General features: G+C 47.7%; 1 protein-coding gene and 2 pseudogenes across 1 annotated transcript; 1 reads left to right on the top strand and 2 right to left on the bottom strand.

The window, feature by feature from the left end:
- The first annotated feature begins 44,065 nt into the window (after nucleotides 1-44,065).
- On the top strand, nucleotides 44,066-46,643 carry LOC131478275 (pre-mRNA-splicing factor SYF1-like; annotated as a pseudogene).
- A 3,800-nt stretch (nucleotides 46,644-50,443) lies between these two features.
- On the bottom strand, nucleotides 50,444-51,057 carry LOC131478274 (protein FAM50A-like; annotated as a pseudogene).
- Nucleotides 51,058-52,743: 1,686 nt separating this feature from the next.
- Nucleotides 52,744-54,410, bottom strand: LOC131479623 (parafibromin-like). The gene has a single exon (XM_058660977.1). It carries the CDS (start codon nucleotides 54,408-54,410, stop codon nucleotides 52,815-52,817), a length of 1,596 nt encoding a protein of 531 aa, XP_058516960.1. The 3' UTR covers nucleotides 52,744-52,814.
- Between the last annotated feature and the right edge of the window lie 17,507 nt (nucleotides 54,411-71,917).

Below are 71,917 nucleotides of genomic sequence, written 5' to 3'. Positions count from 1 at the left end.
ACCCATGCCGAATGCATGCCAGTGGGAGACTTTCCATGGCCTATTCTGGGCTGTTTCCAATCATGCTTCTCGCGCTTACCTGCAGGGACTGTGTCCTGCCAGAGGAGTTGCCCAGGCTCCTCCATCAGAACCCCTCCCAATGCCAGATTTTGCGCTTGCCAGGGGGTTCTTGAGCCAACCCTACTCAGTTCACCTCCTGTCCTAGCAGGAACAGTGGCTTTTCCTGGCTGGCTTTCACCCCATTCTGACTCTTGTTGTTGGATGTTTCAGCCCAGCCATGGCTCGTCCATACCCACATACAGCTCACACATGGCTCAGAAGGGGATTGAGACCCAGCCTAGTCAGTCCCACATCTACCCTGTTTCTCCATAACACCAGATGGTGCTGGGATCTGAACCGGCCTGGTGCATCCAATCCCAGCCCACACTAGTGCCTCGGGTGACTGCAACTGTTTCCTAGATAGAACGCAGCCCCCATTCCAGCACATACACCCCTTGGCGGGAACCTCATCCCAGCTGTGGCTTCCCAGATTGGGACCGTTCCTAGCTGTAAATCACGCACCTGCACGTGGTTGCTCCGAGGACCATTAGGTGCCAGCCTGCTACACAAGCCGGAGTTTATCTTTTACTTGATAGGTGTTCAAAGCTCAGCATTATTAAGGGATTGGAAGTTCTTCAAAGGAAGAGTTACTGGCATTGGGAATCTTTAGGATTGACTCAGATCCCAGAAACAGTGGGGTCACTCTAGAGCTATCTCAGCAGCGATTCAGATGTCCAATACCCCAGAGCTCCCCGGTCGGGCGGCCAGTAGGCACAGCCTGGCGCCAAATGGCGCACTGGCCGCCCGGGCCCAGCCCGCCATGAGCCATGGGCACATGGCGGACTGGGTTCGGGATCCGAGCTAGACGTCCTCTCCCGCAGCCCTCGGCTCGCCTCTGGCAGCCGGAAGTTAAATCCTGCAGGCCCGAGGTTGCGCCCCTCCCCAATCCCGTTCACCCACCACCCAATGAGGGTGTTGGGTGGGTCCCGGACATGCCCAGTCACGGAGGCCTCCCCCCTCGGCGTACTCACCCCAGAAGGAAGCAGGCCGCACCCAGGCATGTCCGGGCCCAGCCCGCCATGAGCCATGGGCACATGGCGGACTGGGTTCGGGATCCGAGCTAGACGTCCTCTCCCGCAGCCCTCGGCTCGCCTCTGGCAGCCGGAAGTTAAATGTCGCATTTACTTTTCACATATTGGTTACTCATTACTATGTCAATTAATTCCATAATGATGTAAATTTTTGTTGATGGTATGTTGGAGCTTTTAATTGACTGGGATGATACTCTGCCTGCTCTGTCTTCAGACCAGAGAGGGTATACCTAAGAAGCCGTTGAACTTGACTGGACAATAAGATGCTAGACTCTATGTTTGGTATATGCTTGCAATGGGGGAATCTCAACTGAACTTGAGCTGAGGTTATGCAACAAGGTGGAGGAATCCACCATGGTGGGAGGGTTTGGGGAGGGGTGGGGAGAACCCAAGTACCTATGAAACTGTGTCACATAATACAATGTAATTAATGAATTAAAAATAATAAATAATTAATTTAAAAAAAGGTTCTTACAGTATGACATTTTCCAGAACAATTTTGTGCCCTCCTTCATTTTGCAATCTTGGACAGTAGAACTCATTGAGATTCTATTATACATCGTGTGTGTGTGTGTAAAAGGGTAGGATCGAGAGGTTTTATTAATCCATATGTCTGTAACATGCCATTTTTATACTATACCACTGATGAAAAATTTATCAGTCCAAGTATTCTTTTAGTAGACCGGTATTATTTTCTTTCCTTGTAACATACGCCAAGTAATGCAATTACTGAATCAATATTTAAATATTTTTGGAACATCATGCTGATGCATTTCTTTCATCCTTAGCAGCACCAATTCTTTGACTTTTTTTTTGTTTTGCTTTTGGAATGGAAATACATATAGGTGTGAAAACAGCATCTTCAAGCTTTCTCCCCAAATTCTCCCCAAATTTTCTACAAATCAAAATCCAGGGGCCTAGTGCGGTAGCCAAGTAGCAAAAGTCCTTGCCTCCCTTGGCTGGGATCCGATAATGGCACCTGTTTGTGTCTTGGCTACTCCACTTCCCATCCAGCTCCCTGCTTGTGGCCTGGGAAAGCAGTTGAGGATGGCCCAAAGCCTTGGGATGCTGTACTCATGTGGGAGACCTGAAGGAAGTTCCTGGCTCCTGCCTTTGGATCAGCTCAGCACTTAGGGGGTGAATTATCGGATGGAAGATCTTCCCGTCTCTCTCCTCTTCTCTGTATATCTGACTTTCCAATAAAATAAATTAAAAATAAATAAATAAATAAATAAATAAATAAATAAATAAATAAATATTTTGTAGAATTCAGTAGTACAGCCAACAGGTCCTGGATGTTTCATTGATGGGAGACGTTTAATTGCTCCTTTTGATCTTGTTGCACATTATGGATATTTATATTTTATATGTCTTCTTGAATAATCATAGTAGGTGACACAAACCTAAGAATCAATCCATTCTTTGAGGCTTTCCAGTTTATTAGTAGTTCCTTACTGTAGTTCCTTATGGCCCTTTGTATTTCAGTGATGTTGGTCATAATGTCTCCTTTCTCAACTCTAACTTCAAGCTTTTTCTAATGCCACTGTTACTCTAACTAAAGGTATGTCTATTTCCTTCTCAGCTCTTATTGATCTTTACTGTTCTTCAAATTCATGTATTTCTGGTCTAATTCTTTTTTGCCTCATTTTCATTTATTTCTGGGAATTTTTTTAGTTTCAAATGATGTTCATGACCCATCGGTCGTTCAGTAGCATGTTGTTTAGTTTCCATATATTTATAAATGTTCTTTTCTTACTTTTTATCCCTTAGTGATCTAAGAAGATATGTGGTGTGTGATTTCAAACCTTTTAAGTTCACCAAGGCTTGATTTGTGGCTTCACATATGGTCTAGCCTAGGAAATGTTCCCTGTGCTGATGAAAAGAATATGTATCCTGTAGTTGGGTGTAATGTTCTGTAAACATCTGTTAACATCCAGTTGCTCAACAGTATGGTTCAATTCTGTTGTGTCTTTGTGAATTTCGGTGACTGGAAGATCTGTCCATTGAGAATGGCGTGTTGGAGTTCCTCGCTATTACTATTTTTTAATCTCTTTCCCTGTAGGTCCAGTAGTATCTGTTGTGTATATTTTGTGGATATTTATAATTATTGAAGTTTCTTGCTAAATTGATCTTTTATCAAAATGTTTTATCAACATGTCCTATGTGTCACTCTTTAAAGTTTTGATTTTAATTTTTTTAAATTTTATTTTAAATTCATTAATTACATTGTATTATGTGACACAGTTTCATAGGTATTCCAGCAATTTCCTTTCATTATATATATATATATATATAGAGAGAGAGAGAGAGAGAGAGAGAGATGTTCTACATATATATTCTCTATATATATAGAATGAAATAATATATATCTCTCTATATTATCTTATTTATGGTGTAAGTTTCGTGTGGGCATCATGTAGCAGAGACTTCTTTGCTTATCCATTCACCCAATCTATAGCTTTTGGCTAGGAAATGTAATCTATTTACATCCAAGGTTAATTTTGTAAGGTAAGAACTAACCCCTGTTATTTTGTTGGTTATGGACTATATCTACTTCACTATTATAGGACTTTGTAAAAAGAATTTCTTTTTTTAAGATATATTTTATTTTTATTGCAAAGTCAGATATATACAGAGAGGAGGAGAGACAGACAGGATCTTTCCCCCAATGCACTCCTCAAGTGACTGTAACAGCCGGTGCTGCACTGATCCAAAGCCAGGAGCCAGGAGCCTCTTTTGGGTCTCCCACATGGGTGCAGGGTCCCACAGCTTTGGGCTTTCCTTGACTGCTTTCCCAGGCCACAAGCAGGGAGCTGGATGGGAAGTGGAGCTGCTGGGATTAGAACTGGCACCCACATGGGATCCCGGCACATGCAAGATGAGAACTTTAACCGCTAGGCCACTGTGCTGGGCCCATAAGAAGAATTTCTTAAGGCTGGTCTGGTGGTATTAAATTTGTTCAGTTTTTGGTTACTTCTGAATTATCTTATTTCTCCTTTAATTCTGAAGGATAGCTTCACTTGGTATAATGTTGGTTGGAAGGTTTTTTGGTGCTTTGTTTTTTTTAAAGATCTGGAATGTGTCATCCCACTGTCTTGTGGCTGGTAGGGTTTTTGCTGAAAAGTCTGTTTTCTAGTTCTCTTTTAAATATGACTTAACACTCTCTTACCGTCTGTAGGATTCTCTCCTTGGCTTGCACTGTTGACAATTTAACTGTAGCATGCCTTTGTTAAAATCTTTGTTTGTGACTGCTTCGGATCTTTTGTAAACCTGTTTCTTTCCACTATTTTATTTAGCATGTTCACGACACTTTTTTCCTTCTTTTCTCCTTCAGGAATTCCTGCAATAGGAGTATTTAGTCACTTATTGATATCCCACATTTCACACAGACATTTTTCGTTCTTTTTAAATTTTCGTCTGATTGGGTTATTTCAGAAGTCTGTTCCTTTAAGAAATTCATTCCCTCACGTGCCCTGTTCTGTAAGGCCTTTCCATTGTATTTTTAATTTCACCGATTGAAGAATTCATCTTCAAAATTTCTGCTTGGTGATTCTTTATGATTTCTGTCTTAGTGAAGTTTTCATTAATGCCACTCACTAATTGCCTCATATCTTAAGTTGTCTGTATTTTTTGGAGTAGGTTTTATTGATAAATAGCCAATGGTTTACATGGAATGCAAGGCATCACTTAGCGTACTTCTTGGTTTTAGTTGTGGGTAAGCCCAGATGTGTAGTCTCCTAGCGGTTTCTTTGCTTTAATCAGTGCCAGCTGTATCTCTAAGTGATGGTGGTCTAATCTTGATTTCAGAGGGGTAGCAGTGGGACTTTGAGGTGAATGTGGCTCTCCTGCAGTCTTTATCTTGAAGCTACAGAGAGTCTGGTGTCAGTTAAATTGAGGACTGTGACACCCAAGACTGTGTACTTGGTGCTGATGGAGGAAAGAGGGCTGTTCCCTTTTACAACCCAAATGCATTCCAGAGTGATACTGGGGCTTGTGGCACCAAAAGTTGTGGTTCTAGAACTGTGTGTTGTGGATAACCCCCTCCTCAGGTACTGCTAGTACAGTGCAGAAAACACTGGGACTTAGCATACCAACAGCCCTGATCGCAGAACTGGGCCTTAAAGAACCCTACAGGGCAAGAAGATAGGGGAGATTTTGCCCTGGTTGGGATGAGACTGGAGAGGTGCAATGCAAGCAGGTTCTGCCTAGGTTCACCAGGAAGATTCCAATGGGCTTGATTGTTAAAGTTGTGTTGCTGCAGGATATGGTGGGGTCATTACCTGGGTCTTCCAGTGAAAGCCACCTGTCTGAAGCAAAGTGATACAGATGGAACACTCCAGAGATGATGAGTGAGAGGGACAGTGACTGCAAAGATGACGACACCAGCTGATACGGTATGGTTCTGCAAGGCACAGATGAAAACTGCTTTGGTTCTCACAAGGCATTGCTGGGATTCTATGTCCGGGGCTCCAAGCAGTGTGAGTTCTGGGGCACAGAATCTTCTCAGATCAGGGCCGGATCTTCTATGCATTGCTGCTGGTGCTAGCCCCAAGAAGGTGATCCAGTTCCTCTCCCCACCATGATGTATTGTGAGTGTGTGCAACTCCGAGACCTGTGTTCCAACTTCCCGCAGCTACATCATGTCTTCTCTGTCCCACAAGTTGCCCTGAGCCTGGCCCTGGTTGCTTCTGTCAGCAGCAGAACTAAGACCAGTTATGTGACTTCGCATAGCCCATTCTGGTGCTCTGTGGGTGTGGCAGAGGGACAGGAGGCAATGTAGCTTCCCTTCGGAGGAAGTTCAGGCTTGGCCAGCTTCCCAGGCGACAGCGAAAGCCCGGGAGTGACTGTGGAGTTCTCCCTAACCCAAAGCTGCCAGTGGAGGGCCATGCAGAGGTTTCTTGACCTTGACTGGGGCACTTGGTAACTCCAGGCAGCAGCTGGCCCTGTTGTGTGGATAGCCCAGCAGCCTAGCTGATAGCCAGTTGTTCCAGCACCATTTACTGTGGAGATTTATTTTTCATCTATAGAAAACGATTAGGTTTCAAGTTTATCACGGCAGCAATTTTAGATGAATAGCAGCTCCTGCCCCCCTCACGCTCCTCTTATCTCCACTTTTCACGCCCTGATTTTTCCCCAAGTATTACAATGGGAGTTCATTTGCTCTACAATAGCAAGCTTGACATCCCAAACATAAAGCTATTATGTAGCTAGTACAGGAAAAAGAATAAGAAAAAGAAACAAGAATGCAAAGTCTTACGATTACGCAGGGGTATAGACATGAACAGCCGATAATTCCCAGGACGTTAATCTCTTTTGCAGAGCTTATTTTTTTGTGCTCTGTGTTATTTGTCACGGTTCAGACAGAACATATGGTATGTCTTTCTGGAACTGGCCTATCACACTAAGTTTAATGGTCTCTAGCTGGATCCTCTTTGCTGTAAAACTTCATTATTCTTTAGGGGTGAGTAGTATCCCTAGTGTGCACCACGTTTTCTTTAGTCATCAATTGATGAACATCTAGATACCTTAGTTATTGTGAACTGGGCTTCTATCAACAGTGGTTCATTTAACACTCACATGCAGATTTCATTTCCTTTGGATTTGTTCTCAGTAGGGTGGCTGGGCCATATTTGAGATCTACTTACAGATATGATTAGAGATCTATTGACAGATCTCTGAGGAATCTACTGTCTTCCATCGTGGTTGTGCTAGCTTACATTCCCACCAACAGTGGGTTAGCCTACCTCCTCCCCTACATCAGCACCAGCGCTTGTTTTCTGATTTTTGTGTGATAGCTCTTCTCACTCGGGTCAGGGGGAACCTCACTGTGATTTATACTTGTAGTTCCCTAATAGAGAACCTGAGCACCTTTCCCTATGCTTATTAGCCATTTCCGTTCCATCTTTTGAAAAATGTGCAGTTCCTTTGCCCATTTCTAAACTGGGTTGTTTGTCTTGCTGTTGTTGTGTTTCTGGAGTTCTTTATAAACCCTGGATGTTAGTGCTACCTATTGCATAGTGTGTAAATATTTTCCCCCATTGTGTTGGCTGCTTCCTCACACTATTGACAGTTTCTTTGCAGTTCAGAGGCATCTTACCTGGAGGTAAATGCATATGTTTATCTTTGTTTTGATTGCCTGTGCTTTAGGGGTCTTTTCCAAGAAGTCTTTGCCTATGCCTGGGTCTGCAGAGCATGCCTAATGCTTTCCTCTAGTAATTTGATGGTTTAAGACTATATATTTAGATTCTTGATCTATCTGGACTTGGTTTTTGTAAAGGTATGAAGTGGATGTCTCTTCTTTGGCACATTCAGATTCAATTTTCTCTGCACCATTTGTTGAAAAAGTTATTCTTCCTCTCTGGATTGATTTCAGTTCACTTGTCAAACTAGTTGGTAATACATGAATTCATTGTGGGGCTTCTGAGGTGTCATGTATCTTCATGGTATTTTTGTGGGAGAACAAGGCTGTTTTGATTACAACTGCCCTGTAGAACATCTTGAAGTCTGCTATTTTGTATTTCCAACATTGTTGTTGTTGAAGACTGCCTTAGCTATTTGTGATCTCTTGTGTTTTTGTTTTAGCATCATTTCTTCTAGACCTCAAACAGTGTGTAGATATTTTGATTGGGGTCACAATGAATATATAAACTGCTTATGGTCGTACAGACAGTCCACGAACATGACTAGTTTTGCCTTGGGCTGATTTCTATTTCTTTCTTGAAAGCTTTGTGGTTCTTTCATGATGCAGATTACCATGTCTTTGGTTAAATTTATTCCTAGATATCTAAGTGGGATTTTTTTGCCACTATTATGAATGCAACTGCTGTTACAATTCTTTCTCAGTCATAAACTTGCTTCTGTATAAAAAGGTCTTCATTTTATATGTGTTGGTTTTATATCATAATCAAAACATTTCCAGAGTCTTAAGCATCCCAATCATCTCTGAGTAGGTTGGTTCCCCTCTGTGGAGGATTGTTATGGGGTGCAGCCAGTGATAGCCAGCACCCATTGACAGTGGGCAAATGAAATGTGGCTGTGTTCTCTACCCTCTGTCCTGAAGGTGGGTCCTACCAGCAATGGAATGTTAATTCCATCCTCAACCACTTCCCCCACATCCTAAATGAGCCAGGTTATTGGAAGTCCAATTAGTCTAGGTGTTTTTAGCTACAAGACAAGTTCCTGTTCCTGTCCATCCTAACGAGCGCTAATCAACTCCTTAGCCCACAACACTTAGGTATTTGCTCCTGCCTACCTGTGACTTACCTAGCAACTGAGAGGGGACAGTATTGTGTTGTTGTGTAACCACTCCCCTCACAAACCCCTTTAAAAGGCCCATGAAGCAGGGGCTCTCACTCTCTTTCTGGCCAGGTGCTTCCATTACTCTGGCACTTCGACTCTTGGCTGACCCAGGATAGGTAATCCCCTGAGCATGGTCCCTCTGTACTGCTTAGATGAGGCAATGGTTATAATAATGTTGTTTCTGGTCTGTGTACTATCTGGAGTTCCAGGAGGGGAGAGGCCTAGAAGTAGTAGAATGTGGGCAAAGAAGCCAGGGAAAGGTCAATGTCTGCAGCTTTGTAAGTGTGTCCAGGTTCTTTGTGAGTGTGTCCAGGTTATTTGTTGCATGACTCTCAGGATAACATATATTGTTGGGGAAGCTGGGACGTAGGTTTCCAGCTTAATGGATGGACTTAAGGATAAAGACCATTTGTTCCTTTTAGGATTATGATTGGGTGGACTGCTGTATGATTAGGTGGATTATGATTAGGTGGACTGCTGTATGGACTTGTGATTTGCTATTGTGCTCTATTGTCTCCAAGCTTGATTAATAAAGACTCCTTTATAAACCTTAGACATGTCTGGTGTGATCTCGCTCGCACCCTGCAACAGGATCATGTCACATGTGAATGGGAAAATCTTAACTTCTCGTTTCTGATTTGTATCCCTTTCATTTCTTTTTCTTTTCTGATAGCTCTGGCTAAAATTTGCAGGGCCATATTGAGCAGCAGTGGTGTGAGAAGCCATTTTGGTCAGCTTCCAGATCTTAGCAGAAAGGCCTCCAAATTTCTCCCCATTCAAAACAATGTTAATCCGAACACCTATCCCGAACCCTGAACTCCATCCCAAACCCAAACCTGAACCCCTATCCCAAATACAAGTCCAAACCTGGACCGTAACCCTAAAACCGAACACTAATCCAAACCCGAACCTCGAATCCCAGACCCCTAACCTGAACATGGACCCTAACCCTGAAACCAATCACTAACCCAAACCTGAATCCATACACTGAACCTGAACTCAAACCCTAACCCTAAAACCGAACACTATTCCAAACCCAAACCCTGAACCCCTGTCCCGAGCACGAACTTGAACCTGGGGTTTTCTCGTGACCACCCTGAGCTAATCAGACTCTATCTGTATGATTCATTCATCTCCATATGGGTACTTATTGTCCCTATAGATAACTGTGTCCCAGGGATCCTATTTGTCCTACAGAATCCAATGCTGTATCTGCTAAATATTTTCTCTCTCCCTGAGTCATTCATCAGTGACTGTCAGTTAACGATCATTGACTCGAATTTGACCTATCTGCCACCTCCCCTGACACTCTATCCTGGACCCCAACACAGCTCACTGCAAACAAGTCCTCTGAGACCACTCACAAGTCCCCTAACACAGCTTAGCCGGGTCCTATTATTATCTCTTACTGTCTTATTGTCTTTCTGTTTGCATCAGTCATGGTGCATGTTCTGCTTGGCACTGAGCCTCCCAGCACTCCTGGGACATTAGCCTCCGGCTGCCTGCATGCTAGCAGGAGAGTGCCAGTGGCGGAACTGACAGAAGCCATTGGAAGGGTCTGAATCTGTATTACCAGGTTTCCCCATGAGGATCTCAGACAAGTGACCTCCTGACAGGTATCCAGAACTCTGCTGTCCACTGCTCCCACCGCCTTAGCTCCTAAGCCCCAAGATCTGTAGGTCTGGCCCAAGTAGGCACTCAGGAAACCACCTCAGCAGAGACCCTAGTAGCAGGAAGCAGTAGCTGAAATGGAGGTGGGAGCCCTGTGAGACATCGCAGCAGGTGCCCCAGCTGCACCCCTCTCATCTGTGGAGGTTGGATGGGGCTCATCAAGAGCCTCGTCTGCGAGGGCTCCTAGGTCAGAGCATGTCAGTCTGGCAGGTTGGGGCTCATCTCTTGGGATGGCAATGGAAGTCCCTGTGTCAAAACCCCAGACCCCAAGGTGTTGACCTCAGCAGGTGTGGCCTTTGGAATGTGGTCAGTGGGATTTGTGACTCCTGTAAGGACCCCAGAGAGGGGCTGGTGCTGTGGCTCATCAGGCTAATCCTCTACTTCCAAGCACTGGCAGACCATATGGGAGCTGGTTCATGTCCTGGCTGTTCCACTTCTGATCTAGCTCTCCACTTACAGCCTGGGAAAGGAGCAGAAGATGGCCCAAAGCCTTGGGACCCTGTAACCACATGGGAGACCCAGAAGAAGCTTCTGGGTCCTGGCTTCAGATTGGCTCAGCTCCGACCTTTGTGTCCACTTGGGGAGTGAACCAGTGGATGGAAGATCTCTCTCCCTCTCTTCTCTCTCTCTCTCTTTCTCTCTCTTCTTCTCTGTCTCTCCTTCTCTCTGTAACTTGCTTTTTCAATAACCGGGATAGTGGTTTGGGTTCGGGTTCGGAGTTCAGGTTCAACTTTGGATTAGTGTTCGGTTTTAGGGTTAGGGTCCAGGTTCGGGTTCAGGTTTGGTTTTAAGGTCCGTGTTTGGGTTTGGGCTCAGGCTGTAATGTAGGATTGGTTGCATACACATAGCTTAGCAGGAAGGCTGGCACAGAATTGAGAGAGAAGGCTGGCAGTGCCTTGTTTTTTTTTTGTTTTTTGTTTTTCTTTGTTTTATTTTTTGCTTGCTGCTGTTTTGCAAAGAAGAAAATCACATGTCGGCCTGAGAGACAAGCCACTCAAGTTCACGTGTGTTTAGAAGTCTTCTACTGGATAAAAATTATACCTCAAATGTAATGTGCCTTGTTAAGCCATGGAAACTTCGCTTTGATCATTTTGATCAGACGTTTACTCTCCAATAGTGCACCAAGTGGCAAGGAAATAGGGAAAATTCTTGGTGATCCTCCAAAAAGAACTTCTTGAACTGTGATGGGAAATCTTATTCTAACTACACAGAGACTACAGTAGACTAAACTGGTGAGGACAGAAGAATAGTTTGCCTATCTGAGGACTCAAGGCTTTGGGGATTCCAAAACTTTCATTGGAGTCTCCCAGGGGTCTGAAACCCAAAACAAATTCACAAATCATGATCCAAGCCAAATCCAAATTCCATTCCTTCGGTCATCTCATAAACTGTTTTACTACTAGTTCATTTCATGGCCCCTGCCACAGGTGAAGTCTACAGTCAGCACTGAAGTAGAACAGCTGTGCTTGTCAGCCCCTACCCTCATTTCCAGGGGCTCCCACTGCCTGAAGAGCATTCCTAAGAACAGAACAAGAAGTCCCCCAACTGGATAGCAGCTTGCAGAATAAAGAAGCAAGACCGCACCTGTCACACTATAAAAAAATCAGCTCTAACTGGCTCAAGGTCCTAAACCTACACCCAGAAATCATCAAACTATTAAAGGAAAACATAGGAAACACACTCCAAGATATAGGAACAGGGAAAAACTTCTTAGAAAAGATGCCTAAAGCAACGGCAATCAAATCCAAAATGAACAAATGGGACTACATAAAACTAAAAAGTTTCTGTACAGCAAAGGAAACAATTAACAAAGTGAAGAAGCAGCCAACAGGATGGAAGAAAATTTTTGCATTCTACACAAGTGATAGGGGACTAATATCTAGGATCTACAAAGAGCTTCAGAAACCCAGGGACAGTGAAAAAACAAACCCTCTAGCAAAATGGGCAAAGGAAATGAACAGACATTTCTCAAAAGAACAGATTCAAATGGCTTACAGACATATGAAAAGATGCTCAGGCTCTCTAGCCATCAGAGAGATACAAATGAAAACCACCTTGAGGTACCACCTAACTCCTGTGAGACTGGCCTACATTCAGAATTCAAAAAACAACACATGCTGGCGTGGATGTGGGGAGAAAGGCAACCTCCTTCACTGCTGGTGGGAGTGTAGGCTAGTACAATCATTGTGGAAATCCATATGGAGAGTGCTTGGAAAATTGCAAATAAACCTGCCATATGACCCAGCAATCCTGCTCTTAGGAATATACCCAACAGAATTAAATCTGTATATGAGAAGGGGATTTGTAATCCTATAATTACAGCAGCACAATTTGCAATAGCAATGACATGGAAACAAACCAGATGTGTGTCCAAGGAAGAGTGGTTAAAGAAACTGTGGTACATCTACTCAATGGAATATTATTCAGCTTTTAAGAAGAATGATATTATTCAATTTAAAACCAGGTGGTCCCAACTAGAAACCATTATGCTCAGTGAAATGAGTCAATCACAAAAGAACAAATACCATATATTCTCTCTCATATAAGGAAGCCAACATGGAAGGGGTGACTCCAGCAGTCCAATCTATGCTGTTGTTTGAGTGTCTGTTTGCTCTTTTGGCTGTATCTCATATGTTTTGATGTGGTTTGCTTGCTTCCAAATAGTCTCTTTTCTCTACTAGAATTCATCGGGTGCCCATGAAGTGTGTGATGGTGTCATGGTTCCTAAGAGACTTCTGTGTTTCCTTTTGGTTATGCATGTGTTGCTTACTCAGTGGTGCATTATTTTATCAGGGTGCTACAATTTGTTGTTGATGTTGTTGTTGTTGTTATTGTTGCTGTGATCGATGTGGCTGTTATGAAATGTCAATCCGAAAAAAATAGTAAAAAAAAAAAAAAAGTAATTAAAAAAAGAAAAACAGAACAGAACAAGAAGTCCCTGACAGGCTGGTCTTGGTGAAGGGGAGTCCTCATCCAGCAGCCACTGAAACCTAATAATCACTCACAACTGGAGGATGGTTATCTGCAGCCCAATTCTATTTTCTCCTTAGGCATGACAGGTTTGTGAGAAGGGGACGAAGGAAGAGATGTAGGAAGTGAGAGGGAGAGAGAGACACCCTGTGTGTCCACCTGAATTTAAAGGATAAATCTAAGGGAGATGGATAACTTAACCCATAAAGCACATTACAATACCACCTGCCAATAGTTTGACTTTTTGACCATTAATGCACATTAAATTTGTACCCTAATCAACTAAATAAGATTATTTTTAAAAATAAATAAAGAAAAGAATTGAAAGATTGCTCCCAGTGGAAATAAAAGAAAAGAAAATGTACAACAAAATCCTGTTGCTGTGCTCTATATTAATATTGTCTAAATGGAGCTTAGGAATCATGTACAAACTTGGCTGCTGATGACTGTTGTAAGTTGAATATCCCCAAATCCCCATGGAATAGCCTGAGCCCACAAACTTTCACCATCTCAGCCCTGACTCCACTGACATTGTCCAGAAGCAGATCTGGTCCTGAGCTCAAGATCAAGCATAGATCACTACCAGTGTGTGATGTGAGTGAGGAGCCATGGTTTGTACCTACACTAGCTAAACTAGGAACATCACTGGTGAAAATTATGAGTAATACTCTATTGTCCAAATGTGCTTTGCAGGTGTATTCACACTGTCAAAACAGGTCAACTGTGGATTTAGCAAAAAAACTGAAGGGATCCACATAATCCACTGAAGTACCCTCCACATCTGACCCATCGACACCCTGCTGTGCTGGTAGCTGCCATGCACACAACATAGGGGAAAGGAAACTATGCAAAACAGAAGAGGGCGCTACAGGAATGTCACAGTGTGGACAGAAAATATAAGATACAGATCATAAAAACAAGGAAGTATCATAGAATGCCCAAATGATGATAGGAAAAGAAAATTCCCTACTATTGGGATGACATGACATTGAGAGACCATGTCTCTAGGCATAACAAGGAGTGCCCATGAGGAAGTAACAACTTATCCTAAAGAAATTGTTAGACTTTAACAAAGCATAGCATGGAGAGATTTACGGACTATGGTACCATGATCAAAGACAAAAGGAGGATACATAAATGCAAGCTAGCAAAAGAGTGAGAGGAACAGAATGAGCCAATAAGTGAGGCTGAATTAGTTAGTCTTGAGTAGGGAAACAAGGAGGCCTGAAGTGTGAACATGTGTTGTGTTTTTAATTTATACATATTTTAAGGCATTCTAAATGCATTCATTGATCAAATCCTCACATTGGGGAGGTGTCTCCAGTCCATGAGAACAGAAGTTGAGGCACAGAAAGATCAAGTGGCTTGCCTTCATTCCCAGCTAGTAATAAGTAGAAGCAAGATTCAAATCCAAGCCTATATAACTCAAAACCTAGGCTCAAGAAAGGTAGGTCCCCATTAACCAGAGCAAGGAATCTGGGTATCAACATCAAGTGATAAATTGTATCAAATATCTGAAAGCCTATTGATACACTTAGAAGCATGATTAATCATATGCAAAATCTTCCACTAAAAATATTGCACTGATGCTTTTCACAGCATGTTAGATGATAGTAGCAAATATTCATTGATACACCCTTTGAATACAGTACTGATTTAGATACTATAAATTTAATGCAGGTTTGGTTGTATCAATATCACATCATCATAACTTACCCTTTTTAAAATTTTGTCTGCTACTCATCTATTAACTCTACTAGAAATATTACTTGTGATAATAAACAAAGCAGAATACGTTGAATATATATATACATACATATATATATACATATATATATATGTATATATATACATATAAAACTTTATAAGGATAGTCACTCTTGTCTGGCAATGTATCCGTTGCTTAAAATGAATTTCTCCAGCTTAGGTTCATGTTTGAAAAACCAGGTGGACAGATGTGTAGGAGGTGACATCTGGCCCCTCCTGGGGGGACAGAAGCAAACTCTTCTCTGCATACCCACAGGAGCCAAATGAATTCTTCCGCACTGACTAGGCAATTTGTTGCCCAGCCCCTAGTACACAAATCAAATTGGCTTGAGTGAGAAGTAAGAGAAAAAGAGGGAATGTTGGCCAGTGGCTGCAAGAGGAGAAGGGGATTGTTCCATTTGTTTCCTTAAGCCAATTAATGACGAGGCAGAATGTAGGGAAAGAAAGATACAACATGGCCATGAATGACTCTTTTTCCAGATAAATGGCCAGATATCAGATTCTGTAATAAGCACTTCCATCTATCTCACACACACACACACACACACACACACACACACACACACACACACATATATACACATTACCTTTAGGGTACGGAGGAAGATACAGATCTTAAAAACACAAGATAAAATTCAGGAAACCTCATGAATATTGTAGAGTACTACAACCTTAAAGAATAAAGAGACCTTAGAAATCAGGTAATCCAGATATTGCAGACCCAAGGTTCACCAAATACATATTGCATTCAGAGTTGTTTGGTTGAGCCTACATTTTAGAGCAAGAAAGAAAAATCACATAGAAAGTTCTGGGCCCTCTCATCCAAAGGGCAGCAATGAGCTGGAGCTGAGCAGCACCGGGCACCTTCAGAGAAACCATGGGCTGTGAGTTTGTTCATCTACATCTCTCCCTCTTGTTCTGGAATACAAGGTCTGGATGCCAAGGAATTAAATACAAAACAGGAGAGGGCCTAGTACTTACACCCACTTGCCTGACTCACATAGCATACCTGTAACTCCCCAGAGGCACTTCAGTTTAAGAGCTCTGTGAGGGTGCTGCATCCTCTGCTTCAAGAGAGCAGTGCCTTGGCCAGGGGAGGGAAGTAACTGACAAGTTCACGAAAAGCCACGCTTTCATTCTGGATCTAAGAAGTGGGGAGTATGGAAAATTAAATTCAGTTGTGTGGCTACCACAATGCCAAAATCTAAGAAGAAAGCTAAAATCTCAATCATCTTATTTAGATAAGTCCCCCTTCCTCTCCATCCTACCTCCATTTAAAAAAAAAAAAAAAAGACTCTCAAGTGTATAGAATAAACTTGCTGCCTGTCTGGCTTGGTATAGACAGTTACAATGAGGTCAATTTTAGATACCACTTCCCTTCATCCTGAAGGCATAATTTATTGAGGATCATACAAAATGCCCATTATAGACATGCAAAAACTGTCTGAAAAAAAAAGAAAGAAGGAAAGAAAGAGAGAAAAAGAAACAGGATAAAAGGATGTTTCCTTTTCAAAAAATCTAACTGATAAATCAGAAGGGAACTAAGATTTATTGAGTGATCGCATGTGACTTAGTTGCTTTGCACACATTTCGCAGATTAACGCAGGAGATTGTGCATTGGGGCAGTCAGGCGGGGAGAGGTAGGGAGCCTAGCAATACGGCCAGGGGAGGGATTCCAGAATGTGCTCAGGGACCAGCGTGTCTGGCCTCCTGGCGAGCGGCCTGAGGGCTGAGGGAGTGGAGGGTCAGACAGACAGACCCTGCCTCCTGCGCCTGCTCTCTGGCTGCCTGCCTTCCTGCCTCAGTGCTGCCCTCTGGCGGCCGCGCGGCCTCAGCACAAGCCCAACAAAGCCATGGGACTTTGTTCTAACAGAGGCAGATGCTTCTCCTTAGGGGGCAGGCGGCCCTGGTAATGGCGGGGTGGTGGAAGGGTGATGGCCCGGTGATGGCGTGGTGATGGCCAGTTGATGGCCGGGTGACAGCCTAGCTATGGCTGAGTGACACCGGGGTAATAGCCAGGTGGTGGCCTGTTGACAGCCTGGTGATGGCCAGGGTGATGGCCAGGTGGTGGTGGGGTGATGGCTTGGTGATGGCCTGGTGATGGCCGAGTGATGGCCAGGTGATGACCAGGTGATGGCCAGGTGGTGGTGGGGTCATGGCCTGGTGATGGCCTGGTGATGGCCAGGTGGTGGTGGGGTGATGGCCTGGTGATGGCCAGGTGATGGCCTGGTGATGGCCAGGTGATGGCCTGGTGATAGCCAGGTGATGGCCAGGTGGTGGTGGGGTGATGGCCTGGTGATGGCCGGATGATGGCCTGGGGATGTTCAGGTGATAGCCAGGTCTGCGGTGGCAGTGCTATCAAACCCCCAGCCGTGCACACAATGAAACACACACACTCACACACGCTAACCCAGAGAAACAAGCGGCCCCAGGCCTGGTGCTAGCCCTGGGCTGAGCTCAGAGACACTGAAGCGGGAACTAGGCCCAAGCAGGGGATCAAGGGAGCCATTGACCCTGCAGGCCTGCGGGCATGTAGGCGGGCAGGGAGCAGCAGGTAAAGAGTCAAGCAGGCCCAGGGTGGCCTGAGGGTAGGTTGGCCGGCTACAGAAACTCCAGCAACTCCTGCCTTTGCTCCGGAAACCTCACAAAAGTGTGGGCCGGTGGACCAATTGGCCGGTTGCAGAAACTGCGGGATTCCTTTGCTGGGGAAAAGTGCACGAAAATGTTGGGCCTCCCAGGGGCCAGTCCAGGGGCTGAGGGAGGAAGGTACCAGCCTGCCAGACCCCAGCCTCCCGCTCCTGCCCCTCAGTAGCCAGCAGCCCTTCGCTTGCCTGGGCGCCCTGAGGCGGTTGCCATCAGCAGCACAAGTGGACTAGTCGCCTTGCTTTGTCAAGAAACTCCAGTGGCTCTCAAAGCGGCAGCACAGCACCTTGGAGGTGGCTGGACTGAATCCCAGTGGCGGCGGCTGCAGCAAGGGTGGTGGCAGGAACCCAGGTAAGCAGGTGATCCTGGGGATGAGAAGGGAGCAGGTAGCAGGGGGATAGACAGGCAGGACCAGGACCGCTGAAGGGGGGATAGGCAGGCAGGTCGGAGAGAAGGGTGGGGTTGGTCAAAGAGAGCCAGAAAACTTACTTTTTAAAAAATTGTTTTTAAAAATGTATCGAATGTGTGAGAGATAAGAATGGAAGAGGATTCTAAGTACATGTCACAGATTGTGCTAAAGGACTCTTAGGCTGTGACAGGCAGAGTGCGTGTGAGACTCAGCGTCTGGGACTGGGAGTCTGGGTGGGTTCACTCTGGGACTGGGAGTCTGGGACTCAGGGTGTGGCTGTGGTTAGGTCTTGCCTGATGCGTGTTCACACGGTGGGAGGATTCTGAGTCTGACACTTAAAGTCCAAGGCTCAGCCAGCTCTCTCTGTGTGCTTGAAGTTTTGGTGGCCTACCTACCATCCAACCTGTTTGTTTCAAGGCTCCATGAATAGGCAATATGATGCTAAGTGAGTGGAGGGGTGTCTAGGAGTGCAGTGTTTGGTGGGGTTAGCTCAGACATCATAAATATTCATCAAGTAGGAGGAGTGGAAACAGTTTGACAGACACAGTCTGGCATAGTCTGAGATTCGGTGGTGAGTGCACGTGAATATGGAATATTATTCTAAGTGTGGGAGGGGTCTCAGGCACACACACACACACACACACACACACACACACACACAGGGCTTTTTCATATCGGGGACCAGGAATGGTTTGGAGGCTGGGTGGGACTTCTCCCTTTGTTTCTCCCCTGTCCCCAGATACAGGGGGGAAAATGACATTGGTGTGGAAACAATGGTCTTACCCACTTTCTTGTAGCCCTTGACACCTTGCACCCTAATCAACTATGTCAGAATATAAAAAATATCATTGCAAAAAATAAAAAAATAGTTTTCTTTAGTATGTTAATGTAATTTTAAGTTCATCACCTTACATAATGCATTCAGTAGTTACCTCATGTTTTGAAGATTGTGTTATTTAGTTGCATGAATTGCATGGTTACAGAGAAGAGAGAATTAGAGTGAGAGAAAGAGAGCCTGTAACATAGAAGCAATGAGACAGATGTGAAGAGAGGGAGAGAGATAGAGGGAGGGAATGAGAGGGTTAGAGGGAGGGAGTGACAGAGAGGAGAAGGAGGAGGAGGAGAGAGAGAGGTGGAGAGAGTGTGGCTTACACTCTCGTACTGTCCAGGGCCGCCTCCCGCCACTGCCAGAAGCTTCGTTTGTGTCTCCCACATAAGAGACAGTGACCCAAGGTCTTGGGCAAGCTTCTGATTTCACAGGCTAAGGAGCAGGTGAGATGAAGCAGCAAAGAATCAAACTGGTGCCGAAGCTGGATACCAACTTAGAAGGCAGCAGCATCGGGCGCTACACCTCACCAACCACTCACTTACATTCAACATCTACAGGATGAGTGGTGGATCTCAGGAAGGTTAGCCACATCTCACCCATTAGAGTAGTTGTTTAAAGTGTTGGGATGGTTTTTCTTTTTTTTTATTTTTCATGACACATTTTGGTAAGTATATGGAGTCTCCTTTTGCATTCCAAATTCTTCTCCCCATTTTCGCTTCCACCATTTTCCCCATATTATTACAGCAGTACAGGCCTTTAGTAACAGTTACAAGTATAACATGCGGCTACTTCAGTACATCGTTGAATTTTAAATATAGACAGATACAAACTAATATCATATTTCTGTGGCTTGTTTAAATGTTTCACTTGGAATTTTCTTTTTATTCTGGAGTAGAGAGGCTTATTGCAATGTAACTCACTTCCCAGTATGTTGGTCTTTATTATCCAGCATGATTGAATAATGGGGAATATATAATATTATTTTTCACCTATATATTGATTTGCTTGTGCTTTTCATGAATGTTGCCTTACAGACAAAATATATATTTGCCGGGCCTGGCAGCGTGGCCTAGCGGCTAAAGTCCTCGCCTTGAACGTGCCCCGGAATCCCATATGGGTGCCGGTTCTAATCCCGGCAGCTCCACTTCCCATCTAGCTCCCTGCTTGTGGCCTGGGAAAGCAGTCACGGACAGCCCAAAGCTTTGGGACCCTGCACCCACGTGGGAGACCTGGAAGAGGTTCCTGGTTCCCGGCATCGGATCGGCGCGCACTGGCCCGTGGCGGCTCACTTGGGGAGTGAAACATCGGATGGAAGATCTTCCTCTCTATCTCTCCTCCTCTCTGTATATCCGGCTTTCCAATAATAATAAAATCTTAAAAATATATATGTATATATATATTTGTCTTACTTCCCTGAGCATAATGGTCTGCAGCTGGGGCCATTTTGCTCCAAATTGTAGAATCTTATTCCTTTTAATGGCTGTGTAATATTTCATGGAATACATGTACCATAGTTTCTTTACTACTTCCCTTTCAATGGACATCTGGAGTGTTTCCATATTTTTGCTGTTGTGCATTGGCTGCTGCAAATATAGGATTGCAGATCACTTCCTCACACTCATATTTCATGTCCTTTGGATGTATTCCCAGTAGCAGGCTAGCTGGGTCACACATACACCACTCCCCAGTTCTCTGAGCTAGCCTCTCCATAGTGACTTCCATAGTAGCTGCACTATGTATATGTAGTAGGTGCCTTTTTCTCCAAATCCGTGTCAGCAGTTTTGTTAGTAGAGTTCTGAATGCAGGCCATTCTCACTGGAGTTTGTCAGAAACTCCATGAGGTTTTTATTTCTATTTCCCTAGTAGCTAGGAAGCCCAAGGATTTTTTCATGTATCTATTAACAATTTGAATTTATTCTCTTGAAAAATATTCACTTCTTGGTCTATTTCTAGACAGGACTGTTTGTTTTTCAGTTGCTGAGTTTCTGAAGCTCTTTGTAAATCCTGAACATTAGTGCCCCATCTGTTGTGTAGTGTTGAGAGATTTCCTCCCATTCTGTTAGTTGCTTCTTCTCTTAGTTGATCATCTCCTTTGCTGTACAGAAACTTTTTAGTCTGATACAGTCCTAGTTATTTATTTTGGCTTTGACTGTGCTTTTGGTAACTATTCTGAGAATTCTTTACCAATGCTTTTATTTGTAGGGTGCCCCCTGTGTTTTCCCCTAATAATTTGCTGTTTCTGGATGCAGATTTAGGTTGTTGATCCATGTAGAGCTGATTTTTGCATAATATGAAAGGGGTGTGTGTGTGTGTGGCGGGGGTCATCTTTCTTCTTTTTTTTTTTTTTAAAGATTCATTTATTTATATTGGAAAGGCAGATGTACAGAGAGAAGAGACAGAGTGGAAAACTTCCGTCCAATGGGTTACTCCCCAAGTGAGCGCAATGGCTGGTGCTGTGCCGATCCGAAGCCAGGAGCTCCTCCTGGCCTCCCATGCAGTTGCAGGGTCCCAAGACTTTGGGCCATCCTCACCTGCTTGCCCAGGCCACAAGCAGGGAGCTGAATGGGAAGTACGGCCGTCGGGATTCGAACCAGTGACCATATGGTATCCTAACATGTGCAATGCGAGGTCCTTAACCACTATGCTATCGCGCCGGGCCCAGGTCATCTTTCTTCTTTCTTCTGCATGTTGCTACCCAATTGTCCTAATGGCATTTGCTGAAGAGTAAAAACTTTTTCCTGGGTTAAATTTGGTTTTCTTGTAGAAAATTCATTGTATGTTCATGTGTGGGTTCACTTTTGGGGTTTCTGTTCTGTTCTGTTCTTTTGGGGTTGTCTTCTGTTTCTGTATGAGTACCAGACTGTTTTGATGACCACTGCCCTGTAGTGTATCTTGAGAACTGGAATTGTGATTCATCCAGGTATATTTTTATTCCTTAAGATAGCTTTGGCTTTGTGGTCTCTTGTGGTTTCAGATATACCTTTGTTTAGCCCTTCCAAATCTGACAAAAATGCTGTTGGGATTTTGATAGGATTCACAATGGAACTGGATAATATTTTTGGTAATATGGACATTTTAATGATATTGATTCTACTGATTCAAGAACATGGTAAATTTCTCCATCTTTTTTTTTTTAAAGATTTATTCATTTTATTATAGTCAGATATACACAGAGGAGGAGAGACAGAGAGGAAGATCTTCCATCCGATGTTTCACTCCCCAAGTGAGCCGCCACGGGCCAGTGCGCGCCGATCCGATGCCGGGAACCTGGAACCTCTTCCAGGTCTCCCATGCGGGTGCAGGGTCCCAATGCATTGGGCCGTCCTCAACTGCTTTCCCAGGCCACAAGCAGGGAGCTGGATGGGAAGTGGAGCTGCCGGGATTAGAACCGGCGCCCATATGGGATTCCGGGGCTTTCAAGGCGAGGACTTTAGCCACTAGGCCATGCCGCCGGGCCCAATTTCTCCATCTTTTAATGTCTTATTTTTTTTTGGATGTTTTAATTTCCTTAATGTTTTGTAATTTGCATCATAGAGATCTCTCATGTCTTAGGTTAAGTTTATTCCAAGGTTTTTAAGGTTTATTTTGAGAACTTTTTCAGAAGATTTAACAATTTTTTAATTGGAAAAGCAAATTTCTAAAGAGAAGGAGAGGCAGAGAAAAGATCTTCGATCCTTTGATTCACTTATCAAATGGCTGCAATAGTCAGAACTGTACCAGAACAAGTCTCTGAGCCGGCAGCCTCCTCCTGTCTCCCATGTGGATGCAGGGTCTCTCTCTCCCCACTGCACCCTCCTCTTCTCCATCTCCCTCTCTCTCTTTCTCTTTATGCTCTTTCTTTCACTCTACCTATTTGTACTGTTCCTACTCAATGTAATATTAAAAGTTCTAGTCAAAACTGGCCAAAATAAAAAAATAGTAATCTAAATTGGGAAGAAATATAAAGTTACATGCAAGCAAACTTAGAAATACCAGTACAGCATAAGTAAGAATACTTATTTAAAGTGATAAAGAAACTTTAACAAATCAGGTGTATTTTACAAGCAAACACAAATATGGCCTGTAATTGTAATTAAGTTACTTCATATCAAAATTGTATTTTTCTGTATATCTTTTGCTTGCATACTCTTTGATATCTTGTTTCTATTTTGATGATTTGGTAATATTCTTTATATAACTCTCCCATAGCAGAGTTGATAGTATTTGCTTTACAATTAGCTTTTGGGGACATAGAAGTTGTACCTTCACCCGCATAAGTCACAGCTGTGGTTGCATTGCAGGCTCATATCCTGAAAATGTCTGGCAGATATATCACTAGATGTGCATCATTACTGCATATGCTTTGGATAGAAGGATACTTTTATTTTGATGAGACATTTATGGGGATCATGCTCTGAGCTTTGAATTTCACATGTCCAACAACTGTAAGAATGCCTGGGGACGAGCCTCTGCTTCCACACATTCCTAACCATGTTCTCACATCCCCTGCCAAGGTCACTTTAGAGATGGGTGCAATCTTACTGCAGAGGGACCATTTGCCCACATCCTGAGCCAAGGTGTTAGTGAGTTAGTCCTTTGGGTAAATATATTCTTGGACACCAGCTATGGCCGGATCACCTAGCCATAACTGAGCCGTAGCTGGTACAGAAACAATGACAAATCCTAAAAACATGTTCTATTAGCCTGGAATAGTTGTGAGATCCCCAGGCTCACTTCACCTTGGCCAGATCCAGATCCAGCTGCTATCCATGAGCACCTGCAGCCATCTACCTAAAATGTTATATGAGGACTGGAATGCTGAATAAAGAGTGGCACCCGAATGGATTGTGTTTAATGTCACACTTTGGGGATTTTGGAAAAGCTTCCATCACTGAGCTCTCAGGGGATTTTTTCCTAGGCCTGTGGAAGGACCTGGGCAAGCATGAGGTCCTGGAGGTGACTTTCCATCACATCTGTTTCTGCCTCTGATCCTTTGCTCATGAGCACTTCTGAGAGTATACTCAACTCTTTTCAATTACACAGGAACCTGCATGGTTCATTATCCTCCAAAAAATCCCAACCTCTGTGCATGATTTGTGCTTGATTGGGGGATTTCCATTTCCTTCAAAAGATGAGTTAGCAGGCCTTTGAAGGCTTCCCAAATGCTCAATTTCTACCTCAGTTCATCACTCATAGGCTACAAAAAGAAGAAAGATCAAGTGCAGAACCTAGGACCCTGCACCCCCTCTGCTTGAAACACAGTAGTTTATGAAGAACAATTTTGGTAGAACTGGATCATAAAGTTTTAGCTTAGTAACTCCCCCTGTGATGAGAGATCAAATAAAAAATAATTAGAATTACAAAGCTATGTAGAGCAGGAGAAATCGATAAAGTTTCAAAAATGCACTCAGCCTGTCAAAGACTTGCATAAAAAATTGTGTTCACTTCACTGCAGCCTAATGGAAAGGTCCTGTTGATACGGAGAAACTTGGGGGATGGCAGCAGACCCCTGCGGGCCTTACTGCAGCCTGTGGCTTTTTGAAGGGTCCATGGGAAAGGGCCAGATCCAAAGGTGGGGCCTCCTGGCTTCTGACCTGTGAGCACCCCAAGCAGGATCAGACTTGAGAAACAGGTTTGGGGGCAGGGCTTGGCATGGAGGGCGCTACAGGCCAGCAGGGGCAGGAGAGTTTCATCTCAGACACAGCAGGCAGCTGGGCTCACAGCCTGCACACTCACCCGGCCTCCTGTCGCATGCCGGCTCATAGATACACATGTGCTGACACATGGATACAGAGTGACACATACCCACACACTGAGCCATGGATGCAAACACAGCCTAAGGCCTGCCCTAAGGCACTGGCCTTGCCTGGGCCAGTGGCTCGGGACTGAAGCAGGTCTTTGGGTTGTGCCTACTGACACTCAGGGGTGTCGAGGCAACCTCTCCAGGAGGGAGTCACTGTGCCAGGAGAGTCTGCAGAGCAGCAGGGGGCTGGATGCAGCCTTGCTCCTGGCTGAGGGCCGGTGCACACAGGGCCTCTCTGCTGGCCTATGCATGTGTCTATGCAGGGAGGGAGGGTGCCCGGGGAGTGGGACATGGGCCACCCACCCTGAGGAGGGCCTTCCAGCAGCAGGCGCATTCTGAGGCCCGACCCTGGATAGACCTGGGTGTGGTTCACAGCAAGGGCTTTGCTGGTGGGCACTGTGCAGACCCATGCCCATTTAGGGTTTGTTTTATGTGAAGAAAGAAAAGATGAGCTGCACAAGGGAATGGTGAGCTGGAGGCCTGCTGACCTCACCTGCTGACCTCACCTCCCAGGCTGAGTCCTTGAGTCCTCAGGGACCTCACAGGGACTCCCTGGGGCTGGAGCCTGGAAGGCCACAGAGTAAGGAGCTCCTCCCAGGCTCAGCCACTTGCCCTTGTGCCCACAGCACGCCAGCCTGGCTCAGGGTCCAGCTGTGTCTGCACAGGAGGTCAGAGTGCATGACCACAGGCCAGTGAGGGACAGGTATCCCTGACATTCTCTGCACAGTGGCAGGTCAGGCAGGTGGGTCTGCAGCCACTTCAGCACCCTGGGGTTCTGAAGGCAGGTAGCCCTTATATCTGGCAGCACAGCCAAGCTGGGGTTTGTCAGCAACCTCCCTGTCCCAGGGCAGGGTCAGGGGCTGGGCCAGCCAAGGGTGGCTTTCCTCAGGCGTCCTGTGCCTTGCCCTAACACCACATGCGTGACATCCTATTTTGTAAAGCCCATCTTATTCCAGAAGCAGCCCACAGGCACATGTAGTGGAGCAGCCTCCATGGTCACCAGAAAGCCCAGAGCCTGGACAGCTATTGCAGAGACGAGGTCAGAGGTCACCTGACTGCAGACACACATGGGACACAGGCTGTGCCATGACAGAGGTGCTGTGGGCCTTTCTGTCCTACCCCTGGTCTGCCCTTGAACAAGCCCAAGTCCAGCGTAACACCAGGACTGAGACACAACCCTCTAGCAAGTTGAGGTCAGCAATACCACCCCTGAGCACTGACAGTGTGGAGGACCTGAGTATCCAGCAGGCTTCGGCCAGGACAACTCTGGGAGGACAGAGGCTTCAGCAAAGACCAGCTCTAACCCTGTGTCTGGGGCTTTTCCACATGCATGTAGAATAGCAGCTCAGCGACCATCACCACTTGCTGGAACTTCACAGTTGCCGCACTTGGAAACTGGATGGAGGGCAGGCCCTCAGAAGGTTTCACCACCCAGCACGCCAGAAACGCCCTGGCCCAGCCTGATCAGGACCGACACCCTGCATTTCAAGCAGGTACCTCAGCTGGTGGTGCTGAGCAGCGGTTCTCTCCACAGGGCCCTTCTGTACCTCACCCCCTGGACAGTGTCCAGCCGCAGGCGTGGGTGACTGCAAGCAGGTACAACCTTCTGCTGCAGCCCTCCGTGCTCACGGCTGTCTGGGCACAGCTGACAGCCATGCAGGAGCCGCAAGGGCAGCTCTTGAACCACAAGTGGGCACAGCTGACAGCCATGCAGGAGCCGCAAGGACAGCTCCTGAACCACAAGTGGGCACAGCAGACAGCCATGCAGGAGCCACAGGCTGCCCCTGTTTATGGCTGCCTGGGCACAGCAGACAGCCACAGCAGGAGTCTCAGACTGCCTGGCTGTTCCTGGCTGCCCCATGGGCACAGCAGACAGCCATGCAGGAGCTGCAGGCCGCCTGTGCTCACAGCTGCCTGGGCATAGCAGACAGCCATGCAGGAGCTGCAGGCCGCCCGTGCTCACAGCTGCCTGGACACAGCAGACAGCCATGCAGAAGCTGCAGGCCGCCTGTGCTCACAGCTGCCTGGGTACAGCAGACAGCCACAGCAGGACGCTCAGACTGCCCCATGGGCACATCAGACAGCCACAGCAGGAGCTGCAGACTGCCCGTGCCTACAGCTGCCTGGGTACAGCAGACAGCCACAGCAGGATGCTCAGACTGCCCCATGGGCACATCAGACAGCCACAGCAGGAGCTGCAGACTGCCCATGCCTACAGCTGCCTGGGCACAGGAGACAGCCACAGCAGGAGCTGCAGACCGCCCGTGCTCACGGCTGCCTGGGCATAGCAGACAACCGTGCAGTAGTCACATGGACAGCTCCTGACCACGAGTGGGTACATGGTGTTGCTATGCAGGGTCTGTGGGCTCCGTGGGCTCCAAGCACGCATGGTCCTTTGGCTGATGCCCGCTTCTCCCCCGGATCCCCAGGGGAGGGGCGGCAACAGGGAAGTGCCGATCCTGTACCAGGTCACACGCGGTGGGCACCGGGCCCAGGTAGGCTCCTCTGAAGACAGGCAAGCCTGAGCACCGTGCCTGTGCACCGCATCACCTACCTCAGTACCATGCCTGCGCACTGCACCGCTGGCCCCTCTGCTCTGAGCCATGCCTATCTCTGTACCTCTCCCGGAGCCATTTCCTCTCCTAGGAGCATTTGTTTCTTGTGGTCACACTTTGCTACAGCCTCATGCAAAACTGAGGCTGAAACTATTTTATATATATATACAGCGACTCCCAGCCCTGGAAGGTGTTTAAAATAGCAACCAGAACAGTTTCCCGTCTGAGGGCTGGGAGAGAGCCTGCTAGCTTGCACGCACTTTCCATTTGCTAACCGCAGGGAAAGGGGAAAAGGAAATTGCTGACCACTTTGATGAAACACTTCCCTTGACGATTACCCTTGGAAGAGACAGCACTCTGGGCTCAGAGCTGACCCGGGCTGTATACCTGACCTGAGCTGCATGACTGACCCCAGAACACAAGGCAACCTCCTCCCACTGCCCTGTGAGAGAGGGCTGCAGAGACCCTCAACACTGGCAGCCCCTTCCCTCCAGGCTCCCATTCTACTGAGCCCTGGGAAGCCTGCTCTTGGCACCTTCTGGGGAACAGGGCTGGGGAATGCAGCCATGGCTTGGAGTGCTTGTGCAGGCACCCTTCCCCCATGTCTCCTCCTTTGAGCTGCCCTGAAGGCTGAGCAGTTTCAGGGTGCCTGTGACATGAGGGTGAATTCATGGGAAGAATAGCAATCAGTCCACCCTGAGTGCTTGAGCAAGCAGTGCTTTGGATTCTTTTTAAAAAATAAGATTTATTATGTGTTTGAAAGAGGAAGGAGAAACTGAGAGCTCTTCCATGTGCTGACTACTTATTTCTCAAATGCCCACATCCATGGGAGCTGGGCCAGACCAAAGCCAGGAGCCAAGAGTTCATCCAGGCTCCCTGGTGGGTGCTAAGGGCATGAAGCTGGGGGGCTCACCCGAGTTGTGCAGTGTGGGGGCAGACACGCCAGGAGTCAGCTTACAGTGGACATGCCCACCACAGAGGGAGTTGTTTGTCAGAGTCCAGATTTCCTGTATCTGTCTCTCTTGGGGTCTTCTGTCCAGCAGGCCCCAAGACCACCAAGGGGTGAGGTGGCAGTGTTCTTCTGCAGCAAAAACACTGGAGACAAACTGGTGGTGAGGGACGTTCCTTAATTGGAGAGAAGTCACAAGCTTATGTAGGGTAGGAAAAGGGGGCAGGCAGAAGGGTGGTCCCAACCGTACTTCCACCCAACAATGACACTTTGACAGGCTTGTAGATATGTCTCTCTTTGGACCATCCAATAAAGTTAAAGGTCAGGCAGCAGAGGAAGCTGTGTTTCAGGGCAAACTTGTTACTTGATGAAAAGCAGGTTGAATGTAACATTTGACCTCTTAGAATTGTTTACAGAGGAAGTCCTAGCAGAGTAGGGAAGAGAGACTGGGTCATACAGCCCATGGCTCTTGTTGCATGCCCAGGTGATGTTAGGGTCTGTTAGCCAAGGGCACAGTGTGCCATGTGCCTATGGCCTCCAATATGGGCTAGGCAGGCAGTGATCCAGGGGAACTCCCAAGTTCTCCTGACTGTCAATTCTACTTTCCTAACCCTCTGTCCTTCTCACTAGCTCTCATATTTATTTTATTTGAAAGGTGAGATGCAGAGAGAGATTTACACACAAAAATACACACACAATTTTCCATCCACTACTTGACACACTAAATGTCTGCAAAAGCCAGGGCCTGGGCTCCATGACAGCCTGCAATATGGGTGCAGGCCCATAGCACTGGGACCACGTCCTGCTGTCCTCCCACAGGCTCAGCCCATCTCCCACTGCCCTCCTGCAGTCCTTGGACCACCTCCCACTGTCCTCCCACAGGCTCAGACCACCTCCTGCTGCCCTCCTGCAGGCTCAGATCACCTCCCACTGCCCTCCTGCAGGCTTAAACCATCTCCTGCTGCCCTCCAACAGTCCTTGGACCACCTCCTGCTGCCCTCCCACAGGCTCAGACCACCTCCTGCTGCTCTCCTGGATGGCTGGGCACCCAGAGAGATATCAACTTTGTCCTGGCACCCAGAAGTACAGGTCTCACTAAGAACATTCCATCAGTCAGTCCCAAAGTTAGAATACAAATTCAGAGATGCCACAGTACCCCAAGACCCTTGGACTAGACACTTATTCCCCAAATTGCAACATGTCTGGAGAGAAATCCAGGCAGGTGTGGAAAAATTGTGGACAGTGCTGTCCAGCTCTGCCCACATAGCTGTGATGCCACCTGAGTGCCAAACAGGAGAGAAACTGGGCCGAGCTGCCAGGAAATGAGGCCAGTCCAGGGAAGCAGCTCTGTGCTTCTTTCAGGAATTGTGGAAATATGCGATAAGAAAACCTCTGTAATGAGCACAGTCTCTGCTGACGGCCATGTCCCAGGTGCTGCTGACCGTCCAGGCATGGAGAAGAGGATGACAGGGTGGAAGAATGTAGGGACAGATGTGAGTGATCACAGGATGGGCACACTGCCCGGCAGTGTGGGCCGGCTGGTGTGGAAAACAGGATGTTGCTTCCTGGGAAAGCCAGAAGAACTCGCCATGGTCTGTTCACTGATCAGCGCGTGGCTGCACAAGCCTCTCTGGGGAGAGCCGGGAGCCAATTACCGAGCTAATGAGCTAGCTTGCACTCCCTGTTTTTGTTTGTTTGTTTGTTTGTTTTTAGTTTTGCTAATTTTACCATTGACTGGAAAAGCCACCTAAAAGGTACTTCCTTGGCTCAGTAGTCTCTTTGATTGTCCATAAGGGATGGCAGTTACAGAGGGCTGGGTCCCTGAAGGGAGTTGCCCACCCAGCTCTCTCCTAAACAGAGTAGCAGAATTCCATCACACACGTATCCAGCCCCTCCACACTCTTGCCCACCACCAACAGGACTCCAAGAGCCAAGTGAGAAATGGCCTCTGAAGCTTGTCTCCATGGGTGCGTGGGGAATGAGGCAGCCACAGCTGCTGAGAGAAGGAGGGAAGTGGCCCCAGGGCTCCTGACATTCGGCGTGCTTGGCCTGCTGTCATCTGAAAATGGTCTTTGGGGCTGTCTTGGTTCCAGTGGCTTCTGGTTGGCCAGCAGTGCCCCTCTGGGTGCTGCTGGGATGGCACACTCCTCTTCTCGGGTCTCTTTAGGTGGAGCTGGCCTCAGGGCTCACATGTCAGGGCATCCTTCCATCTAAGTGATGTGGAAGACACTCTGTGCCGGCCCCTGATCCTAAGACCACCTTCGTCCAGTCGGCTCCTCCTGGCTTCTCATTCCTCTCCTGTCCCTCCACAGGCTCTGCAGGAGCATGGAGTGAGAGAGGAGACAGCCAGAGACCTGTGGTCTGGCAGCAGAGATGGCTCCATGGCGCAGCTGGTGGTCGGCTGGCCTAACCTGGGGTATGTGAGCATAGCCCAGGCCTGGGACTCTGGGTCCTGGAGTCTGAGGAGATAGAGCAGGTGCAAGGGCCCAGGGCGTTTTTGTGTGAAGAGTGGAAAGTTACTACCCAGACCAGGTATGCATGGCTGCACCTTGTAGGCAGGAGGGATGGGGGACAGGGAAGGGAGAGGTTTCCTTCACCACACAGCAGATGTGATCAGATGGGAATCATACTTATGGTGTGAAAGCAAAATAGACCCGTGACGGTTAGGGACACATCACAGGTCTTATGGCGGGTGGCAGGAGCGTCATTAACACGCATTCCTCTCATCCATCAGTTGAACACATCAGAGTAATAGTCCACCTTCTGTGGCTATGACAAAATCTCGTGCTGGGTGGTGTCCAGGACTAGAGACCCCGTCTGTGTGTCCTCTGGTGAGGTGGGTGACATCACAGTCACAGCCTGCGTGAGGGGGTGGTCATGTGACAGGCAGAACGCTGGAGGGGCCAGACCAGCCTCGCCCTGTCTCCGTAACCAAGGTCACAGGAAAAGTCCTCAATCCCCTAAGAGGACACTGGGTGCCTCTGCTGCGCTGTGCTGCCACCGTGCACCCTGAGCACAAGGTCTCCAAACAGGAATCCTGGGGGAGGAACCCAGCTCTGATCTTTTGCAGGAAGTGAGGGGCTTCCTGGAGACCCAGGAGGGGAGCCTTGGGGGTGACTGCTCTGCGTGGCGCGAGGTCCAGCACCAAGCCATGCATCGCCCTTGATGTCCAGGCCTTTCCCCAGAACAGGAGAACCACCAAGTTGTGTCGCAGGGTGCGTTGCTCACTGACAGATGAAATTTCAGCATCCAAAATGGTTGTGTGGTTTAAGGAACTCTGCAGCAGCAGCCACTTTTTTTTTGTAAAATTTTTATTGTAAAGTCAGATTTACAGAGAAGATGTAAAGAGAAAAGATCTTCGGCCTGCTGGTTCACTCCCCAAATGGTCACAATGGCCAGAGCTGAGCCAATCCGTTGCCAGGAGCTTCTGGGTCTCCCACGCTGGTGCAGGATCCCAAGGCTTTGGGCCTTCCTCCACTGCTTTCCCAGGCCACAAGCAGGGGGCTGGAAGGGAAGTGGAACAGCCAGGATATGAACTGGCAGCCATATGGGATCCTGGTACATGCTAAGTGAGGATTCAGCCACTAAGGCTGTTCCAGAAGCAGCATTCTGAAGGATGTGCATGCCTTGTGGCTCTGTTAGTGAGTGTCCCTTGGCTATGTGTGGATCTCTGAAGGATGTGCATGCCTTGTGGCTCTGTTAGTGAGTGTCTCTTGGCTATGTGTGGATCTCTGAAAGGTGTGCATGCCTTGTGGCTCTGTTAGTGAGTGTCTCTTGGCTATGTGTGGATCTCTGAAGGATGAGCATGCCTTGTGGCTCTGTTAGTGAGTGTCCCTTGGCTATGTGTGGATCTCTGAAAGGTATGCATGCCTTGTGGCTCTGTTAGTGAGTGTCCCTTGGCTATGTGTGGATCCTGGTGTGCAAGAGGAGTGGATGGCATGGTGTATGCCTTGGTGTCAGGATGCCCCAGTTGGCAGAGGAGCCCTCCAGCAAATGGTCTCTGGTGTAAACGCAACTGCTGGTGGGATGGCTGGGATGGGGGGTGCCTGGCAGGGCTGCTCCTGGGGGATGCTGCTTTCAGAAGCTCAGCAGTAGGACTTGTCTGTGGTGTTGCCAAGCTCTCTGGACACCCAGTGTAACTCCTGGGGAACTGGCCCTTAAGCCACCCTCACAATGGACACAAAATGACAAATGCAAGTCAAGTAGCTGCCTAAATGGAGGCAGAATCAGAACAATGTTAGGTATGTTGTGACTGTCCTGAATGCCTGTTGGTTCACAGCAAAGGGCCTGTTTCTGGTGACAGAACACCTTACACATTTGACACTGAAGTCTGTAATGGCCTTGCCCAGAACCGTTCTCCTAAGTCAGAATAAATCCTCCCAATTACTCATTGTGGTGAAGTTGGATGTATATGCCATGATGACCCAACTCAAGGGCCCAGAAAGAAGGAACTGGAGCAGGGTCCTGGCGTCAACTGTGGACACAATGTTGACACAGATGAATCCCACCCATAGGACCTGAGCAAGGCAGGGCCGCAGAACCTACCCAGGAAGGCCACCCAGGAGGAACCACTGAGGAGGACTCACCCAGGAGGGCCAACCATGAGGACTCACCCAGGAGGGCTAAACAGAACAGGCCATCCAGGAGGACACACCCAGGAGGGCCACCTATTTGGGCCACCTAGGAGGGCCTACCTAGCAGGGATACCCAGGGAGGGACTACCCAGGAGGGGTCACCCAGGAAGACTCAACCAGGAGGGGCCACACAAGAGGACCCACCCAGGAGGGCCATGTAGGAGGGCCTACCATGTAAGGCCACCCAGGAGGGACCACCCAGGAGGACTCACCCAGAAAGGCCTACCCAGCAGACCACCCAGGAGAGGCCACCATCCAGGAGGGCCACAAAGGAGGGGCCACCTAGGCCAACTCACCCAGGAGGGGGCCACCCAGGAGAATTCACCCAAGAGGGCTGTGGGGGATGCTGGGTCCTGGTGGGCAATAGCAGAGCACGCAGCCATGGTGCATGGAGCAGGCCCATGGAGGGTGCAGGGTCAGCTGTGTCCCCAGCAAGACCCACTCCTACCCACGCTGGCTGCATACCCCCTGAGCTCCCTTCAAAACTGTTTTCAGTATTCCCTCATAGTGCTTGGAGCCTGTCCACCTTGGGCTGGGCCTCGGTTTTGCCTTGAGTCTGCCACCTGCTGTGGGCTGCATGCCCTAGCCACTGGCTTCCAGAAAGACCTTGCCCCGATACATGGGACCACTACTGCTTCTGTGGATGATCCCTAGGCCTTACCTCCCCCACCCCACCACCACCCTGTGATTGCACATGGAATAGCCACAACAGGAAAGGTGTAAGGGACAGATGGCAGAGACAAGCTGCTCTAGGCTAAGGGCTTCCTGGGATGGTGACTGCCAGAGCCCACCACACTTGCACTCCCTGCTATGGTCCCACCTCTGGCTCCCCCATCAAAGCAGGCTCAAGAGCTCCTTGCTACCACCATCATGTGCCATCTGCATTGGGATATTCTCCAAGGGGGATCCCCTGGTGGGATCATGCTCACCCCTTGGTGAGGACTCTCGGGGATCCATGGAGCCTGCAGCTGGCCAGGCGACCTTTGGTGAGGGCTCCCTAGCATTTGAAAAGCCTGCAGCTGGCCACTAGAATCAGTGCCCCTGCGGCAACACCATGCTGACCTCTGGAACTAAGATGAGACCACCAGCAAGTCCTCACAGCGTTAAAAGGAAAAGCGTGTGGGCAGACAGATTGGCAGCAGTGCACAAGCTGTTTGGGCATCAAGTGACCAGTCCACAGAAATGTGGCTTATTTTGTTTCAATACTTATCTGTTTTATCTGAAAATCAGAGAAAGGGAGAAACAGATACAAAGAGGTCTTTCATCTACTCGTCCACTCCCTAAATAGTCACAATGGTCAGCACTGGGTCAGGCCAAAGCCAGCAGTCAGAAGCATCATTTGGGTCTCCCAAGCAGATGTTGGGACCCCAAGCACTTTGTCCATCTTCTGCTGCTACCCCAGGCTCATTAGCAGATAGCTGGATGGAAAGTGGAGTAAGTGGGACACCAACCTCACCAGTATGGGATGCTACCAAAACAGTCAGAGGCTTTATTCACTTTGCCACAGTGCCAGCCTGGAAATGCTAATTTCTATCGTCTCTGTTAAAATGGAAGAAAATTAATGTAACTCTCATAAATATTCAGTAATAAATCCAATTGAAATTGTAATCACCATTATACCAACTTAGTCACAGACAGAGCCTCAATACTTTCAAGGAAGCAGTGTCTGTCCCTAGGAGTGAACATGAGGCCCCACTGGTGGGCAGGAGCGTGGCCAGCACCTGGGTCAAAGAGAATGAATGCGAGGGGAGACTGAGACAAACCATGATGGAGCCTGCCCATCCCCAGCTGCTCCTTCTGCAGACAAAGAGGGAACAGGTGAACCCAGCTCCCCCCAAAAAGTCCCAAACTCAGAGCTGGGCTCTAAAGGATGGTTGGCAGAGCAGATGGCAATCTCAGCACGGGCACACAGAATCCACATACAACTGCACATGCACATGCAAACATACACCTACACACGCAGGAACACAGAGCATGCACACACAGTCACACAGAGCATGTACACACAGGTACACAGAACATGTACACACAGGCACACAGAGCATGCACATGCAGGCACACACCCTCACATACACAGACACAGGCACACATACATCCATGCACACACCTGCACACAAGGCACAAAGAGCACACATACAGGCACACAGAGCATGCACACACAGATGTGCACAGAATGCACACATATGCACACACCCTAACACACACATGCACATGCATACACCTGCACACACAGGCACGCACATACATACATACCTGCACACAGAGTACACACAGAGAGATGGACAGCCCACAATAGTCATGGAAGTGTTTCAAGGGAATTGGCCAGGCCCTGGTGGTGGCAACCTCACTGGTATTGCTGAGCAGAAGACAAACCTGGGCCATATCCCTGGAACTGGGACTTCTCCCATTGCAGTGGGGACTGACACACTGTGAGTGTCTCCTCCAGGTCTGTCCCTGCAGAGCAGCCAGGAACCGGCTGCTGGAATAACCTGCTGCCATTCCTGCCTTCACAAAAGAAAGGGGAGGCTAGTGGTCATGGCCAGCTTCCTCTGGGATGGCAACTCGGACTTGCCTGATTATTGTTGCCTTGGGACTGGTGCCCTCCAGAGGACTGGGGATAACACTGGATCTTTCCAGAGTGTCAGTACAAGAGCTGATTGCTCTGGCTGGTGCTGGGGGTGAGTGGTCCAGCACATGGTATGCGGGGAGCAGGTGCCTAGACTTTCCTGGGAAGCCCTTGTGGTGTCATGGGAAGGACTCCCAGCAGAGGGGAGCCCAAGTGCACAGTGAACCTGTGCTATGCCCCTGCCCTACATCAAGAGCCCCTTTTCTCTCCTCCCTCCCTCCCTTCCTCTTCTCTCTTGTTTCCTTTGTCATGTCCATTCCTCCCCTCCCCTCTCCCTCCTTCTCCTTCTCTTCTCCCTCTTCCCTCTCCCTCTCCTCCCCCTCCTCCCCTCTTCCTCCTCCCTTCCCCTCCCTTTTTCCTAAGCCCTTCCCTCCCCTCTCCCCCTCCTCCTTCCTGTCTCCCTCCCCCAGGGTAATGGTGGGTGAATGCATACTCCACACTCCTCACTCTGCTTATGCAGGGCAGGTTGAGTAGACCCACAGAGTCTTCCCCAGCTGTACTTGGGGCAGCTCAGCATTTGGAGCTACCTCCCTGCACGCCTAGTAGTACCCTGCCCCATCCCACTGTCATCCTACCTGTTTTGTGTCCCTTTGCTCCTCTTAGGACTCTGGAATAACTGTCCATGCATTTGCTTTTGCCAGGAGCTTCCACTCTATATTGAGCCGTGATGTGGGCACCACAGAGAAACACATCATGGGTTTGTGTGGGGGAGGTGACAGAACCCTGCTAAGACACTTTGAAGAGGAGACTTGGTGCCTATCTTACTGTTGACCCCTTGAGGTGTCCTGCAAGGCCATTGGAAGGGGAGCTGGAGAGCTGGAAAAGAGATGAAAAAGAGCCCCTGTGTGAGACCAGAGCCCCTGTGATATGAACAGAGCCCCTGTGGGTATGAGCAGAACCACTGTGGTGTGAGCAGAGCCCCTGTGGTGTGAGTTGAGCCCCTGTGGTGAGACCAGAGCCCCTGTGGGTATGAACAGAATCCCTGTGGGTATGAGCAGAACCACTATGGTGTGAGCAGAGCCCCTGTGGTGTGAGTTGAGCCCCTGTGCTGAGACCAGAACTCCCTGTGGTGTGAGCAGAGCCTCCTGTGGTAAGACCAGAGCCACTGTGTGAGTAGAGACCCTGTGTGAGCACAGCCTCCTATGGTGTGAGTTGAGCCTCTGTGGGTGTGAGCAGAACCCTGTGGTGTGAGCAGAGTTCCCTGCAGGTGTTATATCTGGAGGGATTGCCAGGAGGGTTTATCCCTGTCCAGCACACTGGGAGGGGCCCAAGTCCTGGCTGCAGATTTCCAAAGTCAGGTCTGTGTCCGTTTATAATGTTTGTCCCATCAGCACCAAGGCCCACATAGAGGGACAGCTCTGTGAACGAGCCTTTCGTGGCTCCTCACTACGTGCCAGTCAGTGGAAGGGACTCAGTGAGTGCCCCCTGATTCGCACCAGGAAAGCCTGTAACTGCCAGGCCTGTCTAGGGCCCAGACTGCGACTTATAGTCCGGCCCCCGTCTCAGTTTAGAGCTCTGCTTTGGTAATGAGGGCTTGGGAGCTGGCATAAAGTGCACAGCAGATAACCTGCCAAGCACCTCAGCCACCGTCCTGCAAGGGGAACAAGCTTGGAGTGCACGCCTGGCAGGCTGGAGCGTCCAGAGCAGGATGGTGAGATGGGCAGCTCAGCACAGAGGAAGTGCTTCTGCCGCTCTGCCTGGGGCCTGGGCCAGGGCAAGCACTGGTGCCTGTCAAGGGGTCAGGCAGCTGGGGCCTGGAGGTGCTGCTCTGGCCCCCCTGCTGTGCTCCGCCAGCGACTACAGCCTGGGTGGCCTGGCCGGATGCTCACTGAGCAAAGGGATCTGCAGAGAAGTTGCATCTTCCTGACTTCCACTCTACTTTGCTCTCTGTGAACACTTAATCACCTTTGCCCCGTCCCTGCTTGCCCCAGTCCAGGCCCTTTGAACTAGGCCATGAGATCATAATTTCCTGAACCTCCTCACTGCAACAGTCTCTCCTACACCCCAGCCCACTTTGCTGGTCTACTGACTACCCTCAGGGACCAAGTCAGCGAGCCCCTCACCCCACGCAGGCCATCGGTGTGGGGCAGATCCCTGCAGGCACAGGCGTATCTGTGAGCAGGAACTCTGTTGTGTTGTCCTCCACAAAGCGGTGCCAGTCTCTTCCCGGGCTCCGGGACCCAGGCTCATCCAGGAAACCCGCTCTGAAGTGTGCGATTGCTCTGGCAATGTCAGCAGGATGGATCAAAATGGAGGCTGAGGAACGGTTAAAAATCTAAATAATTTGCCCCTGCAATAATTTGCCCCTGCTCGGTGCTGTATTCCTGCCTCTGTTCAGCTGAAAGGCCATGTGACCCCAGGCCTGACGGTTTAGGGGCAATTGCCCAGGTACTCTGCGGGGGTCCACCTGCCTACGTGACACTCGTCCCATCACCTCGATAGGAAGCCCCCACCTCCCCTTGAACTAACCAATAGTGTGAAGGTCCCTTATACAAATGAAGGATACTAAAAAATAACCCTCTGATTGGCTGATTTCTGTATAAGTACCCTAAGATTTGGAGGCTCGGGTCTTGTTCCTGGGAGACCCGGCCATGGTCAAATGAACGCTCCTGACGACTCCTGGCTCCTGGTGATTCTTTGGGAAAGAGCGGCGGTGGCGACAACGATGCCAGCGGCAACTGCAGCAGCAGCCGGGGCACCGCGGTGCTGACTGCGTCCGCGGCGGGCGGCTGTGGCACCCAGGGGGTGGCGGCAGCGGAGGTGGTAGCAGCGAAAGGGTCTCCGAACGGCGATTCCAGCGACCGCGAAGGAGGGAAGCAGCAGCGGAACGTGACCTTGACCACAGCAGTGGCGGGGACGGCCCTAGGTCGCCCCTGACTGTGGAGCTGTAACGCCGGTCCGAAGAGGAAGCGCCTGCAGAGCTACGCGGACCGGCCTGCCATTGGCCGGAGCCGCCGAGCTGTAACACTGTTCTAGGTTGTGACCAACTACGACTGAAAGAGCTGACAGCCCCACCTCCGCCTGTTCGCTGCCCGCCTGTGGCATATCTGGCCGTTGTGGTCAAAGGAGCCCCGCCTAAGCCCACCTGCCCCAAGCCGAGGCCGATCTGTCGACCGCTCCGCGGTCTGACCCCGCCTGCCCGCGGTCCAGGACCTGCCGGCTGCTCCAAGGTCTGACCCCGCCTGCCCGCCGTCCAGGACCTGCCGGCTGCCCCACGGGTACTGAATCCATCCAGAAACCCTGTCGTCGTGGCCGGCACAACAGAGGCCAGCTCCAGAAATGAGCTGCGCCTGAACTGTTGGCCTGGCACTGTAGCTAACATGACGTGTGAGTATGATGGTGGTGGGGGATAGCAGATGAGTCCCAGCTATACCAGCAAGGGCAGGAGCAGCCCCCAACCCCAGCACCATGGCTTCCCGAGGTCACATGGCCAGTAGGTACGGGCCAGCCAGGATGTGTGACCCGCTGCCTTAGGAGAGTCCTGGACCTTGGTGAGACAGAAGTCCATCAGAGCTGGCTCAGTGGAAGCAGAGTTTACTGAAGGTAGAGTGTGACAGCGGGTCTGTGCAGGTGGGGTCTGGGGGCACCAAGTGGGCAACCCAGGGCTGTAAGCTGTGGCAGAGTGAAGAGAGCAGCTATGCAGCACAGGCTGGCATCTGGGGGCTGCGTGTCTCTTCTCTCCTGTGAGCACCGAGCGGTGGCCCGGGGCTGTGACAGTGAGGAGAGCAGGTGTGGGTTCTGGTGGCTTGAGGTGGTCCTGCTTAGCATGCTGGGTCCAAGCTGCCTGCAACCATTTTCCTGTGTCTTTTTTTTTCCTGCCTGCCTCCAGGTAGGGCCTGCAGGGCTTGCTGCGGGTCCTCTCAGCATCAGGTGGATATTTATGGCTGGAGGCCAGTTGTGGGAGGGGGCTGCAGTCACACCTCTGGCAAGGGTAGGGTTGAACTATTCCTACAGTCATGTATTACTCCTCCCCCAGCTGCATTGGTCAAAGCTTTATTTAACTTCCTGGGTTTCATGATGCTTTGACACATGGGGCCTCCCTGATCCCTTTCTGGGCAGCGGATCCTCAGCAACAACAAGGGGTTCCCTGCATGCCCTCCCAGTCCTGTGGAGGTGTCCTCTGCCAGGAGGTTCTGAGCCTGAACCCTTAGGGGATTCACATCCTGCCTTAGCCAGCCCAGCTGGGAGCCCTGGGGCCTGACCTGGAAGGAGGGATCTCGGGAAGGTGATGGCCTGGTGCCCCCTGCTGGGAAAGGAGTGGAAGAGGACACACTGGAAGACCAGGGCCTGGACCTGACTCCTGGAGACATGGGCTTCTCTGACTTCACCTTGGGCTAGCCCCTCACCCTCAGAGTGCGGGGTGCCAACTGAAGAAGGCATCAGTTCTTACTTCTGCAGGAGAGTCTGAGGCAGGTGTTGAGCGGGCCCAGGGAGTGGGGGCACAAGGCAGCAGGGAGATCAGGCCTTTAGGACAGTGCTCAGGGCATGGCTGTCTGAGTGGGTGCCCATGCTTGAGTCCAGAATTGACAGACCCTGGCAGCTCCCAACATGCCAGCCTGTGTCAGAGGTGGGCCATTTTGTTGGGATGACAAAAGCCCAGGCCTGGCAGCCCATGGTCAACACTCTGGTTTTCCCTGTCCCACCTGGAGCCCTGGAATAAGCTTCTCAGCCTGCTCAACTTGCTCTCAGGGTCTAGAAGAGACACTTCAGAGGGCTGTGTGCTGTGAGCCCTGACGGGTTGCAGGGAGGGCTGTGTGCTGTGAGCTCTGACAGGGGTGCGGGGAGGGTTGTGTGCTGTGAACCCTGACAGGGGTGTGGGGAGGGGTGTGTGCTGTGAACCCTGACAGGGGTGTGGGGAGGGGTGTGTGCTGTGAACCCTGACAGAGGTGCGGGGAGGGGTGTGTGCTTACTTTGGTGCAGAGAGGGGTTTTTTCCATGGAGCCTGTTGTTTGTGCTTATTGTACCCAGGCTCTGATGGGCCTAACTAGAGCAGATTGAGAGTGTTGACACATCACTCATGTGGAGAAAGAGAAAGCCAACTGACATGACTCAATCATTTCTGGGATTTAAATGGTGTGTTTAGAAAAAGTCCTAGCAGGGAGTCAGGACTGCCTGCTGCCCAGTGTTGGTTTGTGGGCCTGTTGAGCCAGGCAGGGAGCAGCCCTGTCTCACTGTCGTCCCTCCCACATGTCCTAGGGCATCAGAGGTTAAGACCCCTTTGTGGGATCCTCACTTTTGGGTCAGCCCATGGAGTAGGGATGGAAGGCCAGTGGTGACCCTAAAGAGCATGCAGCAAGGCCATCCCAGAGGAGGTGCTGCAGCCCACTCCAGGGAGGCCAGAGCTACTGCTCCAATCCCCATTTCCCCCTGAAAACCCGAGCCTTGCCCACCTAAGTATCTCCTTCCTCTTCCCTCCCTGCTTCCCCTCTCTGCCACCTGTCTGTCATTCTCTCTCAATCCCCTCCTCCTTCCTTTCTGTTTTTTTCTTGATTTATTTTTATTGGACAGTCAGATTTGCAGAGTGAGGGAGAGACAAAGAAAGATCTTCCATCTGCTGCTTCACTCCCCAAGTTGCCGCAACGGCCAGAGTTGAGCTGATTAAAACCCAGGAGCCAGGAGCCTCTTCTGGGTCTCCCGTGTGGTGCAGAGTCCCAGGGCTTTGGGTTGTCATGCACTGCTTGCTCAGGCTACAAGCAGGGAGCTGGAAGGGAAGTGGAGCAGATACAAGTGAGGACTTTAGCCACTAGGCTAATGTGCTGGGTCCTTTCCTCCCTTCTTTCCTCCTCCTCTCTCTCTCTTGAGTTATTTGTTTTTGATTAGACAGCAGTAGGAAACATTAAGGAAAGGACATGGAAAAGCCCAAGATAGACCTTGGTAAGCCCTTGGAATAGGCCAGGTTTGGTGCCTGCTAAAACAACTTCACTGATCGTTCATATAATTACACAGCCCTCTTGGAGAAGTGCTCCATGGGCCCGCAGACCAGCATGCTCACTGCCCACGTACTCCTGGACAGCTGCTGACTTTCTGGAGCTCTTCATAGGTCCTAGATGTTAGTTCTCTGTCGGCTGCAGAGTTTGCATGCATTTCCTCCTGTGCTGGTGGCTGCCTCACGGTGGTTCTGTTCCCTTTGCAGTGCAGATATTTCCTAGCTCACCATGATCCCATTGCCATCTTGCTTTTCCTGCCTGTGCATCTGAGGGTCTTGCCTGTGTCTGTGTCTCGGGGTGTTTCCTCAATGTTTTCTTCCAATGATTTGACGGTGTCAGGGTGTGGATCCTTCATCCGCTTGCATTAGTTGTGTAAGCTGTCAGGAGGAGCCTCGTTTCACTCTTGTGCATGTGTAGATCCAGTTTTTCAGCACCATTGGTAGAAGATACTGTCTTCTACTGACTTCATTTGTCAAGTGTTGGTTGTAGATGTGTGACCTGATTTCCGGGATTTCTTTTCTGTCCCACTGTCCATGTGGCTGCTTTGTCTGGTGCCAGGCTGTTTGGATTGTGATGACTCTGAGCGCATCTGAACTCTGTACTGGGACACCTCAGCTTGCTTTTTGTTGTTGAAGATTTCTTTAGCTATTCTGTGTTATTTGTGTTTCCATGGAACTTGAGTATCATGTTTTCTAGATCTGAGGAGGATGGCTTTGGTAATTTGATTGAAATCACACTGAAACTAAATTTCTTTCAGTAATATGGACATTTTAATGATATTCTTTTAATTCAATTTGCCGGTAACAGTTTTTTTTTTTTTAAAGTTCTTGCTCCCTGTTTAAAAATGATCATTAATCAAGTAGAATTATTTTTGTTCCCAGTGACCTTAATTTTCAGTGGAAGATCTAGCTAGCAATTCTGAGCCATCAAGTCAGCATCTCAGTTGGAACTTGCAGGGGGAAGATGCTACTTGAGCTGGAGTTCACAAAATGCCTGTCGTGCCAGGGCTGGAGCTGGGCATCTCGACTTCCGGGGAAGCTGGGCCCGCATGTTGAGACTACAGGGATGCTGTGCTTCCTTCTCACTCTTGCTCCCCACTGCCAGCTGTGCCAGGGGATTAGTGGGAATGACGACAACTGGCTTCAGGGGATCAAGGTGTGGGCAGCACTTGATGACAATGGCATTCTGTGTGGGCACCAGTTCTAGTCCTCGCTGCTCCACTTCCAGTCCAGCTCTTTATTAATGTGCTTGGGACAGCAAAGGATGGTCCAAGTCGCTGGTCCTCAGCACCCACGTGTGAGATCTGGCCATAGCCCTGCTCACCTCTGGCTGTTGCCTTCTGGGGAGTGACCCAGAGCATAGAAGATCTCTCTCTGTCTCTCTCTTTATATCTAACTATCTCAAAAAATAAAACAGGTCAGGTTTTGTCCTGGAACCCTCCTCCCCTATTCTTTAGCATCTAGTCATACAGTTCTTAATTTTTTCTTGGGGCCTGCTCACTCACACCTAGAGACTCTGCAGTCTCCACAGACTTTTCTAGTACTGTGGTCACAGTGGCGATGCTGTGGCAGGGGACCATGAGGAAAAACAGCTCTCAGAAGCTGCTGGAATGTCCCTGCAATTGCAGTGCTGGGGGCAGCTTGCCATGGACAGCCCACGCTCACATGTGGTCAGCAGTCATTGCCTCTCTCTGGTGATGTGAGAAGGCTGGACCCCTGGGAGGGGGGCGCTCCTTCTTGCATCTAGCTTGCCAACTGATGGTGGGAAAACTGGGGCTGGGCCGCTCAGTGCTGGGCAGCCTGTAAACCAGGGATGGGCTGCTTCTGCAAGAGGCCCCAGCCCAGGGAAAAACAGGCATGTTCCATGTCAAAGGGGCATTGCGGAAAGACACATGGGCATTGAGGGGTTAGCTGAGTTAGGTGCCAAGCACATGTCTGGAGCGGCTTGTGGCCAGGGGGCAATGGCTCTTTGGGCTCCATTGGCCCTGAGTGACCAGCGGTGGTGGATCATGGTCAGGTCTCTTCCTGTCTTTCTTGTAGGTCCCTGGACTTCCTGTGCATTCTGCTGCGCTGTGTTAACAGGCTCAGCACTTGGCTCCTCTGAATGGGAAAGCAAAGCGTGTTCATCTCTGATGCACCAACTCCCCACGGGTCTGACTCACCACAGGTGTCATGCCCTCTGCCTGTGCCTTCCCCTCCCCAGCCCTCACCTTTCCCATCTGAAAAACACAGCTCTCCCCATCAAGGTCATTCACTGATTCCTATAGAAAGCAGTCTTCACCAGCTCAGGAAACTGCCTGAAAAGCCATTTTGGACACAACAGAACCACTCCTATAGGTGTTCCCGGAAGAATTCAGGCCCGCATGGTCTCCTGTGCTGCGGCATCCCAGGCAAATTCAGCATGCAGCAGAAGCCCACTGTGCAGTGCGTGCACTGTACAGTCTAGTCCAGCCTCCGTACATGGCCACCCAGGCCACCAGGGTCAGCGACTCGTGGCTGAGGAGGAAGAAGCAGCCAGCACGATGCTGCCCTGCAGAGCCGTCCTGCACTGCCATCTGCCCAACAACCTGAGTGTGCGCTTCTGCAGGTAAACTGTAACTTCCAACCCTGATAGGAATTGTGACCTCTGACAGGATTGTTTGTTCAAGAGGATTAGGTGTGCCTTTTAGCCAATCACAGGGACATTATTGGGTGAAGGGACTACCTGAAAACACCCTCCTACCCTCCCTTTCCATCAGCCTTTATAAACCTTGAACTTGTGCTGAATAGACAGGACAATCCTCACCAGCTTTTCTCTGGTGGTTCTTCAATAGAAGAACACCATTGCATGAGGACCAGTGACCTCGGGACCTGTTGGCGGACTTAAAATCCCAAGATGCAGCAACTGGGGAAATCAGCATCAGATGAGGATCTTCCCTTTGAAAAGGAGATCACACAAAACAAGTACTGCATCAAATCCTGGCTCTGCTACATCAAGTTCAAACAAGGGGTCGCCAAACCCAGGCTCAACCAGCTGTATGAGCCGGCGCTCAATGTCCTGCCTGGCAGCTACAAGCTCTGGTCACATTACCTAAAGGAGTGGAGTGCCCAGGTGAAGCAACGCTATGTGACAGACCCCGCCTATGAGGATGTCAACAACTGTCACGAGAGGGTCTTAGTATTCATGCACAAGATGCCCCTGCTGTGGCTGGATTACTGCCAGCTCCTGATGGACCAGGGCTGCATCACACACACCACACCTTCAAACACACCCTGCAGGCCCTGTGCATCACACAGCACTGCCGCCTCTGGCCCCTGTACCTGTGTTTCCTGGGCTCACACCCTCTGCCTGAGACAGCCATGCGAGTCTACAGGTGCTTCTTCAAGGTGAGACCCGAGAACGCTGAGGAATATATTGACTACCTCAAGGGCAGTGATCGGCTGGACGAGGAGGCACAGTGCCTGGCCACCGTGGTCAATGATGAACACTTTGTGTCCAAGGCCGGCAAGTCCAGGTACCAGCTGTGGTTCGAGCTGTGTGACCTCATGTTGCAGAAGCCTAACAAGGTGCATTCCCTCTACATGGAAGCCATCATCCGCTGGGGCCTCACCTGCTTCACCAACCACCTGGGCAAGCTCAAGCTCTAGTACTTGCTGGCTACTACAGCCACAGCGGCCACTTTGAGAAGGCTTGGAAAGTGTACGAGGAGGCCATCCAGACCGTGATGACTGTGAGAAACTTCACACAGGTTTTTGACAGCTACGCCCAGTTTGAGGAGAGCTTGATCTCTGCCAAGATGGAGGCAGCCTCGGAACTGGGGTGTGAGAAGGAGGATGAGGACATGCACCTGGAGCTGCCCTTGGCCCGCTTTGAACAGCTCATCGACTGGCAGCCCCTGCTACCCAACAGCATTCTGATCCACCAGAACATGCATAAAGTATAAGAGTGGCATAAACGCGTGGCTCTGCATGAAGGCCATCCTGGTGAGATCATCAAGACCTACATGGAGGCCGTGCAGACAGTGGACCCCTTCTAGGCCATGGGCAAGGCCTACACATTGTAGGTTGCATTTGCCAAGTTTTATGAAGACAGTGGGTAGCTGGACAATGCCCGTGTAATCCTGGAGAAGGCCATGAAGGTGAACTTCAAGCAGGTGGACAACCTGGCCAGTGGGCGGGACCAGTGTGGGGAGCTGGAGCTGTGCACAAGAACTAGAAGGCGGCGCTGAGGCTGCTGAGGAAGGCCACAGCACTGCCTGCCCCCCCGGCCGACTACTTCGACAGCTCAGAGACCCTGCAGAGATGCGTGTACTAGTCCCTGAAGCTATGGTCGATGCTCGTCGACCTGGAGGAGAGCCTGAGCACCTTCCAGTGCACCAAGGCAGTGTATGACAGCATTCTGGACCTGAGAATCGCCATGCCCCTCACGGTTATCCACTATGCCGTGTTCCTGGAGGAGCATAAGTACTTTGAGGACAGCTTCAAGGCCTATGAGCGTGGCATCTCGCTGTTTGAGTGGCCCAACATGTCCGATATCTGGAGCTCCTACCTGGCCAAGTTCATCACTTGGTAAGGGGGCAGTAAGCTGGAACAGACCTGGGACCTCTTTGAACAGGTGCTGGATGGCTGCCCTCCAAATACTGCAAGACTCTACTTGTTGTATGCACAGCTGGAGGAGGAGTGGGGCCTGGCCTTGCACGCCTTGGCCATGTATGAGCACGCAACCCTCGCTGTTGAGCCTGCACAACATGCTCCAACTCTACATCAAGAGGGCGGCTGAGATCTACAGGTTCATGAGTACCTGCAGCATCTACCAGAAGGCCATCAAGGTGCTGTCAGACAAGCATGTCCCGGAGATGTGCCTGCAGTTCACGGAGATGGAGTGCAAGCTCAGGGAGATTGACTAGGCCCACTCCATCTACAGCTTCTGCTCTCAAATCTGTGACCCAAGGTTGACCAGTGCCTTCTGGAAGACTTGGAAGGAGTTCGAGGCATGTCACGGCAATGAGGACATGATCCACAAGATGCTGCAGGTCCACCGCAGTGTGGAGGCCATCTACAATACACAGATCAACTTCATGGCCTTCCACATGCTCAAGGTGTTGGGCAGTGCTACAGGCACCATGTCTGACCTGGCCCCAGGGTAGAGTGGTGTGGATGACATGAGGCTGCTGGAACAGAGGGCCAGGCAGCTGGTAGCCCAGGCTAAGCGGGACAGGTCCCAGCGATCCCAGAGCAAGATCTTGTTTGGGAGAAGCAATGCTGCCTGTGAGGAGCTGGCCGAGACAGCCCAGCAGGACAACCCTGAGGAGATCCAGCTGGGTGAAGATGAAGAGATGGACCTGGAGCCCTGTGAGGTGCTGCTGTGGCAGCAGAGTGTCCCAGTGGTCATGTTCAGGAGCCTGAAGGAAAACTACACCACAAATCTGCCTAGGAGGCAGCAGAGCTGGCTCAAGTACTTGTGTCCCCACTGACTGGATGGAGGTCCGGTTCCACATTCAACCCTGGCCATGCCTGCCACTTGTGGGCCCTTGTGCACTGAATCAGTATGTGGGAGCCTCTTCCCTTTCTCTTAATTGAACAAATGAGTGCTTGTATGAATAAAATAACCTTTTCCAGTGTCACATAGTGACACAAATGCTTATCTTGGATTCACTTTCTTGGCAGTATTTCCATCTCAAAAATGGGCGGGGCATAGGGCTTGGGTGGAGGGAGCTTCCATCTGCATGGCAGCTGCTGGAAGTACCAGGTTAGACTCAATGCTTGGGGCACTGGCCATGACCACGGCTGACACAGAGGGGAGCAAATCCTGGTTTTATGTGGCCTACACACCAAATGGCACCAGAGTTGAACTAGGCTTCAATGCCCATTGACATGTGAGAACTGAATGGGATGCGGGACACACTGGACCAGTCTGCTGCACATACTGGCAAGCACGGGAAACATGTCAGAGGGTTCTGGCTTGGTGGGGGTTACTGCCGATTGCTCTGAAGAGGCTGTAGCTCCCACTGGGTTGTGTGAGGGCCAAACGTGTGGTGGACAGGATCGGGCTTGGCACCAAAATCCATTGGTTTGTGTAGAAGGCAGGGCTGGAAATAAAACTGACCTAGAAATTGCAACCACCGGCATATGTAGAGGCTGATTCAGGCAATGATCTGTGCCAGACCCTGTACTGGCAAGCTCACACAAGAATCTGGTCTGGAATCATCTCAAACAAAGTTTTCTTGGGGTTCACCCCAATCAAACTGAACTCAGAACCCCAACCAGGATGAGATTTGCACATTCCATGGTCTGACCATGGAGTAAAGCTGAGCCTCTTCAGAGGCTCAGACACAGAAGTGGACAGCAAATGCAGGTGGACATGAAGGATATGATAGTACATTGGAGCCTACTTATAACACCTGCTACTAGAGCAGAGGATAGAACAACTGGATCAATTACTCCAGCCAAGTGTTGGTAGCGAAAATCTGAGCAAGTGGAGGTGCTAACGTGGACTCTGCCTGACAGTGTAAGAGATTTCACCGTGCTTGGAATGGCAAAATTGGCAGCAATTCAGAACAGTCAAACTATTGAAACAACTTGAGCAGTGTTCTCAGAGAATGGCTCACATCGGGGACAGTTGGTGTGGCTTCTCCCTTTGTCTCTCCCCTTTCCCCAGATACAAGAAGGAAGAAAGAAATGTGGAAACAAGAGCCTTATCCACTTTCCTGTAGCCCTTGACCCTTTGAGCCATAGTCAACTATATAAAGGTCATCAAAATTTTTAAAAAATGGGCAGGACCAGTCAGGATCCCTTCTTGCCTTAGCAGCAGGTACTGCATGCACATTGCAAAGCAGGACAGAAAGTAGCATTTGTTATTTCATTATGTTGACTTTAGTGCTGTCAGAAAACCAACCCCAGAGGCTTGCCATGTTTTTCCCAAAGTTACACAAGCTGTTCCCTTTAAGATGGCAGAATCATCTTGTTAGAGGCCACAGCGAGGTAGCAGTTCTGTTTCTAAGGGACCCAAGAGTCTGCAGCCAGAGCACACAGAGGACAATGGAAAGGGCAAAAAAAGAGGAGACTTCTGCAATTTTAATATTCCTTAGAAGTTTAGCTTTTGCTAGAAAAAAGTATCTTCCTTATTCTTCTGATCGTGACCAGAGGGGCTTAAACGGCACTTGGAGACCTCTTCCAGTCAGTCACTGGGAGTTGAAAGTGGAATTACCAGGAATCACTGACCATCTAGAAAATGGATCCAACCCACGCCACCTGCTGGTGACTCACTTGCTCTGCACCTGGGTGTGTGCACCATCTATTCAGCTTAGTGAGCCCAGGTTGAGCTCCCAAGGGAGTCAGCATTTATTACCAAATCTCTTCACACTGTGCTTAGAAAAGCAAATATTCTCTTTCATTAATACTAGGGCAGTACTGGGTAGTCAAAGGGAACATAAATGAGGCTTGTACAAATGGTGCTGTTGATAAGCAGGGAAAACATAGCATTAAAGACTTGACCCCAGGTGAGAAGAACTGTGGTTTAGTGAATCCTGTAAACCTCAATTTACACCCACATTGCAGTGGGTGTTTTTGACTCTCATTGACTTCAATGAAAATTGTCAGTATGTGATAGTTTTGTGAATTTGGGGAGGTGGTTTTTATGTAATTTTTTTCCTGGATATTTCCAAAAAAGAATTCTTTTTAAACATTTTTAATCATTCTTATTTGAGAGGGAGGCAGATATACAGAGAGAGGCAAGAAAGAGAGGGGGCAGGGGTCCCTCCAATTGCTGGTGTACTCTCCAAATGGCTGTAAGGTCAGAGCTGAGCCAATTAGAATCAGGGGCCAGGAGCTGCTTTCAGGTGTCCTATGTGGTGCCCCTGTAGGATGCTGGCACTGCAGGCTAAGGATTAGCTTGATAAGCCACAATGTGGGCCCTAAGATGAAATTCTTTCAAATTGCTCCTAGAAAGGAAGTCTGTACATTGTAACATTATCATATACTGTGATATCCAGTGCCAGGCAAAAGGTGAAGCAAAATAAAGCTCTCTGTCTCTCTGGCCACTGTGATTGTTTCTCAGGGACATCTGTCATTCTCTGTCAGGAGGGAGTGACCGCTAGACCTGGATTATCTCCTTTGTGGAAAGCAAGCAAGTCTGTGTAATCATTTTTACTTTGCAGGAGGTGGGAGACAGAAAGCTTAGACCATGCAAATAAAGCAAATGGAAGGACACAGACCTGGGGCTCAGGGCTTCAGAAAGGAGGCTCAGTGAACAAACCTGCCACTTGTTGTCAAGACCTTTGGAAATGCTAATTGGATTATAAAATAGTGGGTTCCACTTGAATGAATCCTTGGCCCTGATTTGGTGCCTTGTTTAACATGATACCTAAGAGAAGACAGCTTGCCCCTGGCAGCTGATCATGAATGGCACTATCTTCCTGCTTAGAATTGGAAACCGCCATCTCTGCATATTTCAGCTGACAGTGGGCTTGCAGTCACATTTCTTCCACTCCTCACTGTGGGCTCTCTTGGGAGTCATGCAACCTGCCTGAGGTCCACCTTCCTGGGTCAGTGCTTGGGTTTCTTGTGCTGCTGGACTTGAGCTGGTATTTCTATCTTCCCATTTCTCACCACTGGATGCCAGTGGAGGACCAGGGCTGAAACACCAAAGGCTATGGCTGTTTTTAAGCAGGCTAGGGAGTGTTACAAACAGAAGGATGATCCCTTGTTCCAGCAAGTCATCAAGCCTAGCAATGACCTTGAGTTAAGTGGAGCTAATCGGAAAATGTTGTTAGGCTTCATTCCCTAAGTGTTACATGATATTTTCATCCGGAAATTGAGAATGAGACTCAGAGGATTTCTGTTCATCCCAGCAAGAGGTTATGTGAATCCAGGTTCCTCTGTCTTCCACTTGCTCCTCTTGTAGGTGTTGCACAGATTTGACTCCACAAATGAGCAGCTCCTGTGCTCTGAAATGACAATTTGGGACAAAGGTGTCATTTTGGGGATCTGACTCATCCCTTATGTAGAAGGTGACGATCTTCTATGAGAGCTATTCCATTGGATTTCTGACATGAGAGAAACTAGGGATCACTTTCATTTCTCTGTGTATTAGTCCAGCTTCCTTGGTTAGAATTGGGCCTGAGTCTATTAACCACGGAGCCACTTTTTCATCACCAATTACCCGCGCCAACCTCTTGGGTTTTCTCCTAGCAAATTTAGATACACTTTAAATGGATTTTACCTAAAACATGAGATTCTAATATGGCTTTATGATGTGGATTTGCCTCAGCATCCTCTAGCGAGCTCCTCCAGGTGGGAGCTTAATGGCTCTCTGCAGCAACTGCTGCATCGTGTCGCCCTTCTTCATCTTGACTGTGTGCCGGTGCCCAGAGCCATCCCAGGAACCGAAAGTGATTTCAATCTCCTCACTCTAGAACTTTGCCTGCTTGGCTTCCCACTCCTGTCGAAACACTTCCCGGAGCCAATTCTCCTGCTCCTCATGCTCTCGGTCAGGCAAGAAGCTCATATGCACCTCTGGATTCTTCCCTAACTTCCTCCTCTTTGTGGTGACCCGTTCCATTTCCGGCTCCTCCTCATATATGACTCCCTGCTCTTGCTCCAGAGTGAAGGACAGACCAGAGATCTTCCGCTTGGCCTCCTTGTGCTCCTTCTCCCGCAGCTTGTCCAGCTTCAGCTGTAGCTGCTTGGATCGCTCCTCACGGCGCTGGACTTGAGCTCTACCTCCACGGCATCGTAGTGTGTAGAGAACTTCTTGTCACCCTTGGATTTTATGTTTTCCGCTGCTGTCCGCTGCTTCATCTGTTCCATTTGCTTACGCTGCTTCTCTCGCGTCTTCATCAGGTGCATGGCACAGCCTGCCTCGCTTGCAGTGCCCTTGTACTGAGCCATGGCGGCGGTAGTGACAGCAACCCGGGCTGGTCTCCGCAGTGCCTGTAGAGTTCCTGCTGACCACGGTGATGGCTCCCCTGCCGCTGCGCCCGCCACGCAGCAACAGCAGCAGCTCTCGCTACCTCCTTCGCCAACAACAGCAGCAGGGACTGGACTACAAATACAGACATATAAGTTGCTTTGTGGCATGCAAATTTGACTTCATTTGGATATAAGCCCAGGAGTGGGACAGTCAGGTCATGTGGTAGATCAATGTTGACTTGTCCAACTCTGAATATGGATTCCCATAGTTGCTACATCTTGGGGTTTAAGTCTGCCAACAGGCTCCAAGGTCACCGATCGTGAACCACCAGAGACCAGCTCGTGAGGAATGTCCCGTCCATTCAGCACAAGTTCAAGGCTTATAAAGGCTTACAGAAAGGAAGGGTAGGAGGGCATTTTCAGGTAATCCCTGAAAAACAGGGCAAACGGAGACTCTGAGATGGACTATGTCAATCAGAGGATTCTTCAGCGACCTCATCGTGCTTGCAATGGCGAGATTGGCAGCAATTCACAACTGTTGAACTATCCAAACCACTTGAGCAGGACCCTCGGAGCATGCCCCACATCAGGGACCTGGGATGGGTGAAAGACTGGGTAGGGGCCTCTCCCTTTACCTCCTCCTTTACCCCAGATACAGGAAAAAAAAATGTGGAGAGGAAACAATAGTCTTGCCCACTTTCCTGTAGCCCTTGAGCCTTTGTGCCCTAATAAACTGTGTAAAAATCATCAAAAAAAAAAAAAAAAAAAAAAGAAGAAGAAAGAAAAAAACAAGTGATTTTACACAAAACTCTTGCAGAATATAGTCCTTAACCATTTCACCATTTACAGGAAAAAGCAACAACCAAAACAACAACAAGTCACATTCCTTTGCTTGCTTTTGGAAATACACCATTGATTTTATAGTATTTTCATTAACAGAATAACAGAGAAATAAGAAATCAGAAGTGGCTAATGTCCTCACCTTGCACGAGCTGGAACCCCATATGGGCGCCGGATCATGTCCCAGCCGCCCCACTTCCCATCCAGCTCCCTGCCCGTGGCCTGGGAAAGCAGTCAAGGATGGCCCAAAGCTTTGGGACCTTGCACCCGCATGGGAGACCTGGGAGAGGCTCCAGTCTCCTGGTTTCGACTCAGCTTAGCTCCGGCCATTGGGGCAGCTTGGGGAGTGAATCAATGGACAGAAGATCTTCCTCTCTGTCTCTTCACCCCGTTGTATATCCGCCTTTCAAATTAAAAAAAAAAAGGAGAAACACATCGGAGACTTGGCTCCACTCAGATAGCTACTCTTTGAAGAAAAATAATAAAAGACATCAGAAGCAAGATGGTTTTGAAAGCTTTATTGCAATCTCTAAGTATACAACCTTTATATTCCGGCTTCTACTTTCTAAAGAAACAACTCTTAAGTGATGCTAATATAGCCAATGAGAAAAAAAAAAAAAAAAAAAAACACTTCTATCAAAATATGCAATTTCAACTACAGACTAGAAGGCTAATATTTACAAAATATCTGGAAGCCAAAAGTTTGCTTCTCTGGATGAGAAGCAGCATCCCTTTGAAGCACAAAGCATCAAACAAAGTCTATAGCAAGATCGATGTGTGAGCGTCTTCATTGGTCAGATTCCAGATAAATTCATAAAGCTTGAGTCTCAGTCTTTGCAGCAACGTATATCCGTGTTTCTGAATCCAGATTTCCAGAAAAGAGGGAACCAAGTAATTCAGAATCTCAAGTGAGATTTATGGCTCACCATGTATCTATCCAGTGTGTCCCAGAACCTCAAGAAAATTAGTCTATCCAAATGCCGCTTATGGTGGCTGAGTTCTAGCACTGTCACGTCCCATTTCTGAACATTTGGATCTAGACGAGTTTCTTCATACTTGAGATGGAAGGCTTTGATTCTGGCAAATATGTCAACTGGTGATCCATCAGGCAAAAGCCACGGCCACCCTTTGAACTGCCAAGCGGGACCTTGCACAAACACTGCCACAACCCGGTCCCAATCTTGAGGCATAAGTTTAAGGGGCTGATCTAGTACTTTGTAAGGTACTGTGACACTACTTACAGTGCCACCTGGTTGCATTTGCTCTTTCCTTCTCTGTATTAGAGTTTCATGTTCTCGTTGACAACCCTGCTTCTTCTTTTCATCGGATGAGACAAATTTGAAATCCTGTAGAAGGTCTTCTACATTGAGCATGGTTATCAAAGACGTGGTAGCTGCAGGAATTATGATGATGGGAGTTTGAGAAGCTTTCTTCTGATTCGTGGGAGGTCTTGCTTGTGAAAGCGGTCTTGGTACTGGCTGTGCTGCAGGTGTCTGAGTCTTGTGGGCAGATGCACCCTCCGTTAACAGTTTCAGTGGCATACCGTGGTAGGTGCCCCTAGTGTCGATTTTGAAGCCTTCCGTTTCTTTTCCTTTGAACCTCTCCTGATCGTATCTGTCGTATGCGGCCAGGATAGGCTGTTTCAAACGCACTGTGGGATCCACTGGGGCTGCATTTGGAGCTGGTCGCCGGCGTTCAGGTGCCCGCCCTTCTTCTCGGTCCTCCACAGACTGCAGAATTGCAAAAATATCCTTTGCAAAAGTCTTTCCTGTGCTCTGTAAGATCGTGTTGCGTGTCCTCCACACTCTCTCCCTGCTGACAATCTCTCGGGTCACATCTACCTCAGCATCTACAAAGCTCCTCGGCTTAAGGGCAGTGAGAGCATCATTCAGGTCGGTCTTGATAGTAGCTCGTTTCTTAGCCATAATTTTGGCTTTGATTGCAGCAATTTTTTCCACCGTCATGTCTTCAGACAAAGACCTAATCCGCTCAGTCTGTACGACCTCTTCCTTATGGCCCTCCAAACGAGCAGCCAGTCTCTCTCTATCCAGACGTATGCATTCTTCATTCTCAAGGCGCGGTTTCTTGGCTTCTGCTAGAACTTCATCTGCAGCTCTTTTGACTCGAGCAGATCGCTGAAGACCTAGCTCCAGGGGGAGGCTTCTGTCAATACTTGCGCACGTTGATGCTTCCCCGTTGAGATAGCCAAGCAGATCTTTGCGGTCCGGTCTTTTAACCACAGGAATATTTTCAGCAGCTGCACGGCGGACATAAACGGGATGAGAAAGGTGCACGTTTCTCAGCAGGAACAGGATGCATTCCAGCGTGTAGTACTCCCTCGGCTGGTCTTTCTTCTCAGCCGCCCACACCACATAGTTGGTCTTGACGTTCTTTGGCCAGGAGAACTCCCCAAAGATGACTTCGTCCCCCTTGACCACGATCTCCTTCTTTTGGATGGTGTACTGTCTCAAGACGCTGAGAACGTCCGCCATCTTCCCCAGCTCGCCCTCACCGTTGGTCAGAAATGTCCTGTCTATCCAGCACAAGCTCAAGGTTTATAAAGGCTTACACAAAGGGAGGGTAGGAGGGCGTTTTCAGGTAGTCCCTCCACCCAATAAGGACACTTTGATTGGCTAAAAGGCACGCCTAATCCCGTTGACCTTCCAATCATGTCAGAGGTCACAGTCCCTCTACAGGGATGGAAGGTATGCCTCAGGGCAGATAAGCTCTAGGTCACACCCCCTAGGTAGCAGGCAAGAGACCTGGGGTGATTTCCCACAGCTGCACTTACCCTAACTCCACTCTCAGCAGTGCAGAGTGTAGAATACTTTTCTTCCCACATCCACGCCAAGAGTTAGTGGATATTGAGTGGGATCACATTCAATCTGTGTATGACTTCTGGTAACAGGGCCATGTTCCCGTCTTGATTCTACTGATCCTGGAACATGGTACATGTCTCCATCTTTTAGTGTCTCTTTAAACATTGAATAATTCTTGGGTCTTCCACATCCTTGTTTAGGTTTTATTCCGATGTATCTAAGGTGGTACTCCCTGTCTTGAATGAGACTGTTCTTTTTCAGGTTTTATTTATTACTACTATTATCCTTCTAAGCACTGTTTGCTAAACCTCTGGAATTACCTTTATTGCCTCCTGCAGTTCCCCTTCTCCCCCTCCCAAGTTTTCCTACACCATTATTAAAGTATAGTTCTTCATGCACTGTCTAATGTCCATCATTATGGGCATTGACAATTGTTGAGAGTCCAACATCCCCTTGTCAAAATACAATGAGCCCTTTTCATAGTTAATCCATCTTTTTCTGGAAGTAAATATGCATACTACATTATAACCTCACATCCGGATATATTAGTGTTCATTTCAGTTGCTGTACATCTGCTTAAATAAAGTCACAATAGAAAATCGATGATAAAAAAATAGAAATTTGCAATGCCATGAACTCAAACCACATGTTACTATATACGACTGTCTCCAATGCATAACTGCTCTATATTCCCTTAACTGAAAAGCCGCAAAACAAAATCTACTTCAGGAAATGAAAAGAAATTAACAGTTCTGTGGAATTACATAACATGCTGGTGAATGGCTAAGGTTTGAAGAAATGTAAATAAATCAAAGTCCTTGTTGAAGAAAATGATTCTTCTGCATGATCTGTGAGTCATTGAATAATTTTATCAGAAATATTTTGAAGAGATGAAACTAACAGAAAACATCAAAAGCCATGCGATATTGTTTTTGCTGATTTTTGTTGGTGAAATGTGTCTCTTCTTGACAACAAAAAATTTGGTTTTGATTTTTAATCCAGTTGACTATTCTATGATGTTGGATTGAGCTTAAGCCATTTATATTCTGGATTAATATGAGTGGTAATTTTGTCCTGTCATTTTATAAATGGTTTGTTCATTGATTTATAGTCTTCTGGTTTTGTTGGGTCTATTCCTCTTCTCGGTCAAGAGACTGTCTTGAAGTATCATTTGTAGGACAGATTTGGAAGAAGAAATTTGTTTTAAATTTTATTTACCGTGGAAGAATTTTATTTCATTTTCAAAAACAAAAGAAGGTTTTGCTAGATATTTTATCCTGGTCCGACAATTTTTTTCTTCTAAAATCTGGAATATGTCACTCCATTTTCTTCTTGACTGTGGAGTTTCCTGTGAGACGTCTTCTGTGAGTTTAATTGGAATTCCTTTGTATGTCACTTGATTATTTTCACGTGCACATATAAGTATCTTTTTCTTATGTTTTATTGAAGGGAGCTTGATGATCATGTGTGTTGGTGAGGATCGCTTTTGTTCAAGCCTGTTGGGAGTTCTGTGCCCCTCTTGGATGTTGTTTCCCTGTTCTTTCTCCAGATTAGGGAAATTTTCCCTTATTTCATTAAATACATTTGTAAAACCAGTTTCTTTTTCTGCACCTTTTGGGATTCCCATAACTCTTATATTAGGACTCTTAATAGTGTTTTTTACTTCTTGAATACTTTTTTTGGCCTGATCCCTCTCTGTTTCATTTTTTTGTTTGCTTCCCACTGGTGACAAGAAATATCTTCCAATCCTAAGATTCTTTCTTCTGCTTGCTTCCTTCTATTTTGGAGACTATCCACTGTACTTTTACTTTGCTCTGCTGTGTTCTTAATTTCTTATGTATCAGCCTTGATTTGCTTTATTGCTGCTATTTCTTGTGTAACATATTCCTTAAATTCTTTGAACTCTTCTTTGTGCTTCTCATTGTTTATCAGAAGTTTTATATTAAGTTTTCCAAATTCTGTGTCCCCCATTTTCTCAATGTCTTCCTCAGTTAACTTTGAGGTTGGAATAGGGTTTTGCTCCTTTGCAGGGGAGTCTTCAGGAATATTGATGTTGCCTTTGTGTCTTTTTTTGTTCTTGGTCATTGTACTTCTAGTTATCGGATTCTTCTCCTTGGTGCAGGTTTCTAAGCCATGTCACCCACAGGTCTACAGTTCAATTTTACTTATTGCAGTTGGTACAGAGCTCTTTGCTTGTAGTCAGTTGTGCCAATCTCTCCAGCAAGTTCCAGGTCTGGGTTCTTATGTTAGATTTCCACCGTGAACTCTATAGCCCCAGCTTCTGGCCCACCAATCTCCATGTCCTGTGATATCATGCTGAGATTGCACTGTCGACTCTGCAGCCTTTCTCCCACTTCCCTTTGGAGCAGGTCCCAGGATTAGAGAGACACAAGGTGTGCTATATAGCTAGGTTTTTGATGGTGCAGATCTTGCCGGATCTTGTTGGCCATTAGCACTGGGTGCTACTCGGACCTATATTGACACAGGCAATGCCACAGTCGGCATTATTTTTCTGCGGGACCGGTGCAATCCACAGACCTCAATGAGGTCTTGCAAGCTCAGCACATGTGCAGTTCACTGTTGTCCCCTGCAGTCCTAAAGCTATTGCCACAGTGTGAAAAATAGCATCTGATGTGCCACTGTTAGAGTTCTTGATATGCTGGCTGTCAAGTCTGAGGACTAGCCAGACCTATCTCGGGTGGAACGTGTAAAATGTTGCATTGCTGCAGTTCAATATCTCAGAAATGAGTTCACACCCAGCTCAGCATATGCTCAGTACTTTCCCTTGCCTTTGACTTCTTAATAAAAATGGCATGCAATTCGGCTCTAGGGGGATGATTGGGCTGCGAAATCCACCCTGTTCTCACACTGCCTATCTGGGATCTGCTGTTCTATCTCTGCTCCTGGTCAAATCAAACAGACCAGCATGACAGACAGTTCTCTGGGTTCATCTCCCAAGCTCCCAGTGAAAGTCCCTTTCCACCTGGTTGCTGGTGGAGTTCCTGCTGCTGGTGGAGCTCAGATTGCTGTTAGATGAATGCTGCTGGAGTATCAGTTCCTGCAACACAACATCATTGTTTTAGCTGCTTTCCTGTGTCTGTCAGTCTCCAGGTACCTCTCTGCCGTTGTTCTGTCCTGTCCTATTTCCTGGAATGTGACCTCTCTGTTTCATGCTGATTAAATGTTTCTCCATCTGTTTTAATGTGTCCTTACCTTATTCTGCCATCTTGATTCTCCATGGGACTATTATTACAAGTTTGTTCTCAGCCATAGGTTGTTTGTGCATACTAAGCCCATCAATTTCTCTTCGTGGATCTTTGTATTCTACCCCCCTTGTAAAAGACATGAGCTCCAAAGTCTGGGTCTTTTGGTTCTCCCATAGATACAATTGTGTCATCTGCAAACAGGGATAACTTGACTTCCTCATTTCCCATTTGAATCCTCAGTGAGATCCCTGTTGGTGAGAAATATCTCATGAAGATATCACATAGTAAAAATACACCAGGCTTCTAGCTTGAGGATGTCAGGTGATTCCTCCACTCTCTAATCAAACACCTTTGCTTTTATAGGGGGGAAATTCCAGCAATCTTTTCTACATTTCTCCTTGGTCATTCCCAGCCATGGGTCTAGATGGCAATAGTTTATCTTGTATCCTATTTGCCTACATACAGAAATTAACTGAATAAGTAGACAAGGGGAGTGGACAAGCCACTAAAGCCAAAGAGGGTTCTCATAGAAGTTGCTAACCTGATTTCCAGAGATGATTCTAGAAAAACTGTTGTAGACCAGGTCATGAAAAAAGAATCTTAGAAACCTGAGTCCAAAGTGTGACTGGGGGCAGGTGACACCGTACAACACTGAGAATAGCTGTATGGAAAGTAAAGAAATGGAAAGCTGCTGTTGGTAAAACATAACCTCTTCAGCCTTTGTACTTGGAGTTTGTGTATTTGACTTCTATTGGCAAGCCAAAGAATTGTCCTTTAATCTTAGCCAATGGTACTATGTTTAGCCTTTCTTGTTGAAGGTTCCTAATGGTGACGACGTGTTGGAATATCACCAAAGATTTTAGGAAGCTGTTCTTCTGTAACACAATGTGGAGGCTGAGAATTTGTCAAAGAATACATGACTTAAAATGGAGTATAAAGGTTGTTTCTGTAACAGACTTGTAGAGAGTCATGGCAAGACCATCATAGAATTTCATGCCCATGTTGCCTTATCAGCTAATTTCCCCATTTGATATCTATGAATATAGGGTCTTAATTAAAGAAGCATTGTTCAGAGAGGTTAGCCACTATGTTTGGACTTCTGTTAAATAGTTGAGCTAAATGGTAGGCACCCTTAAGTAGTAACTTGTAGCAGACTATCAGGGGAATGTCACAATGTTCAAATGGCAGTCATCATGTTGCAAGTTAGCATACAACCACCTAGTAGATAGCTATATGCAACAGCCTCATGAGTTAATCCTAGATCAAGAGAACAGAAGTCAGTGTTGTGTGATAGCACAGGTGAAGACATGAATTGGGGTTACAAATGAGTCACAAGGAAAAATAGGGTGGTGAGTAAAATTCAAGGAGTGAAAGAAGCCCATCCAATCAAGATGAGGTAAAGTTGTTGTATGAAATAAGTCAGACCTGCCTACCCTCTGGCAAGACACTCATCCTTGACTATGAATTGCCTGGAAAAACTCTAAGCATTTAGAAGTACCCCCTGACAAGGTAATTCTTGAGCTCAGCCTTTAACAGGTGCTTCAGATTCCATATGGTTGGTGTGTCTGCAAATTAGGGAACTATGAGTCCAGCGGCGTGGCCTAGTGGTTAAAGTCCTCACCTTCAAAGCCCCAGGATCCCATATGGGCCCCAGTTCTAATCCCGGCAGCTCCACTTCCCATCCAGCTCCCTGCTTGTGGCCTGGGAAAGCAGTCGAGGACAGCCCAGGGCCTTGGGGCCCTGCACCCACGTGGGAGACCCGGAAGAGGTTCCAGGTTCCTGGCTTCGGATTGGTGTGTACCGGCCCATTGTGGCTCACCTGGGGGGTGAATCATTGGACAGAAGAGCTACCTCTCTGTCTCTCCTCCTCTGTGTATATCTGGCTGTAATAAAATGAATAAATCCTTAAAAAAATAGGGGACTAGTTAACTGTTCTAGAATTTAGAGAAGGGAGAAAAGGCATCTGAGGAAAACTAAGTAGAGAACTATAGGAAGCCACAAGAAGAATTGGACCTTAGTGTGGGCCTAACTTCAAAGGAAAGAAATGTTGCATAGGAAGGGACTAGGATTATATGAGCAATTTGGCAAGATAAATGATGTCTAATTGGCCACAACGCCAAATAGGGAACCTCACATAGGGCTACCTTAATAGCCCAACTATACTGAAATATTGTTGAAAATGGCACACGGAAACTTATGAAATTCTAGTGGTGTCTAGAGTTGTCCCATGTCAGCGCAGTCTGTTCTGAGGCCCATGAAGCATGGAAATCCACATCTTACTTGCCTTCACTTCAAGTAAAACAAGAAACCAAATGGTGTCTCCTCTCATTGAAGGTGATCTAGGAGTCACAACTGATACTCCTCCTGAGCTACCCATACATTCGCTTTGGCTAAGGACAGCTGGCCTGTGTCTCCATACTTCATGGGTGAGAACAAAATCTTCATCTGAAGTCCATGAAAATTATGTTTGCACAAGGTGTTCAGACAATGGCGTCTGCTCATGGGGCAAGCTGCAATGGATCAAGGATATGAGGACATACTCAAGTGGACCACATTAGCCCTATTCATGTTCTTTCTCACTTTTAATGTAATAATACTGCAACATCTTTGTTTGAATTGTAAGTTAACCTAGCAATAAGGTTGAGTGCAATAACTCAGTAACAGGTTGAAGGGATGGAAGTGCTTTTGATGATGTCCTCTTGGATCCTGTCACCATGCAGCCTACTAGAAATTCATCTGTACATTCCTGTTGACATAGAGCCTCAAGAAGGTAAGTTCAAAGTTGTAGTGTCTGCAGTGAAGACTTCTCTTTTCTGGCATTCTGAATGGTATCTGAAGATACCTGGTGTGGAGAGGAATTGCTTGACTAACAGATATCAGCAATACTCTCAGTACACTTTGACTGTGACCACAGTCCATAAATAACATTCTTCTTTCTATGTAGATTGAGCACTGCAAGAACCCCCAGAGAATAGCATGGAAGATGTATTAACAGGAAACAAGTGCTACACCAGGAAAAGCCTAGCTCCTGATGGAATCGCTGCCTTTTCTGCAATAGCAAGAAAATGTTATCTGAAAGTTGGCCTCCTTCACACAGTGGTATGCTGAGGGCTTGGCTTAATTTTGATAGCGTACAGAGGCAGCACAAGAGAGTCCATAGAAAGTAGCAGTTTTGTGCATATAGCACCTGTATGCCATGGCTATATCTTCTAAGTAATGGTTATCAGCCATTTTATGTGTATGACTCCATTATATGTGTATGCTCAATACTACTCGGGTTGGTGCTTTATAGTAGGTCTCAACCAATAGCTGCATGTCTTACAATGTAAATTCTATGTGTAAACATTCCTGTCTGAATTTTCTTGGAGGAGTTGTTATCCATTCTGCCACTCTGCACCAAAATCAATATTGCTTCTGATTACTGGACTGAAGCAGTTTTTTTAAACACAGTATGAACTGTGAAATGTTTCACACCACAGAGCAATCCAGAGAGGCACATTCTCGCACTTGTGAATCATTGTACTAACAAAACTACTTTGGAATAGAGGTATGGCAACAGTAGTGCTTGGGATATAGTTTGCTTCCTCTGCTAATTTTTTTTTAAGATTTATTCATTTTATTACAGCCAGATATACACAGAGGAGGAGAGACAGAGAGGAAGATCTTCCGTCCGATGGTTCACTCCCCAAGTGAGCCGCAATAGGCCGATGCGCGCCGATCTGAAGCCAGGAACCAGGAACCTCTTCCGGGTCTCCCACGCGGGTGCAGTGTCCCAATGCCTTGGACCATCCTTGACTGCTTTTCCCAGGCCACAAGCAGGGAGCTGGATGGGAAGTGGAGCAGCTGGGATAAGAACCAGGGCCCATATGGGATCCCGGGGCTTTGAAGGTGAGGACTTTAGCCACTAGGCCGTGCCACCGGGCCCTTCCTCTGCTAATTTTATAACTGCTGCCTATGCTGACAGGATTCTAAATTACTGAGCGATATGTTTGGTTTAGGAATATCTTTGGTGTTTATGGAGGGCTCATTGACATTCCAATGAACTTGATCTCATACCTCAAGATGTTTCCAGCATCATAATTGTAACCTGGGTGTTTGTGCTATAGTCTGGGGCTCTGGGACGAATTAAAGTGTCTGGTACATTCTTCAGGAGACTTGGACTTGATCCAGTCCATCAGAATCAGGTACCCAAACATGGAGGTTTAGAAATAGTACAAGTATACTTGTTTCCCAGGGCCTGAAGCAAATGTGCATGGGTTAGATTGGGAGATAAGTAAAAGTGAGGGCAAGATTGCATGTAGCTTGTTGAAAAAAGTAGCTTGCAGAATCTCTATCCAATGCCCCACCTGGAGTCTTGCCAAAGTCAAATTTCAGAGCTCACTGTAAGACCAAACTACTCAGTTACATGACCAGTTGGGATTTCATTTAAGCATAAAATGCCAGGAGGATGGTCTCCAGTACCTCACAGGGAAACTTGATCATGGGGCCCCTTCACTGAGGTGAAAGTTGGGATATTGTGCTTGAGCACATCCCTAACAAGGGTACAGATCATACAGAATTCTGGGTTGACATGATACATCACAGATGTTAGTTAAAGGTGGACATAGCTCTCACATGGCTAAAAACATTGCATTGTATGAGCAACAGACTCAAGATTCATTTTTTTAGAAATGATAGTCTAGAGGGTAAAGTAGAAGGGTCCAAGGTACTTTCTTGAAAAGGCAACACATGAGAAAAACTGGTAAAATATGGTTATATGTGAAGTTTGTGGGTTCTTAAGTCAATACATAGACTGGGAAATAAATGCAGGTGTACCATTTATTAAGGCAAAAGTTTCCTATCAGAGACGACAAGGTAAATTGCTTTAGCAAGATGTTGATTTTCAATAAGTGTCCTGGGATAATAAGGCTTTCTTTATTCTAATTGGGTGATGTCTACTCAAGCAGGACTAGCTTATGGTTTCACTTTGGCAGGCTCAAACTGGACCTTGGTTTTGGTGGTGCACAGCTTAAAACTTGGGACTTGCTGTGGCTTTTCTCTCTTGGTGGGTCTAGAACATAGGTAGCAACTTTATAATCTATAACCACCAGATGCTCATTACATAGTGCTCACCTCTCAAGTTCTGGCATTTGTATAAGCTTTTGATGTCTTTTTCCTTGCTGAGGGCCTGGACCTGGCCTCAGACTTTTCTCTTAACTCCATAACATACTTTTGGGATTAGAGGTGACATTGTGTGTTTACCCAACAGGGGCATGCACCAGGTCATCATAGGAAGGATACTTCTTCCTTCATTCCATACAGTACTTTTTCCTCCATTACCAAGATTGTATTCTAAGTTGATTTCTGTGTCCTCAGGTATGAGGTACACAAGATGTGTAATATTGCACACCCACTCCTTGCTCTGCCAGGAAGTAGTTTAAATCTAGTGCATTGTCCTTGACCATTACTGTTAGAGAAATAGGACTTTCGTAAGTAGCTAATTTTGCTCCCACTGTCTAGAAGGTTGTCAAAGATATGGATACGATTCTGGATTGTTGCTGTGTGGCAAGCAAAGCCTCCCTATGGGACCAACATCACTATGGCCAATACTCCTGCTGCCAGGAGGCCAATTGTCCTCCTTAGTCAATGATAGTGAAAGAAACAAAGGTTGTTTGCCTCATTTCTGTGTTCAGCATCAAAATGTGGAAACCATTTTTTCTGCTGTACAAAATAATGACCATTATCAGTACATCTATACACTATAGCTTGGTCTTGGGCAAGGTATCATCCATTAGAATCATTTGGGAGTAGGTTCCAGAAACCATCAAACTATTAAAGGAAAACATAGGAAGAACACTCTAAGATATAGAAATAGGGAAAGACTTCTTAGAAAAGACGCCTAAAACAAAGGCAATCAAATCCAAAATGAACAAATGGGACTACATCAAACTAAAAATCTTCTGTACAACAAAGGAAACAATTAACAAAGTGAAGAAGCAACCAACAGAAAGGCAGAAAATCTTTGCATACTACACATGTGATAGGGGACCGATATTCAGGATTTGCAAAGAGATTCAGAAACCCAGGGACAGTGAAAAAAAAAAAAAACCCTGTAACAAAATGGGCAAAAGAAATGAACAGACATTTCTCAAAAGAACAGGTTCAAATGACTAACAGACATATGAAAAGATGCTCAGGCTCCCTAGCCATCAGATACAAATGAAAATCACGTTGAGGAACCACCTAACTCCAGTGACACTGGCCTACATTCAGAAATCGAATAACAACACCTGTTGGCGTGGATGTGGAGAGAAAGGCAACCTGCTTCACTGCTTGTGGGAGTTTAGACTAGTACAACCACTGTGGAAATCAGTATGGAGGGTGCTTGGAAAATTGCAAATAAATGTGCCATATGACCCAGCTATCCCGCTCCTAGGAATATACTCAAAAGGAGTGAAATCTACATGTGAGAAGGGGATCTGTAATCCTATATTTACAGCAGCACAATCTACAATAGCAAAGACATGGAAACAAACCAGATGTGCGTCCAAGGAAGAGTGGTTAAAGAAATTGTGGTACATCTACTCAATGGAGTATTATTCAGCTATTAAGAAAAATAAAATTATTCTATTAAAACCAGGTGGTCCCAACTAGAAACCACTATACTCTGTGAAATGTGTCAATCACAAAAGAACAAATACCATATATTCTCATATAAGGAAGCCGACATTGAAAGTGTAACTCCAATTGTCCAATCTATACTGTTTTTTTGATTGTATATTTGCTTTTTTGGCCGTATCCCTTGTGTTTTGATGTTTTTATCTTGGTTTGATTGCTTCCAAGAAATCTCTTTTCTCTAGTAGAATTCATCACATGCTCATACAATGGCATCATTTTTCCCAAGAGACTTCTGTGTTTCCTTTTTGTCACGCATGTGTTGGTTACTCAGCGGCACATTATTTTTTCAGGGTGCTATAATCTGCTGTTGATGTTGTTGTTGTTGTTATTATTTATGTGGCTATTATGAAATGATGCCAATCCAAAAAACAGTAATATTATTTCAACCCCAAACAGCCTGTATCTCATGAAATAAGACATAGTGGAGTAACCAATGAACCAACAATCGATATAAGTTAGATTGATTATGATCTACATCAAAGAATTGTAAAACCTAATATGCTTGTAAGACCCTATGCTACTTGGAAATGGGGAGGGAGAGCAGAGAAATCTTACATCACCCTAGAAGGTGTAAGGAAGATGGGAAATATAGCCTACGAGGATCATAACTGGTAACTCATTGACAACAGACTCGAATCAGCATGAGACAATAACAAAGCTACAAAGGCATATGGGGGGAATTAGGAGCAATCCTAACAATCTCTTAACAGGAGGTCGTATGCATAAAGTGGGGGGGGGGACCCCAGAGTGGAGCAGGCATACAGGAGGAGGTTTGTATCCCAAGCCTGAAGACTCCCAGATCTTCACCAAGGACTATCAGTACGAGCACCGAGGACTACATCCCAACTGCCAAGGAGACCACTAGGAATTGGAGTGCCTTCGGAGGCCAAGAACTCTGAGGTCACCCACCCACCCCCATTTGGATCTACCACATGGGATGGAAGAAGCCCAACTTGTGACTTGCAGGATCCAAGGTCATTGGAACGACAACCAGGAGCACTGAGCGGTCTGCAGAAACAGGAGAACAGTAAACTTCCTTCTGGACTAGGGAGAGGAGCTTACTCTGGTCCTTTCCCGGTTCTGACCTTGGGTCCCCACCCTCTCTCATAACGACCATCAGGATCACTCCAGAAACCCCTCAAAACAAACAAATAAACAAACAAACAAAATTGGAATACATAGATAACAACGAGGAAAACTTAGAAACAGACAGGAAATAGTCAACAGGGATGCACTTAAAACTCACTGGGTGGGACACAAAGATTATTTGTTCCTCACTGGGGTATTGAAGATTTCTCTGCACACCCCTCCTAAAACTGTTCACTTAAACTGTTGACATATGTCTTGTTAGAGTTATAGAGTTAGACTACCTGAAAAACAGCCAGGTTCAGCAAAATCATGCTTCAAGGCTATAAACTGCTAAATACTAAAATTAAAACAGACATGAGACAACTGAAAAGTGATCTATAGTCATTTTAAGGTGTATATAACCCTGTTGTATATAAACTAATAATTGAAAACGTCAATGTAGAACTCACAGGATGTGGTTCAGAACTTGCATTCTTTTTTTTTTTTTCTCTTTTAACATATTGGATACTCAACGTCATGTCAACTAATTCCATAATGTTTTTATATATATATATATATAATCTATTTTATTGTATTGTTGTTGACAATTTTTACATAGTTAATTACGGTAAAAAAAAAAAAGGTTCAGGGGGTATAGGGAAGTGGGTAATAGTATTATGTCCATGTTGTTTCCATCATGTATCTGAGGTAAAGGGGGATGTTGAAGGAGAAGCCCCACCCAGTTTCCCACCCAACCCAAGTCCCGGATGTGCGGCATGCTCTGAGATCCTTGCTCAAATGGTTTTAATAGTTCTCCAGTTATGAATTGCTGCCAGTTGCGCTCGATGAGGTTGTCCACTGCTTGATATGGTCCATCATAAAGTCACCGTTTGCCCCAGTATTTCACTGCCAACATATAGCTGAGATAAATGATTGACCTGTTCTGTCTTCTGTCTTTTCCTGGTTAGAGTTCTGAGTCCAGCAGTTCGATTGGGGAGATCTCCAAAGAAACTTTGAGGTATTCCCAGACTAGTTTCTTGTATGTTCTAGCAAGCACAGGGCCCGGCACAGTCCATCACCCCGATCAGCTGGTGGTTTCACTTGCTGGGTTGGTTCTGTTTTCATTCCCGAGTTGCACTGGAACCAATGGGTGTTGCAGTCCAGTCTGGTTCTGTCCAGCACATACTCGGTCCTTACATCAACCAGTGGGAGCTGCAGCCTAGCCGGGGAGACCCACAATAACCCCCACCAGGCCCACACCCTACCCTGGTTTGCCAGTATGTGTAGCAGAAGACCAGTCTGTCCCTCATCCCATTTGGCTCTTGTTCTTGTCAATGGATGCTAAAGCTTAGTTCTATCTAACCAACTCAACCATCCAGCCCTCACTGATGTTGTTGAGTGCCTCTCTGTCTAGCCATCCCAGCCCCTGTCCTAGTTTTCATGCCCTCCCACGGGAATCGTGACCCAAGACGGGGGAACCCACTTTTTCCCTCCCAGGTCTCTCTCAGTCCCGGTTTATGCACTCTTTAGGTGGTTCTGTGATTTGACTTGACAGAATTAGTCCCCAATGCCAGCTACTGCCAGCTGGTGCTGCAGCTATGCCCAATCATCCCTCACCCACTCTAATTTATGCTTGCACCCACAGGAATAATCAGCCCAGCCTGACTTTTACCTGATCTAGTCCACATGCAGCGCACAGGTGTTGCAGCCTTGCTTAGTCTGGTCTGTCTCTACCCCAGCCCACGCTCTCCAGTGGGAGTAGCTGTCCGGTGAGGGGACCAGCCCCTTAATCCCCCTGCCAGTTCTGCCCCTTCTTTCCTGGATCTCACGTGTGCTGGTTGGGTGCTGCATTCATATCCAGTATAGGCAACCACGCCCTGGCATTCCATAATGTGTACTGATTTTGTCGCGACCAAACTCGGACCATCCCACACTCTGTTCTGGTGATCGGATTTGCCAGTGGATGACATGAACTGATTCAGCCTGGTCTGCTCCTGGCCCATGTCGAATGTGTGCCAGTGGGAAATTTTCCATGGCCTATTCTGGGCTGTTTCTTATCATGCTTCTTGCGCTTAACTGCAGGGACTGTGTCCTGCCAGAGGAGCTGCCCAGGCTCCTCCATCAGAACCCCTCCCAATGGCAGATTTTGCGCATGCCAGGGGGTCCTTGAGCCAACCCTATTCAGTTCACCTCCTGTCCTAGCAGGAACAGTGGCTTTTCCTGGTTGGCGTTCACCCCATTCTGGTTCTTGTTGTTGGATGTTTCAGCCCGGCCATGGCTCGTCCATACCCACATACAGCTCACACATGGCTCAGAAGGGGATTGAGACCCAGCCTAGTCAGTCCCACATCTACCCTGGTTCTCCATGACACCAGATGGTGTTGGGGTCTGAACTGGCCTGGTGCATCCAATCCCAGCCCACACTAGTGCCTCGGGTGACTACAACTGTTTCCGAGATAGAACCCAGCCCCCATTCCAGCACACACGCCCCTTGGTGGGAACCTCAACCCTGTTAGGGTGTCCCCTTACTTCCCCGATTGGGCCTGTTCCTAGCCGTAAATCATGCACCTGCCCATAGTTGCTCTGAGGACTAATAGGTACAAGAACCTAGCTTGGTATGACCTGTGCTCCATGCTGGTTTCTAGTTTTGCTTTTAGGCAAAGGTTTGCTCAGTCCTGCCCAGTACATTCCGTTCCATTACCAATTTACACATTTTGGAGCTACTATGCCCTGCTTGCCTGACCCCCAGATCTGGACCATGTGTTCACCAGCGAGAGCTATGACTCGCCAGGGGAGCTTCCCAAGTTCCTCCACTTGATCCACACCCAGAACCCGTTTACATACATGCCATTGGGTTTTAGGCCAGTGCCCGGTGTACTCTGACCTCCCATTTGGCCTTGTACGAGCTGGTGAATGTTGCAGCCTGGCCCACCCCACAACCTATTCAGGATGCACATTTGGGTGCTGCTGCCTTGCCCAGTCTAGTCCTGGTGGGTCCCTTTACCTGTGATTGATGGCAGGCTCCTTGGTCATACCTAGCTTAGTCCATAACCACCCAAACTTTTAGGTTTACCAGTGAGGCTAAACTTTCTACAGGGTGTGGCCCACACATCCTGCACAGAATCCACCCCAGGATAAGGTTCTAGAGTGCTAGTTAATATTATGGCCCTGCCTAATGTGACCAGTCTCCTGAACCATCATCATGTCAGGCAAAAAAATATCCTGCTAGACAAGCTGGAGCTTATCTTTTGCATGATAGGTGTTCAAAGCTCAGCATTATTAAGTGATTAGAAGTTCGTCAAAGGAAGAGTTACTGGCTTTGGGAATCTTTAGGATTGACTCAGATCCCAGAAACAGTGGGGTCATCCTAGAGCTATCTAAGCAGCGATTCGGACATCCATTACCCCAGAACGCCCCGGTCGGGTGGCCAGCAGGCACAGCCTGGCACCAAATGGTGCACTGGCCGCCCGGGCCCAGCTCAGCGTGAGCACACGTTGGCTGGGATCAGGATCTGAGCAAGACGCTCTTCCCTGTGGCCCCCAGTAGCCTCCTGGCTACTGACGTTTAAACCCACAGGCCCAAGGTTGCGCCCCACCCCAATCCCGTCCGCTGCCCAATGAGGGCGGTGGGTGACCCCGGACCCACCCAGTCCCAGAGACCCCCCCCTCGGAGTACTCACCGGAGAGGAAGCAGCCCCTGGATCCAGGTGGGCCCAGGCCCAGCTCAGCGTGAGCACACGTTGGCTGGGATCGGGATCCGAGCAAGACGTTCTCCCCTGCGGCCCATAATGTTATAAATTGTTAGTGATGTAATGTCGGGGCTTTTAATTGAATGGGATAATACTCTATCAGCTCTACCTTCAGACCAGAGATGGTCTCCCCAAGAAACCGTTGAATTTATCTGGACAATAAGATGCTGGGCTTTATGCTTGGTAGATGCTTGCAATGAGAGAATCTCAACTGAATTTGAACTGTATTAATTCATTAAGGTGGAGGAATCCACCATGGGTTGGGTTTGGGGAGGGGTTTGGGGGAATCTCAGTGCCTATAAAACTGTGTCACATAATGCAATGTAATCAATAAAAAAAAAAAGTATCTTTTGTGAAAGTGAGGGTGTCCACATATAAACAAATACCCAGATGCATTGCCTGTATGAGGAGGTAGAGTGAGTTAAGACTTTCTTGAAGCTTTTTTCCCAGGGGAGTTAGTTTAAGTTGGAATCATAATTGAAAAGGGCCCCTAGAATGAAGGGCTTTGTATCAGCTGAAGTTTCATTCTTCCACCCATGGATATCTTGGTTGTAATCCAGTACTATATTGGTTTTCAGTGAATTAAGGAACCTTCCTAGGGTCTTCTGAGAGAGACCCAATCCTGCCACACACCCAGCATCCATGGCGTCAGTCAAGAAGAAGTTACAGGACTTTCAATGAATTTTCCCCTTCCTCTTCCCTGCCAATAGCATCTGCCTGAATGAAGGCATACAAGGTTTAAGTGAAGCATGCAATGCTTCTTTTTCCACTCCAAGCCTCTGGTATCAAAATTTTCATCTCTAGTAGCTGGAAGAAATAAGAGCTTTGATTTATTCAAGCCGTAAAAATATATTTTAAAAAACATAGCTAAGATTATTCAAAAGACGGAAGACATGAAAATGGTTTTTAAATATACTGGAAAATGCCTCAAAGGAGATACTGACCAGATGAAAAGTGCAGGTGATCATGTAGGTCATCATGAAAATAGTTGTCTTTAATTACACCAACCAGTTGAGATTCCATAGGGACTGCCTTGTGCATTCAGGAGGAAAGGCAGGCCTTATCCAGTTCTAAGCATATTCTATTTCTAGTCTAACCACATTGTGATGTTATTAAGGATCAATGGCTGCAGGGCCCAAGTGAGGAGGTGGATAATTCATAGTATCCAAGTGCTGTTGGTGATGAAAGAAGAATTCATTTGTAACATAAAATTGGAATTTTCAGTGGATGCTCTACCTGTCCACTTTAGGCACCTAGTTGAGAACACTGGGATTACAAGTGGTTCTCAATTTTGTTTGAATGTCTCAGAAAGCTGGGGTGAAAACAGGAGGCAAGATTTCGCGCAAACCAGTGGGTCCATGAGCCAGCGCTGCTCAGTTCACTTTCTCTCCTAGTAGGAATAGTGTCTTTTCCCAACAAGCCTTCAACTCATTCTGGTTCTTGTGGCTCATGTGACCAGACCAGGGAAAAAACAGGCTGGGGTGATTGTTTCTACTGGTGCAATCTACAATTAGAGTGGGTGAGGGTTGTTGGGGCTTAACCACAGCATCCGCTGGCAGAAGCTTGCACTGGGGGCCAGTTCAGTCAAATTAAACTACAGAACCACCTGAAGAGCGCAGAATGTGGGAGTGGCCTGGGAGGGAAAGAGGGGACATCCCCCTCTTGGGTTACCACCCCCATGGAAGGGCACAAAAACTAGAATGGGGTGGGGTAGCTAGTCAGAGTGACTCCCAGCATCATCCGTGAAGGCTGGATAGTTAAACTGGATAGATGGGACAAGGTCTTGAGACCCATTAATGTGTATGAGAGCAGAAGGGGATAAGTGTCAGACAGGACTAGTCTGCTACACATACTGGCGGGCCAGGGTGGAGAGCGGGCCTGGTTGCGATTATTGTGGGTCGCTTTGACTAGGCTGGGTTTACGCAAGGGCCACTGGTTTACACAAGGGCCCAGTATGTGATGGGCAGAACCTGGCTGGACAGCAAACACCCATTGTTTCCAGTGGAAAACAGGGTTGAGGCGGAACCAACCCAGCAACTGCAACCACCAGCTGATGGGGACGATGGACCGTGCTGGGCCCTGTGCTTGCTGGTGCATACGGGAATCTGGTCTGGGAACAAATCACACAAAGTTTCTTCTGGGATCCTCCCAATGGAGCTTTCAGTCTCTGAACGCTAAACCTCAAAAGACAGAGGACAGAGCAAATCAATCAACCACCTCAGCTATATGTTGGCAATGAAAAAACGGGGCAACAGATGACTATCGGATGGACTATATCAATCAGAGGATTTTCCAACGACCGCATTGTGCCTGGAGTGGTGAGAGTGGCAGCAATACAGTGCTGTGGAACTATCAAAACCACTCTGCCGGCTCTACCTTCAGACCAGAGATGGTCTCCCCAAGAAACTGATGAGTTTTTCTGGGCAATAAGATGCTGGACTTTTGCCTGGTAGATGCATGCAATGAAAGAATTCAGTTGAGAATTTGATCTGTGGTGATGC

Source organism: Ochotona princeps, chromosome 2, assembly GCF_030435755.1.
Source record: "Ochotona princeps isolate mOchPri1 chromosome 2, mOchPri1.hap1, whole genome shotgun sequence".
NCBI classification, from domain to species: domain Eukaryota; kingdom Metazoa; phylum Chordata; class Mammalia; order Lagomorpha; family Ochotonidae; genus Ochotona; species Ochotona princeps.
The sequence above is the reverse complement of the archived record's forward strand: the minus strand, read 5'-3'. Positions and strand labels throughout refer to the sequence as shown.

Excerpts from the sequence above, each read along its gene's own strand:
- LOC131479623 (XM_058660977.1), bottom strand. The coding sequence starts at position 54,410 with ATGGCGGACGTTCTCAGCGTCTTGAGACAGTACACCATCCAAAAGAAG.